Source organism: Haliotis rufescens, unplaced genomic scaffold (assembly GCF_023055435.1).
Source record: "Haliotis rufescens isolate VD_foot unplaced genomic scaffold, xgHalRufe1.0.p SCAF_5, whole genome shotgun sequence".
Taxonomy (NCBI): Eukaryota; Metazoa; Mollusca; class Gastropoda; order Lepetellida; family Haliotidae; genus Haliotis; species Haliotis rufescens.
The window spans coordinates 54,714,157-54,775,104 of record NW_025964223.1 but is presented as its reverse complement, the minus strand read 5'-3'; the positions used below and the strand labels follow the sequence as shown (position 1 = coordinate 54,775,104).

Here is a 60,948-nt window from a genome sequence, read left to right as displayed (position 1 = left end):
TCAATATGTTATGCCAGTTTCGTGAATAAAAATAAATATCAAATTCAACCAAACGTGTACAGCCTGCCACCAGATCATCAAGAGACAATAATTTTGTTTCAAAACAGAAGGTCATCATAACCAAAAGAAACACAGTTACAGATGCACATAACCAGATATTATAATATTATATGGTCTCTGACATATTGAAACGAGTTGGCTAATCTGAAAAACATGATTTCAGGCGTCCCACTTGGAGTCTTGTTGGTTTATCTCCCCTTGATTCGCCGACAGAGGGCGATGGTTTGTTGTCGTTTGAGACCGGCGGAAGTGATTTCCACGTGAGAAAAGACTTCTAGAAGTTTCACCAGGAAATCGGTGTTTATTTCTTGAACCTGGTTACTATGGCTGAAGTGCAGTGTTACAACAAAGGATGTGGTCAGAAGTTTGACCCACAAAGTAACTCCGAGGGTAAGGATCGTCCCTGGACGTGCGTAATCAGTTGGTAAACGAAGGAGTGCAACGTGTGCTTGTAAATTCGTGATTTTACACTAACACTGGCCGTTTAGGCCTTGTTCTTTGGTTTAACTGCTATCGTTGTTTCACTCGAGTTATGATTCACACAATTTTCATCTCTATGGTATCTGTTCATCCTTCCTTCAAAGAATGATAACTCGACGCTTCTACTTTCATTTATAAAGTTCTAGTTTCTGTCTTTGATCTCAGATATCTGTCGCCTGTTTCCTCCGTCTTGTATCCTTCAGATGAATCTTCTCTCTCAGAACATGCTGATATAAGCTGTTAGTTATAAACATAAGCAATTGATGGGATGAACATGTCAAAGGAAGCCCGTGAGAATCTGAATGAGTGAATGTTGTTTTACACTGGGTTATGGCGAAAACGGTACCTCAGCAAAACGTCACCGGGCGAAAACGGCACCTTTTGTTTTTTTACCTTGGTCAAATAAATGATATTAAACTTACATTGTAACTTGCAAACACCAATAATTGTGAGATGTTAAAACAAGTTTAGAAATTAGCCTCTACTCCAACTATAATCCAACTTAGCTTATACGCAACTCAACTTCTTGTGAAAACATGATAGCATGCTTTGAAGAAAAATAATTGAAATTAAACTCACATCGTCTCTAACAACCACAAAAAATCGGACTTTTTCTACTTTTATCAATTCGTGTTGATATATTTGATATCAAAAGACACTCGGGGGAGATTCTCTATATGTACTCATCTGTGGAAACAGGAAATACCATGTAAATAAACCATCTATATTACTACAAAAATCGTTCTTATCGTTATTAAAAATAGAGGTGCCGTTTTTGCCCGACACATCGTAGCCGTTTTCACCAAATGTGGTGCCGTTTTCGCCAGAGAAATCGGTGACGTTTTGCTGAGGTCCCATTTTAGCCTGCACTCTTTACACCATAGTCAACAATATTCCAGCTATGTTGTGGAGGCTGTTCATTATCAAACATAGGCCAAGAAAAGCAGAGATGTCCTTAACATACTAAAGATATTTTTCAGTTTTGCTAAGTAATGGTATAGCATGTTACAGAGAGGTTAATACGCGAGTGTGTTTGGGGATGGTAAATATCCTGCATTAGGAATAAACATTGTATTTAGCGAGCCTTGGCAAGCTAAATACATAGTGTTTATTCCTAATACAGGGTATTTACCATTCCCAAACACACAAGCATGATAACCTCTTTATCATTTAATGTCATTCTTTAATTCTGTGCTTCAAAATCGCTTTCCCTCTCTCACAAACATTACCGAAACATTGCGAGTTTTCCTGAAATGCGCGCATTAATATTTATTACGTCACAGGGTAAGTGATGTGTCAGTCGGACAGTGACAGTAGCCAATATAGTTCCAACTGAAATCTGTTTCTTATACAGTGGCGAAGCAATATATACGCAAAATAACAATTGTTTTTTTGTAATTGCCTTTCGCAGCAATCCATCGGTCTGTCCGCTAGAGTAACTGTCCTTTGTCAAAGGGAAGATACTCTAACCCTAGTCTATGAAACGGCCACGGTCAGACGTTGTTGACAGTCGGTCTGTCTTGTCATAACGTTAAGAAGTGTAGTCAGATGTACACACAGCGAGAAAACGAAACAAGGTAACAATTCAAACATATTTCGGCCAAATCCAACTATTTTAATTTGTGGAGAAGGTTTCAAGCCGCAGAGGTCTACAAGCACAGATATGGATACTGATCCCGCTTGGCTAGGCCTCGTGTCCTCGCAAAATTGTTTCGAAATTTATATCTCCAAAGTCAAAACTTATAAAATGCCTTAGCTACATCACAGTTAGACACTGATTTTCAGTATATTAGACTGTTCTTTTGATAATGACAGCAATTATCCCTGTAGTTTATCCACATTCCCGATGGTTAATTCTGACTCGATCGCGAAATGACGAGGGTGACGCCATGTTTGTTTATAAACAGTGAAAGTAGTCCCTACTTGACCTTTGATATTTGCATCTCTATCCGCATATGATCCCAACGGATATCGTTTTTATCCGTTGGCTTTATCCTGCCGAGAAACCTACCCATTATATGATAAAGTAGAATATCCTGTCATAGTAATATTACTAGTATTTCATAAAGTGAGATTGTATTTTGCCCATCACATTCTCCTTCATCTGGGACAAGCATGAGGAACTGTGAGTTGGGTTTAACAATGTCTTGAACAGTATCCCTGTGATATCACAGCCTTTCAACTTGATGTGGCCACATGTTGGAGTTGATGCATGTCTCAGATGTTTGCCACTTTGGTAAACACACAAACACGGATATGGTGCCGACAAACCTAGAACCATATCTGAACCCACGATCATAAGTTTCTGGCGTGAAACACAGAGAATTGAGATGTTTTAGACCTCTGAGAAACCCATGCCCTCTGGGGAACTGTGGGTCAATGCCTTTTAGGAATATCCATAGGGAAACAAAACCTCTTCTCCATGTTCTCCAGGGCTGGGATGAGTCCAACTTTATTACCCAGGTACCCAGCCCCCTGTTACCCTACCCTGCCTCGATACCCGCTGTAGGTCTCAATAATTGGGTACAAAATGTCTGATTAGGAATGTTTTTTTCTTGACCCCTGACTAAAAGTATTCAGAAACAAGTATAAACAGTCTGGTCATACATACACTGAAGTTGACTGAAGCTGTATCTTTACTAAAACATATAAACGTCAGAAGGAATGCGCTTACAGTCAGAAAGATATGCGAGCATCAGCAACTTGTCCGTAACCATGGAGTCATATGTTATATGAGTGAATTTTTCTCATTAAACAATATATCACTTGACCAACCATGGGTCCGGGTAGTCCTGTGTGTACCCCTGTCCTACTCAGTACCTATCTGACCCGAATACCTGAACTACCCGTCCCAGCCCTCGCTTTCCTCCCACTCAGCTTACATGCAATGATATTCAGTGAAATACTGAGTGAACCCCCAACACTCACTCATATTACAGGGCGTTGAACCCATCAGTTCACGTAGGCCTCTATCTCTTGCAGATGCATGTACATTTCACCCAGGAGAGCCGGTGTTCCACGACGCCCTGAAGGGCTGGTCCTGCTGTGACAAGAGGAGCACAGATTTCACCATGTTCCTCAACTACCCGGTGAGTAACCATAGTTACTCTTATATACAAATTCATATAGTAATAACTTCACTGACTGCCTATTTAATCATTGACGCACAAAATGTTTTAGACGACGGTGTAAAATCGGTGACATCACATTAATGCAATGTAGGCCATGCCCATTCTGTTATCATCAATCAGCTAACAGTAGTCTGTAAGCTTGGTTAGTGGGCGTGGTTGAATTTGGAGGGGGGAGGGGGTTTGAAAAATGTAATAACCCATTTAAACATGTCAAAATAGAAACTCTAGAGTAAAAATTCAATTGCTAAAAAAGTTATCTGGAGCTCTGCAACATACCTGTTAATCCAACATAATCATATGCAACCAACCTTGTCAGATTAACGGGACTTGACTGTACTGTAGTTAATAGTCTTAAGCCCTGAGTCTTGTTAATGCATCCTCTGAGCAATGGATCCCATTCCACGGTGTTGAATGCACCCTTTGCAGCTGTCTTAGCATCCTTGCTCGAACATAGACAAAGTACACATGTAATCATGATTATGGTGATAATAGCCACGAGGGGCCCTATAATTTACACACACAAAAAAGAACTAAATGGTTTGGAAAAAACATGAACAGGTGCAAAGTTAAAGTCACCTGAAGCAGCATTTTGATCTTAATTATTTTTAAAAATGTCTGCTCATTGGTGTAAAGCTACCCAGTAGACTTAACCCAGGGGTGTAAAAATGTATTGAATATCAAAGAAAACTATGAATAGCCAATGTGAGTGATAACTTGTGAACAAATAAATGCTTACTGGCTCAAACACGTATCTGGAACCCAGGGTGCCGTTGTACAAGGCGATCTTAGCGCTAAGGTGATCGTAACTCCCTTTCCTTAACATAGACTTAGGACAGTCATAGCACTAAGGTTGTTTTGTACAACGACACCCTGAACTCTACAATGTATACTAAAGTCTACTAAGACAATGAAGACCGTCAGGCAAACATCAAAGAGTTGTGAAAAATGATATGTGTCAAATGACATTGCTTATGGCATATATTTAGTCACTGATAATGCTATGTTTCTTTGTCTTTTCTTATCCATTGTCTTCAAGTTTCAATTGAATACAAAACCTGGAAACTGTCAGTTACCATGGTTACTTGTATATGTGTAAGTGTTCTCACATTAAGCTTATAATGGGTGAGTCTGTTCAGTATCTGCTGGATTTTCAAGTAAAAAAAGGAAAGCAGCCAGCAACACTGCCCCACCATGGGTAGCAGGCCTCCCATTGGCAACTAGGGCTGAAACGATATCCCGGGACACCGATGCATCGCGATTCACTCCATACGATACGGTGTGCGATTTGTGAGGTGCTGAATCTCGATTTTTCACGATACGTTTTTTCAAAGACGTATATATGTACGTCTTGTATTTTGTAATAAACTTTTATCACGGATACGTTTTAAATGTGTTTTAACTCTTTCAATGCCGTAGGCCGGTAAACCGGCCAAGCCGTAGTCACGTCAAAATAGTATATAGTTTTAAGAACCTACCTGTCATACCATTCATTTATTAAATCTATCACATCTCACAATGTCTGAAATACGTATTCTATTTCAATTTATCATTTTTTATCGATAGATTAAAAAGTTATTCACTATTTCCCGCAATGTCATTGAAAATATCATTCTCGGACTCACACTTCGACAACGGGTGCACATCGAACATGTCAAAGAGCAAAACAAAGACGTTTCAAGCAAATCTTTAAATATGTTATACAAAGTGATAAATAAAAGCAATAAAAATATATCTAAAAGTGGTCAAACTTACAGCTAAGTTATTATTTCCATCTTTTCATGCGATCGCGTGTAATGTTAGTCAAATGACATCTCGGCTTTCGTCGCCTCGATTTCTCGGCTCGGACACGATGTTCAATGCCAAAATATATGCATGAAAAATCTTTGTCACAGCTTGTAACCTAAAATGATACATCCACGAAGCTCCATATTTTTAATATAGATCGCGATTTCCTGCTTAAAACGTTCAGAATAACACGATTTAACCAAAATATTTCGTAAAAATCTGAAATTCATCGTACACGAGGATTTGTCATTCGTCACCACTCGTCCCTTTCCGTAACCTGCAAGAAATAACACGAGTTGGTCACGAATGGAGGATTTGTAATTTGATTGCCTGCCTCAAGTCACGTGCTCAATTTGACCAATCATGAACCTTGTAGCAGATTTCGACAAGAAAGCGTCGTTAGAAACAATTTGTTATCCGATGAAATCTGATGTTATAGCAACGAAAAGACTCCAGGCAATGTCACGAGCGTGTAGATGAACAAACAAGCTTTCTTCGACGAACGTGTTATTCATACGAAGCTTTCAAAAACGGAGGTATCTCTTCATGTTACTGAGTGGACAGCCGCTGTTATCCGGAAATGGGTGAAAACAGATACTATTCATAATTCTTTTAAAAATATTTTAAAATAAATAAATAAATAAATAATGAAAATAAAAAAGAAATGATAAGTAGATCTTTTGAAATCTTATATTTGCCCCAAATCGTCAAATTTTCGCTTCTTTGGTCCTTAATTTGGACGTTATGAATGTGTTAGCTTACATTTTTTATAATTTACAACGAACTTAATTAAGTTGTCAATGCATTGTTTAAATAATGTGATAAACATAACTTTCATATTTATAAACACCAGGATTAGACCTTTCAAATGTTGTATAACATGGCTGTTGCTATAATTGTTTTTAATTGTTTTTTGCCTTTATACATGAAAATGGCAAATCATTAGTTACTGGACACTGGTACATTTAGTATTTACTCCTACCATCTAGTCACAACTTCCAAATATGTAGGACTGTTACTTTTGTGTTTGCTAGCCATTACATGGAAATCACAGATGATTTATTAAGTTAAATTACTCATTACAGTATATATTTTATGACTCATGAACATTCATTCACTTTCATTTAATTTTTCATTTTAATAAACTAAGTTATATTCATTTATCTCTTGTCTTCTCTTGTCACAATATGTTTCGTAGCGTATCGAGATACGTATCGAATCGTGATGTAAGTATCGAGATACATATCGTATCGTGACTTAGGTGTATCGTTGCAGCCCTATTGGCAACCCATATCATTTAAAAATGAACTGGAAACCTGATACCATATTCGACGTGATAAGCACCCAGGACGCTCTCAAAATTAGAAATATGGGGGCTCTTATTAGAATATTATTTTGGTGGGGAAAAAACAGAGTTGAGAGATAAATTTCGTTGTTTATGCTGACAGCCTGAAATGTTTATATCATGTATATACGACAGATATATATTTCCAGAATTTAATTGCCCATAATTAAGGTGCATATAACACATGAGTACGTATTATACGCGAATAAATAAGTCTTGTGTACATTGATCAATCGGAAGGGGTTCTAATTGGGATTGTTCACTAGCCAATATGTTAGCAAATAACGTCGAATACGGTATTATTAGAAGAATAACTTAGAAATCGAAGTATGATACATTTGGTTATGATTTGTGTAAATCCTAGGAATTAATGATGTTTTAACAGTGTTATATCTATATATCACTGGCCATTATCTTGAGGTTTTCTCACTGTAAATATGTCCCTCGCTCCTTGGACTTCATATTTATTCCCTGAATAATGCTGAAAAAAGCTGTGAGGGGCAATGGCTCTTCAGAAAAACTTAAAACTTTGGTATTATTTCACATTCTCCATGAACATGATGAAATGCCTGTTTGATTTTTTATATTGGGACACGCTTGTAGAGAATGTTATAAACAGTATGTTCTGTAGTACTGTACAGTATCGATGTTCTTGGCACTGTTTGTTTCATGTTTTGTTCTATCGAACAGGGCTGCACGAAGGGTGCACACAGTAATGTTAAACCAGTGGAGCCCAAGAAACCAAAGACAGAGAATCCCGGGGATGTGGTGAGTACCGCCTAGGGGTGGCTAAAAACATCGATAATGGGAATTATCATCAACAGGAAGAAATATTAACGATTATCGATATGAAATTGTCATCGATGATAACTTACATAAACTATTGTGGTGAAATAAAGTTTAGATTTACCAAAAGAGACTTGTTATTGTCAATAATTTCAATTGTCGAAGACAGAAAGACTGTTTTTGTTATATCTCAAATGTCCACAAAGTAATCTATGCGTAAATGTGTCATTGCTCACCAGTGGCGTGAAATATGTTGGTTTCTTTCGGGACTTTCGTGGATGTTCGCTTAAACATTTGTTAAAAGTACTCCGATATTTAGGGATAATTGATCAATATTTAGTTAGCGATTATCCATCTCTATAATCTATATCTATGGATAGCCAGCCCTGGTACCGACCCTGCTGCAGCTATTTTTTTTAGCTATTGAGTATTTACTCATATGTTGGCATTCACAGTGGGTATTGATCATCTTGTTGATAGGCAAGATGATGTCTCAAAGTTGCAACTAAGTTGGTCACCATGGCGATTGAAAATTCCACGACTTCGAAAAATCAAGCCGTCGACCTGTTATTACTTACTGCATAGTATATTGTTACAATACATTAATACTTACTCAGCATTAGAAACTGGCATTAGTCCTGTAGTTTTTGCCAAACTGCCCTAGAGTTAAGGTATCCAGGACTAGTAGAAATTTGCCATTTTGAAGGATTTTGCTATATGTTATCATTATAAGGACTAGTGGACTAAAAATGTTAGTTTCTAACGTTGATACTGATCGGCTTTCATTCTAAAAATTCTACTGATCAACATGGGAATTGTAAGTTAAAAATTAATCAATAATCTTGTCAAGTATTTACACAGATTGTAAGACAAAATGTAGGAATCAGTATTGCTGCAGTTTGTCAGATTTGATATGCTTTAAACATTATTATACATTACTCACGTTGAAGTTTGGCTCCTTAATTTTTGACCTTGTTTCTTGAATTTCACATTGGCTCAATGAAAACAATTGTTAGGAGCCAATGGCTCCTTGGGGAAAAAATATAATTTGAGACCCGAAAATGTAGTGCCTTTTTTATGTGATTTTTTTGCTGTAGACTAGAACTCATATACATGTATGTGTGATGCCTGCATTCGATGAGACAGTAAGAATCTGTAAAGAAATGCAGATGCAGAAGTTAAAAAGGATACAATGGGATATTACAGTTTTTAAAATTATTTGGGTAATGTTGATTTATTGTCGATATTTTTATATTGAGCTCTGACCATTTGTATTGCCTTTTGATCACAACTGGACCCCATTCCACAAGCTATCTTTCCAGTTCATGTTAATCTAGTTATCGGGGGCACGGGTGGCCCAGTCGTCTAAGGCGCCGCGATTCGCTGTGCAGAGTTGCGTCCCTTGGGCACGCCAGAAACCTATGATTGTGGGTTTGAATCCCGGTTCGCCCCGATTATGTTTCTAGGTTTGTCAGCACCATACCCGTGCTCGTGGGTTTCACTGAAGTGGTAAACATCTGAGATCTGCATCACTTCGGGCTTTCCTCCCACATTAAGCTGACACGCCACGATATAACTGGAATACTGTTAAAAGCGGCGTTAAACCCAACTCACTCACTCACTAATCTAGTTATTACTGATGTTGCCACCTTGTAGAGAGTGTACGTACATGGCAAAAACAACATAAGAAGGAAGAGGCTTTAATGCTTAGTTTCTGATTATTGCATTGAATGCAATGCAGAGAATGCATGAGTAAAATACACCCTGATTTAAGAAAGTGAGAACTTTTGCATGTTCAGAAAATCCGAATATTGAGCACAAGGATGATTTGTTTCCCACTTTGTCGACCAAGGGCAGTTTAGTTTGGATTCCTTGATTACCTTGTTTCTGTTTTCAACACCAAGTTCCTCAACAGCGTTAGAAACTGGCACTGGTCCTGTAGTCCTTGCCAAACTGCCCAATAGTTAAGGTATCATACGGACAAGTAGAAATTTGCTATTTTTAAGATTTTTGATATATGTTGTCATTATAAGGACTAGTGGGCTAAAAATGTTAGTTTCTACCGCTGCTCGATACAACATTAAATTTAAAGTTTGTGAGCACTGTATTTTTGGTATATATGGTATACATTTTATACATATTTTTCTTCTCTATTGGTAGAAAGAAAACATAAGAGGTAACATTGTTATTGAAATGATTGTATGGTCGGTCCTACACCCACCCCACAGATAATTTGGATAATGTGTTTGTCCTTCTGTGGGTCAGATGGTGGTAGAAGCCCCCAGACAGAGAGATCCCATCAAGCCGCGTACAGCCAACAATCGACCGTCGGTTGATGAACCCATGACGAAGCTGAAGCTGACAGTGGGAGCATCCTTGAAGTCGGCCCTGGAGCGGCTCACCCTGGAGGAAGACGAGGACAAAGATGCTGCAGGAGGTATGTGGAAAATGATGGGCATGATTAACATTCATTTGTGAAATTGTAGATTTGTTATTAAAAATATTATATTGTCTATATACATTGTCTATATGTAGCCATCATATGACCCAGTGGGTGTTCCAGGGAAGAATAGGACGCCAGTAGAGAGCTGAATGTCAGTGGTTCGATCCCCGGCAGCGTCATACCAAAAGACGTTAAAAATGGCACTTGTTGTTACCCTGTCTGGCGCTCACCATAAAGGGGTTAAAACAAGGACTGGTCGGCTGGGAGTCAGTATACTGTGTCTGAGTGGGGGTGTTTTTCATGTTTATGTTAAACTACAGCATGTTATCTCAGTGAGCTAGTACTATAAATCGGCATCAGTCCGGACTAGTACAAGCAGGACTGGTCGGCTCGGAGTCAGTACACTGTGTCTGAGTGGGGTATTCATGTTAAACTGCGGCATGTTATCTCAGGGAGCTAGCACTATAAATCAGCATCAGTCCGGACTAGTACAAGCAGCCACTCACATGTACATGTACGTCGTTATATAAGTGCAACTGTCTTAAACACCCCGTTTCACCTCACCTCAGGTTCGATGACTTGGTTGCATGTGTGTGGTCATGCCCCAATGACGTGAACTGTTGCTTGTGCTGTCAATCACAATTTCCGGCTAAATATGTCTGTCAACTCCAGTAACCTCAGGTTTGGTTGATTCATGAGAGCATGTACTGAGAAAAATAATCACAAAGCAATTGAACAACTATTATTTTCCCCCACCACAAAGAGGAAGGGGGATATAGGAATGGGTGCTGTCGGTCCATCCGTCCTTCTGTCTGTCTTTCCATCACGTTTTGTTTCTGAAGTAGAACTAAAAAAACATGAGAGATATTTTAGCCAAACCAGGTACATAGATAGGTCTAAGTGTGAACTGGTGCTTTTTGATAGTTTGGGATTTGTTTAATATTTTTTTTTCGAGTTTCCATGGCAACGACTTTGACTTTGACTGCAAATAGTAGTAGTGCTCCTTTCCCAAGCAGATCTTGAAAACCGTACAATATTTATTCACCAAACTTGGTTTCCATAGCAACCAAACATGTCATTGGCGGGGGATAGTATTTCATGGTTTTTTTTTTTGGTTTTTTGTTTTTTTTTATTTATTTGGTGTTTTTTTTCAGGCTCAAAATGGTTGTTTTATTGTTATCCCTGTTCTATTGGACTAGACTGTTTACTACGTCTGTGTTGCTTGTGTGTTTCAGAGACAGCTGATGGCACAGTGAAGATCGGAACAAGCTGCACAAACAATTCCTGTAAAGGTGTAAGTTGTCTTCAGCTACAGATTACTTCTGCATGTTTTTTCTCATCACTGTAAACATTCAAGGGTGATTTTGTCTCATATACGTCTCACAATGAATGGCATATGTTGGTCCTGTATTTCAAGAAAATTGTGCTATAGTTCCTGGTTTTCAGATGCCAAAATACTTTTAACCTCACAACATTATCATGATCTATGTGGATATTTTGTTTACAACATGTACAAGTTGCAAAGAATGTGCCCAACTTCTTATGAGCTTAAGGGATTTTATAGGGTGCTTCACTGACTTCCTGGTCTGCGGCCAGTGAAAGGGATATGCTGTATTTCCCCTGTATAGTCGTGTATCATCTGTGTTCCAGACCTACGAGGGTGAGGCCAGTGACAGTGAGACCTGCACATTTCACCCCGGGGTGCCCATCTTCCATGAAGGGTGCGTCATCAAATAGGAACAAGATTGACATGTGAAAACTGTTTTGAGAAAAGGGCAAACTGGGCTTGGTGTAAACTGAGATAATGTTTTGTTTGTTTGTTTAAAGCTATTCCAGCTATATGACGGCAGTCTGTAAATAATCTTGTCTGGGCCAGACAATTCAGTGATCGACATCATGAGCATTGATCCACGCAATTGGGATACGATGACATGCATCAACCCAGTCAGCGACCCTGACCACCTGATCCCGTTGGTTGCCTCCTATGACAAGCATGGGTTGCTTCAAGGGTAGAGTGAATGGTAGCAGGAGAGAGCAGCGCCAGCCAATCCTTCACTTCTCAGTGTGTGCATGCACTGAATTAGGAAATGTTCGGAATTATTCTTAGAGTTGGTTAAACTACCATAACATTGGATTCCTTTGAGGCTGGATGTTGGAGGTTGAGATAGATCTGTGTTTAGTTTAAATGTATACTTACTTCTCCAAAATGTCCTGAAGAATTTTCAAAACTATATTTATTATGAACAGTATGTATAATCAATATGTATTAAGTTTATCATGTTTATTTGTGAGCTTAATAAGTCAAATTCCAATTAGTCAAATATTTCAGTATTTTGTTACTTTGTAATAGTTAATAGATAAATTTTGAACCTTATACCAATATACTAGATATTAATCATGGCATTGCTTGATCACAAACAGGTGATATCTTCTCTGCGGGTGAGATAATAAATGTTATAGAACAAAATATATTGCAGCCATAGCTAATGTAGCTTGTTGTTTAGCGCCACACTCAACAATATTCAAGCTATATGATGGCGGTCTATTAAACACTAGTAATTGAGTCTGGACCAGGCAATCCAATGATTGACATCATGAGCATCAATTGGGATTTGATGACATGCATGAACCAAGTCAGCAAGCCTGACCACCCGATCCTGTTCCACGCCGCTTATGACAAACATAGTCGCCTCCATGACAAGCAGAGTCACCTTTTACAACAAGCATTGTCACCTCTTACGACAAGCATAGTCGCCTATTGCGGCAAGCATGGACTGCTGAAGACCTATTCTACCCCGGATCTTCACAAGTTCATAGCTAATGTAGTGCCTCATAACAAGACGTTGTTTTCCTGTTCCTGATAGATATGATAGTTGTCCAAAGTAGTTGACTACAATGAATTTGACAACAATAGTAAATTAATCGCCTGACTTCTGTGGTTGATATCACATGTTGTTTGTCCTAGGATGAAGTACTGGTCCTGTTGTATGAGGAAGACGTCCGACTTTGACAGCTTCCTGAATCAGGTGGGATGTGAGACAGGGAAGCACCGCTGGATCAAGCCACAGGTAGGTTGGCACACCACTCTCCTAGCACCCCAGACCCCTGCAGATCCGGGGTAGAATAGGTCTTCAGCAACCCATGCTTGCCGTGAAAGGCGACTATGCTTGTCGTAATAGGCGACTAACGGGATTGGGTGGTCAGGCTTGCTGACTTGGTTGATGCATGTCATCGGTCCCAATTGCTGGGATCGATGCTCATGATGTAAATCACTGGATTGTCTGGTCCAGACTCGATTATTTATAGACCGCCGTCATATAGCTGGAATATTGCTGAGTGCGGCGTTAAACAACAAACCAACCAACCAACCTAGCACCCCAATCCAAGGGGATTTGGGGTGAGAACTGAGCTGTATGTGATATAGTCCTGGAGTTGTCATATATGTTGTATATCAGGGCTTTGCACAATACAGAAATGTGCGTCCAGTATGTACAGGTGTCTAGAATGGATGTGGAAAAAATTATCTATTGCATCCGAATTCTTGTAAAATATTAGGTCCTGTAATTAAATATTACATTACTGTTTACTACACCATTTCATTGCTTTAAGGGCTCCCTGGACCTCTAGTTTTGTAGGTCAAGGTAAAACCCTGATATATAGCAGCTATTTTTTGTTTTATAATGCTTTGAAGTTGGGGAAATCAGTATTTGGCTGTCACTTGAGAGAAAACTGTAAATACCAAGGTGTCCTCAAAAAGAAGTTATAAGAAGTGTCTACCCTTGTCAACCGGAGAGATGACTGATTAATGAGGATATCTCTGTTTGATTTATCATAGTGATTTGAATTTCTGTGAAAAACATGCATACCAAACACCAACATAAATTCCAAATTAGAATCCCCTCAATATTTTTTTCCGGTGTATGAGGTCACGTTTGTATGTCAGTGTTCACCTACTCTTGCCGGTGATGATACGTCCATGCTACAGGCACATGTGGTGCCGCCATCTGACGTCCCTGACGATGTGGTGCATGGGGCCATCTGAGGCAAACATATTGCTAAAACATCGTGTGTTTGACATTGTCAGAATGGTGTTTGACACGGTCTGATGATGTTTGACACTGTCAGAATGGTGTTTGGCACTGTCAGAATGGTGTTTGACACTGTCTGATGATGTTTGACACTGTCTGATGTTGTTTGACACTATCAGAATGGTGTTTGACACTGCTTGATGATGTTTGACACTGTCAGAATGGTGTTTGACACTGTCTGATGATGTTTGACACTGTCAGAATGGTGTTTGACACTGTCAGAATGGTGTTTGACACTGCTTGATGATGTTTGACACTGTCTGATGTTTGACACTGTCTGATGTTTGACACTGTCTGATTATGTCTGATGTTGCAGGCAGCAGGAGGGGAGTTGAAGGCGTGCAGGTTTGACTGGCATCAAACAGGGCCCAATGTGTGTCTGTCTGTGTTCGCCAAGGTGGCCAATCCTGACTTTTCTCTCATAGAAGCCAACCAAGTCTTCCTAAAAGTTCACATAGTGTTTGACAGTGGGAAGAGTATATTTGAAAAGGAATTTGTTCTCCGAGACGTAAGTAAAACGACATCTACACCCTTTATTGTAATATGAGGGGGCACAGGGGGTCCGGTTGATATAAGTCCCTTTAGCGAGCCAGGATTCTTTGATTGTTGTTACCCTGAAGACAAATTCTTGATTCATCAGTACCATAACTGTTTCCATGGGTTTCAGGAAAGCGGTAAGGATATAGGACCTGCATCTTCTGCATTAAACTGCATGCCCTGATCATGGTGTGCCTGTCCATTTCAGTCACTGTTATTCCAAAATGGATACAATGTGTGAAGCCCATTTCTGGTGTCCCCCGCCGTGATATTGCTGGAATATTGTGTATTTGTATCCTGCATGTCCTGCATGTCCTGGCTAGCTTCTGGTTATATAAATACTGCTATGTATAGGCGAATATTGACATGTTAGACATGCAACAGTCACACACTTACTCTCCCCTCCCCTGACCCTGTGGCCATTCTGGGTTAGGAAAGGTCCCTAGCAACCTGTGCTTGTCGTCAGAGATTAGATTACTTAGAGGTAGCTGTCATATAGGAATCTTGATGAGTGTGATGCGAAACAACTGTTAAACAACAAACTAACAAAGCCCTCTGTATGCCTGCAGGTGATAGACCCAGCCAGGAGCAGCGTGAAGATGTTGGGCACCAAGGTGGAGATCAACTTGAGGAAGGCGGAGAACTTCAGCTGGCCATCGCTGGAGATGCCCAAGACAGACACAGCATCTGCCAACAATGGGTCCAACTGACACACGTAGGTCGGGGGATATTTCAACAAGACAGTTTGGTTCTGGAGGACGGACCATGGACAACTTACCTCTACAATTGCAATCTCGGGAGAGTTTGAACTGACCAAGTCTGAGTTTCTGATCAGCTTGTATTGGCTGTTGCAGTGAATGTGTAACCTTCCCCAAATCTCATCTCAAAAAGATGTCTCAAAACTCTGCATTTGAAACTCAGGAACTGCCAACACATGTTCTCACACTCTGGCCTAGCAGTCCCTTAGTATTACTCCACTGTTATTATTTAATTTGCATATAACATGACAAAACATTTCTGAATTTTGTTAATGGTGTTCTTTAAATCTTGTGAATAATTTTTGAGACTATGCTCAAGATCTAGTGACGTTAAATATTAACTCACTCTCTCAATACCTATCCCAGGGGGAAGTATAATAATTAATATATCCATACAGATTGGGGGCACGGGTGGCCCAGTCATCTAAAGCGCTGTGATTCGCTATGCAGAGTTGCGTCCCTTGGGCACGCCAGAAACCTATGATTGTGGGTTCGAATCCTGGTTCACCCCGATTATGTTTCTAGGTTTGTCAGCACCATACCCGTGCTTGTGGGTTTCACCAAAATGGTAAAAGTCTTAGACCTGCATCACTTCGGGCTTTCCTCCCACATTAAGCTGACACGCCGCGATATAACTGGAATACTGTTAAAAGTGGCGTTAAACCCAACTCACTCACTCCATACAGATTAAACACAGTGTGAATTCCGGGTAAGAATAGGTCCCCTGCCACCTGTGCTGGTCAGAGGTGACAAGTCGAATATGGTGGTCGGGGTCAGTGACTTCGTTGTTTGTGTGTTATGTATGCCAACAAGAGCAGATGCTTGTGCAGATGGAAATAGTTTGTTTCTGTTGTGACATTGTCTCACGGATAGTAATCATTTCGTGACATATATTTATCATGCATATCAAATTTTCAAGAATGAAGTGAATAGATGACCGCCTCCATGGTGTGGTGGATGGCGTGACTGCTCAGAGAGTGGAAGCTTATGATTCGATCCCAAACTGCGTAATTTGAAATGATGTTAAAAGATTGTTCTTGTGACACTGCCTGGCACTCGGCATTAAGAGAGAAAACAAGGACTGGTCAGCTAGGAGTTTACTATGTCTGAGCATGCACACATGACAAGACATTCAAGATCATTACATTTGTATTAGCGATGTGTGTGTTCACCTGTTGGAACAGACAATGTAGCAGGTACTCACATCTGTCTGGGTTGAGGCAGAGGTAGAAGGTTGATTGCAAGAAACTCGTGTTAGGAGACAGTTGAGGTCTAATCAAATCATGGCTTCACTGTGTCATCTTGGTTTTTTTGACTCCGAGAACTTTGACAAAAGACTTGTGACTCATTGGACATTGGACGTATTATTGTCTCCCTCCAGTACCAAATGTATTGACTGGAGCAATATGTTGTATGAAGAAAATTATAGCATGGTGGCTCTTTTAGCTGTGTGGGTCATTGATGAGATAAGTAGTTGTAAATTGAAGATATTTTGAAGAAATAAATATCATTTTCATTCAATATCATGATTATTGATCTGTATTATTTATTCTGGAAACAGGTATCAACACATTTTCCGTCATATTTATGACATTCATGATAATGTTTGTAAGGTTTTATTCTAAAATTAACATTTTGGAGAAACTTTTAGTAAATAAAATTGGCAGATAATTAAATTCCTTAAATATTTAAGTTTTCAAAAATGGAAACTTGGCTAAGATTTGAACATGTTGAAACTGAAAAACATTGTGACAAAATATTTAGTATTTGAAGTAAAACTATTTCTTTATTGATCAGTTTGAACAAAATTTAAATATTGGTAAGTTTCACAACCATGTTTCGCCATAGAACAAATTACAGCATCTTGTTTGTGGCATCTGTACTGATACAAGTGTCTTATTTATTGATTTCATTTTCTTGACACACTCCTTACTTGTCACAAGATGAAGTGCAATTCATTTTACTACAATCTTTCAGGAATGTGTTTGTGTGTGAAGTTTACAAAGGTCCTGTTTCAATGCAGAACTATCAGTTTGCTCATAAGAATACCCTACATCCAAGATGATTTGTAACTGAAGAATACTGTCTCGTAAGCGATTATGATCTTTTTCCTTTTAACTAAATAATAACATACCACTTTGTAAATGTTTATGCCTGCCAGTTAAGGTTTAAAAAGAATGTCAAGCTGGTGTGGTAGATTAAAACCAAGTGCTAAAGTTTGAATGGTACAATGATGACTGTACATCACAGATTTGGGACTGGTCATTTAATGGGGGTGGGGTGGTCTAAGTATATGTGCTATCTTATTATGCTGATCCTCCCATTAATGTAAAAAAAATTCATGTTTTCCTCCCTCTCCCCCAATACTTTTTTATGCCACCCTCCCCCGAAATAATTGTCCAGTTTCTACTTATTGTTCAAATTAGATTTTTTTATTTGTCAAAATAGAACTTTAAGATATTTTTTTCATGTTTTCCCAATGTTAGAGTTGTGATAACTTTTGGCGACCCCTTTCGCTGTGTCATGTTTTCATGACAACCCACCTCTCCCTTACTCTCACTGACCCACCCCTATAAGTCACCAGTCCCATGATGGATAGGAAACATATATGCATGTGGACTGTTATGTTTTCCCCCAATATTTATTCCATGATTGTGTGTGGCATGAAAGTCTATGAGGAGCCTGGTAGGACAGGTACATGCACCCCTAATCACACGGTAGCAGAAGGACATGACTTCATCACAGCAGACTGCTGGAAACATTCAACCACAGTTTCCATTTAACATGTTTGTGGATCAGTTTCTGTCTTGTAACATAGTACTTATTGTGTGTGGGTGCACACTTTGTAAATAAATCAGATGCGGATGACAGTATTTTTGTTTGTTTTTGATTTTACAAATCCTCTTAAGTTGAAGTCTCGGTGAAAACAGTATTGACATGGCTTGGATGTTTATTTGTAATAAGCAATGTTTGTCTTTTCATATTTATAATAATTATGGATTAAATCCATGTCAGTCATGTGTTCATACAAAATAATCCAAAAATCCACTTGCAAAACCTTTGTTTGTCATGTCGGACATGTTAACTCCCTTGCCCCGGGAAGATGCCCATAAAAGGACATTCAATAACATTCCTCGAATTGCCCATCAAAGGACATTCCCCCGCGTGAACATGACTCCCAACTATTATTAAATATTGGCATCATTTAATTAGTATGTCATTAATATTTCTGTGCTTTTGTGTTTTACATTGTAATGATCAGTGAACTGTGTCACTTCGTGCTTTCCCCCGTCATCAAGCTCTGACGTCGATATATAACTGTAATACTGCTCCAAGTAGCATTAAACCAATCTCACTCAGGATAATCCTTACCAACGGGAAGTATGAAGTGTAGCTTGCGAGTGATATGGCACATGGACAGGTTGTAAAAACTGGCGAAGAGCTAGTAAAATCGTAGCCAAAGTACCGCGTTTGTACTCAGTTGATGGAATCGCCCGTTTCAATAGTGTCACACGATGGCGGTATTCCTGACCAGAATAGGAGCCCAGTTCCTCCTGCTGGTCGTAGAGCCGAATGACACGGGGACTAAGAGACTTAACTCTGTGACTTGTATGACCGGGTAGATCCGGGTAGAAAATAGGTCTTCAGCAACCCATTCTTGTCGTAAGAGGCGACTGACGGGATCGGGTGGTCAGGCTCGCTGACTTGGGTGATGCATGTCATCGATCCCAATTGCGTAGATCGTTGCTCATGAACTTAATCACTGGATTGTCTGGTCCAGACAGGATTATTTACAGACCGCCGTCAAATAGCTGGAAGACTGCTGAGTGCGGCGTTAAACAACAAAACAACCAAACAACCCCTTACAATCCACCGTGATATTGCTGGAACGTCCAACAACAATGTTCTTAGGTCTACAGACATGGCTTACGCACCAACCGTTTCAAAACGCATTTCTTCCTGGAGGACAGTTTATTCTTTTTTTGTGAAACATGTGGACAAACTAATTTTGTCAGTTTTGTTTTTGCTGAAACAAGTTATGTTTTTCAAAACACGTCCAGAGACTGCTCTCTACACCATTTAGCATACAATTTGCATAACATTTACTTTATACGAACAAAATTCCTCTCCAACACAGTAATGTACAATAAAAACAATATTGGTTGATTTGGCAAAATCGAATTACATTCTGGCGTAGTGTTTGAATGCTGGGTTCCAGATAATGGGGTCTTCATGGTTGATGTCAAAGGTCGTTTTTGCCCTGTCTTATAGTTCATGGATTCAGCTACATTAGTTGGAAAAAAAAGATGAATAAAATGCGTCTATAACATGTATCAATGTCACCAATCTGCGATGTATAGCACAACGTATAGACAGATATGAAATGCACTGATTCACTGATTTTATTTCTCTTCATCACAGATAGTACATAAAAATCTCATGAACACCTGGTGTTTTGATACAGTGACATGTAACCTCTTTAACTCGAAGACCTGTCTATCAAATGTATATCGAAATATCCGTAGCTCGAGTCAAACGGAAAACCGATTTGAGATCATATCCATAAGGATTCATGCGAAGTGTCATTCGTCATCGTTATAAATATTGCATCTACATCACAATGTTAAACGAATACAACGACACAAAACCAACAGATCACAGCTGAGATTATGATTCTGTTATAGCCCGTTCAATGGCGGACCCCACCTTCTTTTAGAGACACCTTGCATGTTAACTCCGCCCTCTGCCAAGTCACTGACTTGAGTATTGCATACGCCTATGTTTGATGGCGATTAAAAATGAAACAAGAAATGATTAATCTTTGATGGTGATGTTTTTGATACGGGTATCATAGTTGTGTGTTCGCGACTGTTTTCAGCCTGGTTACTTTTTGATAGCGTTTGTACTTTTTTCGTCAAGCGTACACTTTCGTTTGCACGGCAGTTTACAATACAGCTTTAACCAAGCATTAATGACATTAATGCTCCTGTTAATGTTTCCAAGATTATATACTTGACAAATTGCTACCAGATATACCAAACACGGAAGCCTTAAAATACAAAATTAACTATATACACATTCATAAGATATCACCATATATATGCTACACTGCAATAATATATACAGAATAACATTCATAGCCATAACATGCACATAGCATCAGTTCGTTTGCAGTTGATACTTGTACATGTGATGGACCATAACTGTAATACATACGACAAAACCGTTTCCATAATCATAAGAAATCTCTTCTAAAAGTAGAGTCAATTGTACGATGTACATTAATGATTGTTAACAGTACATTCAATATAGTAAACACTGCCATCGTCATGACGTATTGATTGCAGAGTGCGGCGTTAAACAACAAACAATAGTAAACACTCAATTTATAAATGTTCGCTCATTTAATGTAATCCGCCAAACTAAAAATGGTTTTAAATAATTTTATTTGTAAATAAGTGTATAAATAAACTTGAGTGATTTGCGAATTACGCTACCTTGTACATTTTGTCAGTAATATCATGGCGTGTCATCTTGATGTGGGAGGAAAGCTTGTTTGCTTGTTTGTTAGTTTATATTCCAGCTATATGACGGCGGTCTGTAAATAATCGAGTCTGGCCCCGACAATCCAGTGACTGACATCACGAGCATCGATCTACGACGGCGTGCATCAACCAAGTCAGCGAGCCTGACCACCCGATCCCGTTCATCGCCTCTCACGACAAGCATAGTCGCCTTTTACGTCACGCATGGGTTGCTGAAGGCGGATCCTCACAGGTCGGGAGGAAAGCCTGTAGGTTTGGTGCATCCAAGAGCAGGGGTATGATGCTGACAAACCTAGAGACATATCAGGGCCAACATGGGATTCGAACCCACGAGTATATGTCTCTTGCTCACCTTGGGGAAGCACCTATATACAGCGTGTAAATAATTCTATACAATTTGTTTGTTGTTTTACGCCACACTCTGGAATACTGAATTTAACGAATCAAGCATGAATACAAAGATCAACAATACAATACTATTTACAAAACTGTTTTTGTACATAAATATACATTGATGATAGAGCATTTTATCAAACTTGTTTCTGTCAATAATTTCCGTGTAGCTTTAGCTAGGAGTAGATATAGCCCGCATCAACTAGAAATTAAGGTGGTAAATTTACAAATATTCCTAGACAAAAAAGTCATTGTAATGTATGTAAGTTTGGCTATGTAGAAGATGAGTACCAGTTTCTGTTTGTTTATAAAACTTATGCTGAATTACGTGACCTCTACATCCAAAGCAACTCCTCAAAATGTTCTACTTACATACTTTTAATTTACTGATGTCCATTGATGATGTTGATGTGGTAAGAAAGCTAGCAATGTAAGTTCATGAGGCTAAGAGGGGCGGTCGGGTAGCCTAGTGGTTAAAGCGTTCGCTCGTCACGCCGAAGACCCGGGTTCGATTCCCGACATGGGTACAATGTGTGAAGCCCAATTCTGGTGTCCCCCGCCGTGATATTGCTGGAATATTGCTAAAAGCGGCGTAAAACCATATTCACTCATGAGGCTGTGCAACTTATGACAGAACACTATACATGCACGACTAATGCGACTTCTGTGAATTGTGTACCGGTGACTGCTGGCCTACATCTATCCTGAAATACACTGATATGATCCAGATATCACTGGCTGTTGCTACCCGGATGTGATACTAATTACTTAAAGGGCAAATGAGAAGTTATTAACATGTTTCTGAAATATCTTACGAAAATTCATTTATTATAAATTGCGACATAAAAAACACTGAAAGAATTAAGACATGTTACGAAAACAAAGCTTGGAAATGGCATAACAGTTACCCACTCAGTTGATCCAATTACTGCTTCAGCCTTGGTTGGCGATTAAATCTCACAGCAACCGCACAGAAGGCTTCTGATCGATCAGAGATCAATATCCCTGTTAACAGCTAAGTCGCGTTGATTCTTTAACACAGAGAAGTCCATATATTGAATTCCTGTTGTCAGTAAACAGAATTTGTTTCGGATTCTGTCGGCTTGCTTAATGTTCAAGCTCATAAATCGCGTGTTCGCATCGATATGTAATATTCATACAATTGTATCAGCAAACTACATCAATAATTGATTTCCCTAATGTCATAGAATCAGTGTTGAAATCAAAACCTATTAATTTGTCTGCTGATTTGGTGCATAATTTACAGACCAAAATATACTTTAATAATAGTTTTATCATGCTTCATTAATCACTACTGACGCTGCTTCCCTGCACAGCCTAAAGTACATGAGACATTCACGTGCTATTTTCAAGAAAGGTACACAGATTTAATTATAAATAGACACATCTTGTTAGAGAACCAACTTGCTACGACAAAACAATTTTCCTTATCCATGATACAAGTGATATCAAATATCATCAATCTGAATATTTGGTTTTAATAAAAAAAGAATCTAAAGAAGTCGACCTTATCATGTGATAAAGAAATTGGTGTGAGTCCGGATTCAAGGGGTTTATGGAATAACACATTCCAGACTAATGAGGATTCTCTACACACAATCCATCATTTTTTGTTTGTTTGTTGTTTAACGCCGCACTCCGCATACATACTGTTCAGTCGGGTTGGAACAAATCAGATGATCAGAAACAAATATACGCTATTGATGGGTATCATGTTATATACTATACTATGATAATATACTATATTTGAACACTTAAACTTTAAAAAAACTAAGAAAATTCCTTAACATTTACGATTAATTTCACTTTATCCAATCACAGTATATTGTGACTGTATTGAACTCACACTTGCCTGGAATGATGTTCAGGTTGGAAACAAGACAGGCTCCTCGTTTCCACAGGAAAATGTTCAGGTCTGTTGTCATAATTGTACGATGTTCTGTTGACCAAATATGGTCTTTCTAGTTTATATTTTCTACATTCCTATTTGTCTGGCACTGCGTTATGCAGGCTATGAGCGGCGCCTTCCGCAGGCTCAAGTATGAATGTAAAATACCCCACCTCACAAGCCTGATGTCGCCCCAGTATTCCTGTGGGTAGATGAATACACATAGTAGGCGGGCGTGACACCAAAACGACACTGACTCAAATAGAACTGTGATGGCGTGAATCTGAGATCTGTATACCACCTGTCGATACGAACATTCCTTTCAATATAATTCCTTGCTTCTTCCGTTGGAAAAGAATGCTGAAGAAATATTATTGTAAAATAATTGCGCACTGATGTCACACGATATTTCACACAGTAGCGTCTTCAGAGCATATGTCACATTGAGAGTCTTTCATCAGATCAGTAGGCATGCTCTGCTCCATGGGAAGTATACAACACAAAACTAAGGAACATAATGATACATAATATTGTAGGTGTTCACATGGCAACCCTCGTGTGACTTGATCAGTCATCATCTGAGTCCTCCTCACTCTCGTCCTCAGATTCTTCCTCTTCTTCTTCCTCCGAATCACTTTCTTCACTCGACTCATCATCATCGTCATTACTCACTGATTTTTTGTCATCTTCAGATGCAAAACCTTTGTCTTGAGCCTTTAAGTCATCTTCTGAATCACTGCCTACAGTTTCTTGTCTTGAATCTTCCTGTTCGGATTGATATTTCGATGAACTCTTGTCATCTTCTGAATGACTACCAACTTCCTCAGCATTAGAACTCCCTCCTTCTTCATTTGAACTTTCATCTTCTGAATCCTCATCATTTTCACTGTTTTCATCTTCTGTTGCCCCATTATCCGTATCACTATCTGGATCTATCTTAACGTTTGTCTTTTTCTTTTTCTTAACCGTTTGCTTTGATTTGTTTTTTTGTTTCGATTTCTTCTCAACACCGTTGTTACATTTGGCCTGTTTGTTGATAAGCCGGTTGTTCTGTTCGTCCTCACTGATGATGGATTTCTCTTCCTCCTCAATATTGTCTTCTTTATTTGGTGCTTTTGTTTCATCTTTGCCATTATGTGTTAGATTTGGCTTTGACCCTACCTTTAACCTGCTCCCAACTTTGTCCATTTTCTTAATTTTAGAAATTCTCTGTTCATTCTCTTTATTTTGATGAGACTTCTTCAGCTTGGTACCTTTCTTTTTCTTTAAACCTGCACCCATTTTGTCTCTTCTTAATTTCGTTCTGACGTTTGTGCTTTTGTTATATTTAATTTCGTCATCTTCCTCATCATCTTCCTCATCCTCATCGCTTTCGTCGTTGTCATCATCGTCGTCATCATCGTCGTCGTCGTCGTCGTCGTCGTCGTCGTCGTCGTCGTCATCGTCATCGTCATCCTCGTCATGTTCTTCATCGTTTTCCTCTTTGTCATCACCCTCTTCATCTTCTGTGGTGGTTGTTGTATCACTGTTTTCACCCTCAGGGTGTGGTGTCTCATCAGCTTTCTTATTCTTCTGTTTATTTCCGCGTGTGTAATGCTTTGAGTTTGTGTCTTCTGTTTCTTTTGATCCACTACCACCATCTTCTTCTTCACCATCGTCATCACTGTTTGGTTTCCTTGAATGATTTCTTACTTTCTGTGTGTGGACTCGTTTTCTTTGTCTTATCGTATCCTTTTTTTCACACATCTTTCCTTCCTCGCTTTTTTCTTCTTCATCGTCGTCGTTATCGTCATCTTCCTTATCATCTTCAGCACACACACTTTTACGTTGTTTCACTTTCGTTCTATCGCGTTTAATTTTCCTACGTTGGCTGCTAGTGGTATTTCCTGATTCATCACTATCCCCATCAGCACTGTCCTCTTCTTCTGATTCTTCATCACCTTCTCCCTCATCATCTTTAATAACGTCAGCACTTTTCCTTTCACATGCACCCTTTTTCGTTTGGTGGGGCTTAATTCTGTTATGTTGGCTTGTCATAGTCTCCGAAGATTCATCACTGTTTTCCTCATCACTCTCCTCCTCCTTCTCCTCCTCCCCTGAGCCATCTTCATCACTGCTGCTGCTACTGCTGCTCTTATCAAACACATCACTATTATTTGTGTCAAACTGAAGCTCGCTCTCAGTTTCGGAATGCACCCTGCTATGTACAGCACCACTTTCACTGGTCTTCATTGAATCGCTCTTTGAAAGACATCTGGATACGATGCCTTCATTGGAATCACTATTCAGATACGTGTTCTGCACATCACTTTCACTGTCTTGTGCATGTGAAACCTTTGACATTTCAGATCTCTTTTTAACACGTCGAAGACTCTTTTGTTTAGATTTTGTCTTATTTACAGTTAAATCATTTTTACACAAATCTTTTACACTGTTTGTTCTGGTGTCATCTGACTCGTTACCTGACTTCTCATTGTCACTGACTGTCACGGTGTCACTGCTTGTTCCATCTGATGATAGAGATGATCCTGTCTCCCTGTTCTCGCATTCGTTGTCGCTGGTTCCATTCAGATCACTGCCACCAGACTCAGCATCATCAGATGCAGTGCTTTCGTTCTTCCCATTGTCATACTCGGTGTCAGATGTAGTCATCTTTCGTGTTTGTTTTGATACCTTTGATTGTGTCCGTTTACCAGTAATTGTCACGTCACTGTCTCCACCATCATCACTCACAGAAACAGAAGAATCCGAGGGGTTGCTATTGTCGATACTTGAACGCCTTCCCAAAGTACTGCATTTATCATCAGAACATTGTTCAGTTGCTGTACTAGACTCCCCATCAGGCTTCCAGTCACCATCATCAGAATAATCAACTTCTTTGTCCTTCTGTTCCATTGGCGATGGACTTTGAGCCCCCACAGCACCCCCCCTCCTCAGCGCCCACTTTACTGAGGATGACGCAGAATCTCCTTGGACACTATGGTCCTCTGTATCGTCTGTGTTGTGTATATGAGGCAATCCCTTACCTACGTCACGACAATGTGATAATAGTGTATTAATGCTATTTCTTTCCAAAGAATTAATATTGATTCCAGAACAGCTCGTTGGCCTTGCCTGTAGCTTCACTTTGCTGGGACGTTGGAGTTCAGCTGACTTCACCCTCTTTTTCGAATATAGAGTATTCACAGTTGGAGGCTTAGCCTTTTCCAAGAAGGAGGAGATTGTCGACAATGGCTGTGATGGATGTGATGCATCCACCTCTGTGGCATCGTCCATGGGCTTTGGTTGAACGTTGTTTACTCCGTTTGAATATTCCGAGTTGAATTCTTGATGTGTGCCATCTGCATTATCCACTCCCACGAGGCTGATTTGATCTTTATCTCTGACAGTACCTCCATCATGCCAGGCCTCCCTGACTGCCTGTACATCACAATAACCATGAACCAGCTTGTATATAGGCTGATTCCTAGCCAAGGCCTGATGAAGAATATATCTTGGATCTTTCTTCATCATGGACCTATTCCTGACATGACTCTCTTTCCTTGCCCTCACCGGCAAATGTCCTTTCCGAGACTTCTCCATGTAATCCTTAGATACAAGACAAGCCTTGAAGCACCCTTTACATTGATAAGGACAACCGGCACTGTGATGAAGGTCACTCGTGGCACTGTACAGCAAAGGACGAAGCATGGAGCCTCTCAGAATCTGGCTACTTTCACCTGGGTCCAATTCAGGTTCTGGGTTTGGTGTCATCAGTTTCCTATGATAGGCTGACTTTGCCCTCCAGTATAGAGGAGGTGGTTTGTTATCTCCCGAGACTCTCGCACCAGGGGGAGCTGACTTGGCCCTTCTCACACAGGACTTACTCAGGTCTGTATAAGCGTTAACGTTCAGTAGCTGGTTTTGCATCTTTGTTCCAGATTCTTCTGTTGACTCTTGTCTGTCACCTCCTCTCGTACTTGTTTTGTCTTTACCCATTTCTAATGACTTTACATTAAGTTCCAGACTGATTTGGTCTTCTCTACAGTTTGGTTTTGTTTGTCGTTTGTTGATACAGTATCTGTGTCTTTTAATAGAGCCATCACAAAACCCGCCTCCCTTGTACCCCCTTCCGGTGAATCTTTGGTTGGAGATGCTTGAACCATTGTTATAGTAATCTACTTCAAAGGGAACTGGACGTTTGAATAGTTGACCTTTCGCACGTTGCTCATTTACTTCTGCGTCGTCTTCGTCATGTTTCACAGAAAGACTTTGACCTGTAATGATCTCATTCCTCTGCAAACCTGGTGGTTTGGGGTGATGCCTCACGATGGCTATGCTACCTGTACTAAACGGTCGCTGTGGTATATGACGTTGATCCTTGTCGTCATCCTTCCGACTACTGATTCCTATTGGACTTAGCCAGGAGTTTGCATTGATGCCATTGAAGACTATACTGACCGGCTGACCTGTCCTGGAGGACAAGGGTGTGGCCACACGTAGCTTTTGATACACGTCAGCAGTTTGTGACGTCATTTTCGTAGACATCCAGACTGTTCATCTGTGAGACTCCTTGCTTTCAACGAATATTTGAATTGACTTCCACCCACCAACAGAGAGTCACATTTTAAATTTTCAACATGAACACGCCATTTCACCTTATGGTATATTGTCCAATAATCGAACCTACTCGGAAACACATTTTAACATCAGCTTTGTCACACTTCAGCGGAAAAATAACACAGTCTGAGTTATGTTTGTTGAAACGAATACAATCAATCATTACGTTGTACACCAACCACTCCAATGGGTTGTTGTTTAAGTCACTGTGCGTTTGTGTGGGAATACCAGTAGCTCTTTGGGCTACAGTATGTGGTCGACGCCACAGAAATGTACCTGTTTGACCATGTGATCACGTGCCAATTACCGCTGCTGACCACCAATGTCCACTTGAACTGCGTAACTGATGATTGGTGTCCGTTTGGTCAACGTCTTCGAACAAATAAGAAATTGGAATCCCACGAGATGGCCTGCGTGGGTAATTTCAGCAACTCTTGTTAGACATGGAGAACGGTTGCCACACACGTATAAATAAAGGCAATTATTAGCCGCTGGTGTTGTGTTTCGGCCACTGATTTTATTCAATAACCAATATGGGTCATGGATCTAACGTGGAACCGATCAACGAGTTTCTAATGACTGTTTGGGTTGCGTTCTGGAACAATGCTCAACTGCTGGACATGTTTTGTGTACCATCACAATACCCAAATACACGTTACCAATCCTCGTCTTTAACGTTTAATTCTAATAAACATGTTTAAGAGTCTAAATATTTTCAGCAAATCATAGACTGAATTGGTGCAGTACTGACACAAGGATTGAAAACAGTACCGATCTATAACCAAATGTTCCTCGTCGCTGAAACGCAGCCCCTATACCCACGCTCATAAGTCAGTCCCTGGCTACCGGTCTTTTCACGTGTCTAATGTGAGCTTGGTTTAATTATTCTCCGTTGTAAGGAACGGCTACAGCAGCGGGTTCTGTACTATCGATACCGATCAATCTGATTGATAAATACCCATACTGATTTCAGGATAATGACGGCAATGGAGCTGCAGCCGGTCGGCTGGAAATATGCATGTATTGATTGGTGATGTTAAGTGACGTCATATGAATAAATACAATCACTGCTTGTATCATCATCATCATCATCATCAAATTGGTGTGAATAATCAAAAATTTGTAACACAAACATTTTCATCCAACTCCACTGAACTGAACTTTATTTACACTCTAGATACTACTAGAGGTACAATTTATAGCACTGACAGTACAAAAATGTATGAACCTAAACTAATATTATCATGTGGAAATTTGTACAAACATTTATGAAACATTCTTTCCAGGATTAAACTTATTCTTGAAGATTTTACAAAACCTAGATGCTTTTCTCAATGTTCCTACTCTGGGGCTATTAAAAAGCAAATTCATTTCAAACATGTTAGATTTAATATAATATTATTTATGAAACATTTGTTTCCTCTCGGACAAACTTATTTAATTACTTTGAACAACATATTGCGAGAACATGACAAATGGCTGGCTCTGTTTCACGTTCAAGAAATATTTTTAAAAAACCTGAAACTTTGAAATCTTCAATTTATGTCACCCTATGGAAACGCCGAAGACCCGGGTTCGATTCCCGACATGGGTACAATGTGTGAAGCCCCTTTCTGGTATCCCCCGCCGTGATATTGCTGGAATATTGCTAAAAGCGGCGTAAAATCATACTCACTCACTCACTCACTCACTCACCCTATGGAAAATCGATCTTAGGTTTGAAACTTTGGTCACCGTCTTGACCTGTCAGCAGCTTACTAGTACTCGTAATGTCACCCCTGTGTTGGTGTGTTCCTCCGACATCAATCTGACACGTCGTGATCACCATAGTTACGACACAGAGCGGCGTTAAACCCCCAACACAATCTCAGTGTCCAAATGATCCGAAATAACGCATATGTATTAACATAGTGCTGGGGGAATACCACGGTTTATCCAGGGAATGTAGAAGTTGTCCGTCAGTGTTTACGTCATTTCAAGAAAACAGTTTCGTTAAAACGTATGAACCTCAAAATATGTCGTTCGTACGCTTATGAACGTCAGGTTCGCGAACATGTGACCAACGGAAAAGCAGACAATATTTTTCTCGTGAAAACTTCACAGTAAAACCATATGTGAAGGCGAGTGGAAATAGAGGGTTACTGCAGAAGGTGGAGACTTTCAACATGGTCGAGAAACATAATTCTTGAATGGACACTCCCCCACTCCTATCGCCCCCAATTTCGTGTCTTGTTCCCGACTTTGAATTACCTTTCATGGTTGAAAGGAGTAATTGTACCTGTGTTAATTGGGGTAACCATTAACTTAAAGAGTGATATACTAGTACTTCATACAGCTTATGTTAGCCGACGCACAACGTATTGTTTTAACGACTTGAATCAACTCGGTCTGCCAATTTACCCGGTCGGAGTCCACCTTTAATGTTTTGAACCCAATAAATGTAGTAAGCGCATACTTCAGTGTTCAACACTGGGTCTTGTCACTATCAACTATTTCAAATGCAATATATGAAAAGTATGCAGCACGTATTTACGACAAACATCAACACGTTATATTTTTCAGTGTTTATTTTTCGAAACATCGCAATATGCTGACATGACGTCACATGAATATGCGTAGCTGCAATGCACGGGCATTAATATAAAATCGATAAAAGAATGAAGCCGTGAATGATGTGAAGATGAAGGAGCGATTGTGGAACCGGGCTGATTAATGTTGATATCGATCACAGATTAGCATAATCTATAACTCATCGAAGAAACGGTAAGTTGGCAATTTTATGAATAATTATCGATAATCCCAATAGTTACTTCACGAGCTTAATACATAGCTGACATTTGGAGTTTAGTTTTGGAATTATAACGTATCCATGGATACCTGTTGAATGTTGAAATAATAGACTCATAATATTACATTTTGTTTAAAAATTACAATTATCGCATATGTCCGCTTGTATGTTGACGGTGAAATTAACTCAAATTGATGACGATGACTAAGAATCCAAGGTCGGGTGTATACTAAACAATACAATGAAGTGGACGCCTCGATGGCTGAGTGGGTTAGATCGCTGACTTTGTGTGCTGGCGAATAGGTGCCAGGGGGATTAACCAAAAACAGTACGTGAATTGGTACTTTACTAAGAAAGTGTTATCCCAAAAATAACATGTGTTACATTTGACCACCTTCTAAAAGGCACTGTGAATCATTAATACAATTACGAACTGAAATAAGTCGAGTGGTGATTCCAAAGCTAACTCTACTACAAACCACGTCCAGCGTGCAGGTGTATCCTACTCGCGGCTAAGGTAAGCTACATAGCCAGACTGACTAAGAGTAAAGATGTGAACATGATATTAAGTATGGTGATGGACAAACACAGACAGACACAGAGACAATGGCGGTGTAACCTGGATACGGGACTTGTGGATGTGATCACCGTCACGGTATCCAGGGGGTAACTGATGAACGATACACAACCCATAATGCCACGTAATGATTTTCCGTGCTGGACAATGGCACAACTGATCGATGTTTCTCGTATACACCACAGGATGTGATGTACTAGTGTAGATTCCCTTTACGATTTGTAACTCAACATGGTTGATCATCCAGAAGTTATGATATAGAAATTCTAATTTATTATACAGACGTTCTAATTCATAATCATGTATATATATATATATATATATATATATATATATATATATATATATATATATATATATGTGTGTGTGTGTGTGTGTGTGTGTGTGTGTGTGTGTGTGTGTGTGTGTGTGTGTGTGTGTGTGTGTGTGTGTGTGTGTATATATCCTTAGACCCGTTTTCTGAGTAGAGGACAGAAACCACACAAGTATTACGTATACCTTAAAGGGGTTACTGCATGAAGAGTTCCTGACACTCTGTTATGTTGTGTGTACGGCAGGAGTACTGTTGTGCGGCGGTAGGCTACAAACAAAAACCTGGGGGGGGGGGGGGCAAATTGTGTGAATGGAGGGTACTACCGACAGGGCAGTACATGTTTACCCCTTTCCCGAACACCTGGTGTCATCACTGATTTTCAGTGATCCATTCCTATCATTTCCACTACTAGTTTGCCGTACGCCCACTGGAGTCTGTTTTGGTATATTATGCTCTGGCGTAGACGTTGTGTATGATTCCAAGTTGCAAAACAACAGTTGGTTATTTTCTAACATTGTTCCCCTCATCGCATACTTATTCTTAGAATATCAAATGGAATGAAGAATGCTTCGTACAAATGTCTTAAAATAAGTGAATTCCATTTTTATTCTACTTTGAAATATTACAATTGGGATTAGCAAAGTAATGGTTTGACATCTTGGAGTTACCATTCATCAATAATGTTTACCGTGGTATAGCTTTCCAGAACATTCTTCGAAAATGGTGGTAGAGCGTCCGCCCGGAGAGAGGAAGGTCCGGGGTTCCCGGCCGCGTCATACCCATAGACGTTTAGAGATGGGTTTTTTTACCCTGTTTGGCGCTCTGCATTAACGGGATAAAACAAGGACTGGTCAGCTCGGAGTCAGTATACTGTGTCTGAGCGGGGTATTCATGTTAAACTGCGGCATTGTATCTTAGAAGGCTAGCACTATAAATCTGCATCTGTCCGGACTAGTAAAAGCACACACACACACACACGCACGCACGCACGCACGCACGCACACACACACATACACACACACACACGTCGCTATATAAGCCCAGTAATCTTGGACGCGACGTTAAACCCAATTTCACCTCACCTCTTTCCAAAATGGAATGTCAGCTTAAATGAATGGTATATCAACATATAGGTTTTCATATCACAACCTAGTTTAAATAATGACGTAAAACGCAAACCACAAAACAATTGTCAACAAAACGTTGATATGTTAATCGAATCTATATGATTTGATACAATTCATTCTTAGCCCACATCCTCAGAAGTACGCTCTTCAAAAAAGAAACGCAACGGCTGTATGTAGTTCATTGAATCTGACTACACAAAAAATCCGGTATATAAATTGGATATATGTTATTGGAAAATGTTGGTGGCCTGATATACGACAAACGGTGCGTCAAAAAGCAGCCATTGTTGATTTGCGATGTCTTAAACGGCCTTTTTTCACACGTGTTAAAAAATATCATGGAGGAAAACAGTAAAGCAAAATGCACGTGCAAGTTATGGCATTCGTAACTCGTGATAGTGGCTATAAAAAGGCAAGCATAAGCCAATAATTTGTCATTCAATTGTCAACATTTTCAAGTTCGAAAGTACCGAGACTCAGCGCTGCCGATCGGAACATCGCCATAGGACGTTTCCAAAGAGTACCCAAAGAGGGTAATCGCAGTTGTCTGTTGCACGTCACTTCAACGTCCAACACAGCACCATTTGCCGCCTTTGTGACCGATACACACAGTTCAATTCTACTGCAGACCGTCCGACCAAGAGTAACCACCTGTGCACAGGATCGCTACATTCGACTGTTCCACCTACATCACCGCAATGCCACAGCTACGGAGACAGCAGGACGCATCCCTGGATTGAGGAGGATATCGGACCAGACTGTCAGGAACCATCTTCGCGAGGCTGGAATCCGACCCAGAAGACCAGTTATCGTCCCTGTTTTGCAACAGATCCATCGACAGCGACGCTTCCGTTGGTGCCATACCTTACAGCCTTGGCATTTGAGAAACTGGAGACGAGTGGTTTAGCGACGAATCACGATTTCGTCTTCAGTCTGGAAGACAACGTGTTTATCGTCGTCGAAATGAGCGTTTTGCCCCACACTGTGTACGTGAATTCGACAAATTCGGTAGTGTCATGGTGTGGGGGGCCATATCGTACACCACGAAATCTGACAGCAAATCGCTACATGAATCAAATTCTTCAACTTCACCTTCTTCCAATCATTGACCGCCAGAGGGAGTTGTTTCAACAGGACAACGCTCCACCGTACACAGCTCGTGTCACGGTAGACTACCTTCATAATGCCATCATCAACCGCTTGCCCTGGCCGTTGAGATCTCCAGATCTCCAGATCTCAACCCGATCGGATACCTCTGGGATGAACTCGACTGAGTGTACGTCAACGTCAGAACACGCCGCAGACACTCCCAAAACTGGCCAACATGCGTTACAAGTAGAATGGCGCAAAAGTCCGCAGGACAGAATTCGTACACTTATCCAGTCAGTGCCGAGGAGATGCAGAGCCGTGATTGCTGCCCGGGGCGGTCAGCGCAACCTTGTGGCCTCATGTGACATGACAATGAACCGTTTTCAATGCCTTTGTACAACGACAACATGTGACTATCGAGATTTGTATCTATGATATTAAATTAAATAGATCGACTTCATTAGGTACAATGAATTTACTAAAAATCTACCTGTGCGCTTCTGTTTTGGAAGAGAGTATTCATTAAGGTAGACTAACATCTAACGAACTAAAATATTTTACAGGAAAACAATTGCTAAATTATAATTATAAAATGTAATAAAAAGGAGCCAGGAGACTTCATTTTTAGATAGACTTGCCAAATATTCTAGACTTGCAAGGGCCGTATCAGAAATATTTGTTTCATGTACTGTATGACATATTATCATTGAAGTTACACTCTTAAGTTTGTCTGGTTTATCATTCTAAATATATCTAAAGACGATCTTGTTCAGGTCTTTAATAAAATTACTTGAAGGTTTTGGTGAAGAGGAAAAGACATGAGGGTTTGATAACTGTAATGTTTCCAGTGATGCTTAACGATCTCCTTTTCCACTTTCCTAATGTTCTGTTAATATGTTCTAATCTTTTTCAAGTATTTATTAACCAAAGATCCCTTGACTGTTAAATGTAATTCTAAAAATATCAAATCGTGTTAAAAGAAATGCACGTCATGGATCCAGTCCAGATATCCCTTGTCTTATAAAATAATGTTAAAGTTTCAAAAGAAAAGTTTAACCTTTTTCCAACGTCATCGACATCCTGATTTGAATCCTCAGCATATTGGCCTCATTTATTATCAATAACAGTAAGCTTAACTATTTCAATATTTGTAACTATGCGTTTTATTTCCCCAAAGTTCAACTACAAGGAAACTACATATTGTGGTTTAGGGTGAGTGCGGATTGTTTGTATTTGTTTGTTTTATCTCCGCACCATGCTTTCTGACGGCGGCCTGTTACAATTAGAGTCGGGACAACACACACCAGTGATTGCTATAGAGAACAACGTCCCACGACGTCGCGGGACGACGACATGTAATCAATCAAGTCACCGATCCGACCCGACCTATGTGGTGGACTCGCACGACAAATATTTTTGCGACGTATTCTGACACGGAATAATCTCGAGAGGTGCGCCAGAAATCTAATGCAGTGCAATTCGTAACTCACAGTTGCGTCCCTTAGCCGCAACAGGATCCTCTGGTTGTTTCGAATATCGAGATTCATCCCGAATGTAACCCATAGTTTTTTTAACATAGACCTCAGACCTTTCTTTTCACATCACGTTGAAACAGTTCAAAGCCGCGTTATGCCCAACTCACTCATTCGATACGCTTTTAATCAAGGGGGCACGGGTGGCCCAGTCGTCTAAGGCGCCGCGATTCATTATGCAAGAGTTGCGTCCCTTGGGCACGCCAGAAACCTATGATTGTGGGTTCGAATTCCGGTTCGCCCCGATTATGTTTCTAGGTTTGTCAGCACCATATCCGTGCTCGTGGGTTTCACGTCTGTAAACGTCTGAGACCTGCATCACTTCGGGCTTTCCTCCCACATTAAGCTGACACGCCGTGATATAACTGGAATACTGTTAAAAGCGGCGTTAAACCCAACACACTCACTCGCTCACTTTAAAACAATGTCATCGGTGTTGAAACTTTGAGAATTTAATAATTTCACGCTGACGTTTTATTCGAAACAATATGGTTTCTTAATCTTCGAAAGTTAATTAACAGGCTCTTGTGTCATACGTTTCGCAACCTAGAATCTGTTTGTTGGAGGGCAAAACATTTCAACGCGTTTAGCTACGGTCGAGAGGATTTCTTTCTAGATTTTTTTTCTTTTCAGAAGTAAATGGGGTTCTTTCGCAAATGTGTGAAATAAGTCCCTTTTCTCGCGTTTGTCAATGAGGGCAGCGCGAAACTGCGCGCGCACTCTGGCAGACACTCAAGTTTAAGCCATCTTTAATTAAGGGCGTCCTTGATGGTGACCGTTTCGTATAATCAACACATGGGTTTGATTTTGTAACGAGAACACTTTTAGATAATATCGCTCTAATTATCTGTCATTTCCTTTGATTTTACTCTCTGGAACCTCAGTGAAATTTGTTCAAAACAAAACTTGTTTAATGTCGGGGAGCGCATTGCCCACTTAACCAAAGAACCATATATTTAAAGATTATTTGGGCCCGTTCTAACAATCCAGCTATTAAAGAATGTATTAGGTTCTAGTGATGTATTGGTTTGAAGCAGATATTGGCTTAGAAGTTGATCTACTCCTCACATTAAACTTATGGACATGTTTACGACGTTAAGGAGACGTACTGATATATTCAAGGATAGATTTTCCTTAAGACAAACAGTGCATGTTATGTTTTCTGGGTTTTTTTGTGAAAGGGAGATATTGGGGGTGGGGGTGGGGGGTTGGGGGGTGTCACTGTAGGCGTGAACAATGTGGAAAGTTGAAGAGAGGAGCGAGAATAGAGGGGCAGGTTAGTGGGAGAGATAGAGATAGCGTGAGTGAGTTTTTAACGATAATTTGAAAGGTATTTCGATTATATCGCGGTATTTATTCTGTTTTAAAAGAGCTGAGAACAATCTAAACCGTTGGATCTTAAGGCAGCGAAATTATTCAAAACAAATTAATTGTACTTGCGCTTTGCCAGCACTCAAAGAATATTTTTACTCGGATTTATTCTTTTCAGTATTATTTGATTTAAAACTTTTAAAAGTTAAAAACAAAATCACATAACACACAACTGCAAATAAATGGGTATTCTAGATATCATATCTTTGACAATCAATCCATTTTATTCAGCACAAGTTTACATTTCAAACATGTTAGGGGTCTTGTGGCTGCAAATTCAGTTCTTACCCAAGTCTTTCATTGAATCAATGGTTTTTTTTACAGAATTACCCAGTTACATATTGCCTATTTTTCAAACTGTTGAAGGAATGAGTGATAATGAGTGAAATTGGCATAATAAAATACTTCTACTACTACTACTACTACTACTACTTCTACTACTACTACTACTACTACTAAACGCGAGAAACACGAAAATCCTAATTTTTTCATACCAACGGTACATTTCGGCATCCTTAGCCAATTAAGACGACTGGCCAATATGTCAGTCTTTCCTTTCAAATAATATATGTCAATAAATGTTAGTATCTTGGATGCGGTTTGGACAGCTAGACTTATTTAGTAGACAGACTAGACAGGACTTAATGCGCCTCGTCCGTCTATTGTTGAGATACACTGTATGTGGTTCGTCACGTCAACAGGCTGTAGTCAGCGATAATACGGCAATAGCACAGCAACCTGTAGAAGGGGTTCTTGACCAAGAACACTAGTGGCTTCTTGAGCAAGGATCAATACTGATGGGGCACAATGATCGGGTTCACCACGCGATGAGGTGGACATCCCACTGATTCGTCAAGGTTTTAATAGCGTTCAAAATATGTCTTATGTTTTTGTGTGTGTTTTTGAACAAGTTTATTAAATATACAACACAGGGTTGGCTTATTGATGTCAACTTCTTTTTTATTATTTCAATGCTACGTCTCGGTACACGTGAAACAAGTGACATGGTCAATATGTATCTGTATATATGAATAGCATGCACCATCCAGTTGAAATATCCGTATTGAAATATCATAGCATCTGTACTTCTCTTCCTTCTTCTAACTGGTTACTGATGTTGCATGTTTTTATCTAGTCCTGCACCATGACCGTGGAATATATTTATTTTATGAAAAAATAATAATCTAGAAATGCATACAAAAGCAAGTCTAGCCAGCTCAAGCTAGCTCTATTCCACACACAGCATAGGGAATTTATTTTTATTTTTAGAGTCAAGAAGGATATTGTGTAATATAAGATTTCAGAGACTAAATGTTAGTCTAGTTTTTATCTTGCCTCTGATCTTGCACCGAAATTCTTGTCATAGTTTATCACATTTTCCTAATCATTCAACATAAACTGCCAAGCAAACGAAATTATACACTTGAACAATTAAAACAATTACAAAACAATTAAAACCGTTGAGGTTCCAAACACAATTATGATACCCTATCAAATGCATGATCATCGAAAACACATTTCTTGTTTGTTTCATTCTTAGCCACCATCAAACATGAGTGTATATTTTTATTTGCCCGGCAGTTTATTTTTACATTATGCAAAGTTTGCAAATTTCTGTTGTGGTGAAAAGTCATATATACTAGTATGTTAATGCCAGACATAACGACATAACGTTATGAAAAGTAAAATGAAACTAAATCTCCAAACTGACCCATCAAAGATACCATCAAGCCTCAAACCTCGTATTTTCAGAGCTGAAGAGGGGATGAGTGGCATTACAGACCCTGAAACAAATATCTCCAATACAGCCCATGCAAGTCGATAGTATTTGGCAAGTCTAGATGACTGAAGTATTAGGAATATCTGAAAAGGAAGAAAGTCTCAAGGCTCCTCTTTATTATATTTTATAACTATAATTTAAGAACTGTTTTTTAAAACATAATTCATTTTAGAGACTAGATGTTAATCTAGGAGTGGGGGTGAATATTTATCAAGCATGTACTCTGAGGCGTGTAAAGCAGACTAATGTGGCTGCGTTCACAACAGGAAATGAATATGCAGTGGTATAGCGAAGTTATTACCGGGTTCGCTCGTAACGACGGAGACCAATGTAAAACTCCAATATTTGGTATAGAATGTGAGACCTATCTTTGGACTCCTGTCCGCATTATTGATGAACATACAAGCCAAAAGCGGCTTAAAACCATCCTCACTCGTGGCAAAAAACTTTTAGCCATACATAAAAGCTTTGCATAAAAGCCACAGATAAACTCATACCGTCACTTTTGAACAAGATTGAACACTACATAAATCCTTTGCATAAAGACAACACGTTTAAGCATATCCGTCACTGTTTATCAGGTTTGAGCCACACATAAAAGTTTTCCTTTTTTATAAATACCGAAACGAATCACAAAACACTCCGGGTACCTAAATACCTTTAAGAGATTTATATACGAGAAGAGGGGCGGTTTATTTACGATCTTAGTTACGTAAAGATTGCTGTGAGCAAGACGGGGCAAGGGCGTTCATACCATAGATCGTATATCATAAGTACGAAGAGTTCACACGAAAACTGCAAATAAACTCCAAATTAACACTAATAGGAAGATTCATCCGTCTTGTTGACCGCTGTGCTATGTTATGTCACAGTGTTGAACACCATGGAGATGAATGTCGAAAGCGCCGCACGCATTAATCACTCTGCTCGGTTTATTTTCTTTAAATTTTAAAGTCAGACTATTTCAGGCCAAAACATTGACTTAAATACCATGCCCTCAACGGCGACGGCAAATATCCATCCATTCAGAACATCAGCCGAAAACCGGAGGCGCCCAATGTCTGGCGAAACCAAGAGGAATGCTGGGAATTCACCGGCAATTTGTTCTGATGGCTAAAGGAGCGGATTCGGTTACATGACATCGCGCCTTTTAATAGGCATGTTGAAAGCAGAATTAAAGAGGGATGTCACTCAGACGGAACTGCCACTTAGTCTACTCGCTGGCGGCTTCTGTCCACTTCCGGTCAGGTGAAATATGGTTTTTAGTTGACATGATGGTCGTAAACTTCAGCATTGTCCAAATTGTATGGTTTGGCAGTGGTCAGTAATGAGTTCAAGATTTTAAAAGAATTTTAACTTTGTGTCAAAGTGTTCCCGAACTCATTAATTTGTGTCATTGTTTATGCTTGACACTACCCGATTTACGTTTCAATGTCACTCTTAAATTATTTTGAGATTTGATGATTAGCAATATGTTAAATACGGGTGATATTTGTTTCAGTTAAAACAAGAAGGTGTGAGAGATTTGTACACCACAAGAATTATATGCCCCCTATATCCTTGATGAAATAGACACCTGTTCATAGATGACAGCTGTCTTATCCTACGAAGCAAAAGTACTTATAACGTATCTCACGCGTGTGTAAAATTTGAAAAACAGAAAATCGCCGTTTGAAGTAGTTATGATATTTATCACATTTACGTTACAAATAGATAAACAGACAACTGGCTTTTGAAGTAATTATGATATTTATCAGACTTGCATTACTTTCCTTATAGTATCAAAAATTTAATATTAGCTTTGAGGGATATATTTTCATGAGACCACAATATTTTTCAGGTAGAGCTGCAAAAACAGATATGTTTGTAATTAAAACAATGAGCGAAAATATTACTTCTCTTAAAATACACATTGCAACAATGTAATTTTTGTGACAGTTAGAAGCATATTTTTTTCATGAATTTTGGGGGACAATTTACTTTGATCGCATTAAGTCCCATCCCCCCAAATATCAAATGTTTGGTCTATTATGTAGCAAATAGCTGAATATCTATGCTGTTGTGGCTGTCGTTGTTGACATGTTGAACTGATGATATATCAAGTGAACTATAGAGCCGTTACGTATGTATCGACTTTTTGTAAACCAGAATATATATTTACTGGATTTTTATCTTTTTCATAACATGTGTACGTTATGGATAAACTTGTATAGTTTTATGAATTATGTTTCTTGCTGATGTCACGGCAACGAAATGAGAAATAATTGTGGCATGACTATCAAGGCCAACACAGATATATGGTATGATGTGTGAGTGAGTTGGATTTAACGCCGCTTTGAGCAGTATTCCAGTTATATCGCGGCGTTCTTACGTTATCGATTCACGCGATCCCGCATATATTGTGTCAGTAGGATTTCATTTCACGCCCTTGTATATTATATTTGTTTTGTTAATTAACACCGCAGTAAGCAATATGACGGCGGTCTGAAAGTAATGAACGCTGGACCAGACAATCCAGTGATCGTCCCACGCCGTCAAGAAACAATGTCACACCAAGTTACCTAACATGGCCTCTGAGTCCACTTATGTGTGCACGTGTGTGTGTGTGTGTGTGTGTGTGTGTGTGTGTGTGTGTTTGTGCATGTGTGAGTGTGTGTGCGTGTGTGTGCGTTCGTGCGTGCGTGCGCGTGTGTGTGCGTGTGTGTGCGTGTGCGTGTGCGTGTTTGTGTGTGTTCCAGACTGATGCCGATTTTATAGTTCTAGCCCACTGAGGTACCATGCCGCAGTTTAACGTCGTTTCGGTATGACGCGTCCGTGGATCGAACCCCCGACCTTCCGCTCTCCGGGCGGACGCTCTACCGCTAGAACACGGATGTATTTCATATGAGTGAGTGAGTATGGTTTTACGCCGCTTTTAGCAATATTCCAGCAATATCACGGCGGGGGACACCAGAAATGGGCTTCACACATTGTACCCATGTCGGGAATCGAACCCGGGTCTTCGGCGTGACGAACGAACGCTTTAACCACTAGGCTACCCGACCGCCCCTATTCCATACGATCATGATTTAAGTGCAAATTTTCATCAAGGCGTATTAAATGGCTTATACTCCGGAAACGAACCATACACTCATACACTCATAAGTCCAACTTGTTGCCTTGGAATTTTTTGAGAGGTAAAGGTACCAGTTCAGCACTTAACTCAGATGTGTAAAAGGTTTTATGTGGAAATATTGACATTATGGTTTATGGTTTATGAGTTATGCTCGGGAACGAACTCTTCTATCATTTGAACTTTCGTTCAATTTGTTTCAACTGAAACGAAAAAATATATAATGTTAAAAAACACATCGCAATATGGACGAGTCCAGCACATGCCTCATTTGTTCATGAAGAAATATTGAAAGGTTTATGAGAAACGTCTTTTTAGCATAATCAATAAGTCATATAGTCCAATATAACATCATAATTGTATCGTGGAACGAACTGTCAGAAACAGGTTTAGCTTCAAACACAGTTCATATTCATTATATATATTTTTATGTACATAATGTCAGCCTTAGTAGCATGGATCCACTGATCTCGAGATTCTATTATCCATGATTTACCTGAATATAAACATTGGTTTGTCAGCACTATACCTGAGATCAAGTGTTAACGGATGTTCTTCAGGGTTGAGAACGAAATTATCGTTATGACGGAATTTCAGATATTATTGACAAAGTTTATTGTCAAAAGTAATATAATACCGATAATAAAACACAGGACCTACAGAGTGGCGCTCTCAAACCGTGATCAACAATCACAGCACCAGGGGGTATTCTCATCACCTGGGTGAGATGCAACAATATTACCCCTTCTGTAGCCTGTCATCGAATGACATAACGCGTAATTGAATGAGTAATGTTTTACGCCTCTTTGAGCGATATTCCTGAGATATGACATGGTGACATCAGAATTATACTTCACACATTGTACCCATGTGGGGAATCGAACCAATGTCTTAAGTGTGACGAGCCAACGCTTTAACCACTGAGCTACCTCACCGGTCCTCATTCATTATAAGCGAGGGTATATGTACAATAGGCCCAATGTATATATGAACAGACATACCTACTCGCTATACGTACTAATATCCGACTTTGAAAAATATGACTGAACTTATCTATAATTGTTAATCGCAAATAAATATGCAAAAATGTTTTTTAACATTTTTGACGCCCACAAGCGATTGAGGTGAAAATATACGAGCGCTGGTGTTGTTTCCCGTCACAGAACAAGGCAAGACTCTGGCAGAGGATACACAGTGACGACATACCAACATCTACTTCGTTAGAATATATGGTACAAATCAGCATTTTAACATGACAAGGAGATATTAATGAGCCCAGGAGCTTGTTTACGTCCAATGGGTGTTCCTTCAGCACCAGAAGCTACAGGTACACGTATGAACGATTGAACGTAATTATCATAGTTCTTATTCGTCATATCTCGTTAGTCGTATCGAATTACTTTCTACACCTCCATAGTGATTTCGGTTTTCGTACAAGCGAGTACACGTGCTTACGGTGGTCCAAGCTCACTCGTTTCGTTTAATTTTCAATGTTTCATAACTGAAGATTTTGTACTTGGTCTTTGTGCAGTGGGTTGCAAATGAAACGAATTAAACATTGACATCTGTTCAACTATTATATGTATGTATTAATACAATTGGCTAAATCCACCTTCTGTGTCCTGAACCACAATATTTGAATGTGTGTGTGTGTGTGTGTGTGTGTGTGTGTGTGTGTGTGTGTGTGTGTGTGTGTGTGTGTGTGTGTGTGTGTGTGTGTGTGTGTGTGTGTGTGAGGTAGAAGAAGAATTGTACACCATAAAAATGGCTACGTATGTAGTTGGGGTAGATATGGTGAATGCCCGGCCAGTATGACCTTTGAGTCACTACAGTTTCAGCCATTAAAATGCGTAAAACAGAATTTGAGTGAAAGAAAACACTATAAGTGAGTGAAACAAAAGAGCTCAGGACAGGCACACCCAGTCCCCCAACCCCAAGTCTGCATGTATCAATATTCATACCTGCCACATCCTCAACCACTTAACTTACTCACACAATCATCTGACAACATGTTCGCCAACCCTCGTATCACAACGCATGCACGCACGCACACACACACACACACACACACACACACACACACACACACACACACACACACACACACACACACACACACACACACACACACACACACATACACACACACACACACACACACACACATACATCATATTCTTCTTGATATCCACTCTGATTTTTATCTTTTAAGACAGAAATATAATTTTCGGAATCAAAACCTTCAGCCTTAATAGGACCCAGTACTGTTTCGGACTTCGTGACAAAGCAGTAAAATATTAGCATTAATTATGATATCTCCGCTCTGTCTATATTTTAGTGTTCGGAAACAATACAATACCTTCATCAGCGTTACTGAGCCCACCCATTGGCATTTCGTAAGTTCAAACATGTTAAAAATGTTTATTCGCCAAGACAGATGTATGAACCACGGCGATACTCTATCTCGCATATCAGCTCAGCAGTTTAATTACATGTTTGTATACGTAAAAGCAATGCAACATGTCTCAGATGTATAGGAATAAACCATATCCCACCCCCCATCCTCCCGTCTACATCCTCCCCCATCCCGCGTGCACCTGCCATCTTATCACACCAGAGCCATCTTGTAATACAGCCGTGCCTGTTTAGTGTTGAATGGCTTCCAGCGTTTGTTCTCTCTTCTAAACGTTTGTGTCTTAATTAATATACATGCTCATCTTAGAGAGCCTTTTATGTCGCCGACAGTAAGCGTAGATTTGGCACAGAATGATAGAAACAACGCAAATGAAATATGGCGGCGATGTGTTTCAGTGCGTTGTCATAAATATTCTTTCTTTCTTCTCATTACAAGAATTTGCATTCTCTTGTGTTAGATTAACGAACTGACCTGAAAGATGAACTTTGAAAGACCCGTTACTTTAAACTGAACTGACACATATTAAAATGAAAAGTATTTTCATTTAGCTTTAGATTTTTAAGTGCAGAATATACAAATAGTTTCGCCAGTTTATTTTCAGTGGGTGAATTTCGTACAATATCTAGCTATCGAGCTTGGTGTAAAGTGTATGAGAATTTCTCGGAAGGAAACGCTCACTTTGTACTCTGTAAGTAGATGATGATGCACGTTTGTCTAAAGTTTCCGAAACAACGGCCCTAAATGGAGATATTTTATCGGTTTTTAAATAATGTTTCAAATAACCTGTGATAAACTCTTGAAAACTGGTTTATATTCTTAATTAGCTTGATTTGTCGTCCCAAGTGTATGTATATTCCACGTTCACAATACTATAATGTCCGTTCAACAAATTCAACCCCCATAAATAGACATTTGTATGTTTGTGATTTATTATAATGGTAAAAGTAACCGTGATCATTAATCAACTTCTAATTGTGTAGTTATCTGTCAATACAGATCAAGGGAGCTGTATCCTACCATTGCTTGAGTTACAACACAAACTGCTTGGCTAAATTTGAATTTTCAAAATTTTAGTTTAATTTTGTTAATCCTTAATATGCACGTGGGTCCAGCTTTAGTCCAAATACACACCAGTTCACCTTTAACGAAAATTATAAGAGTTTTGAATTCGCAATATCACGAATACGGTATATCGGAGCACGAGGCCAATTATATTTTTCTACGTGTGTATTGTGATAATTAGCTATTGCCGTTACTAAAATATTTCAATGAGAAAATAAAATCCTTGTCGTTTAGGAATTGTCTATTCTAAAAACGTAAACGATCTAAAATGTTCCATCAATGGTTAATAAAAGTCATGGTATTATAAAAGAAGAAATATTTCCGTTCCTTCGTTGGAAGTTTAAATGACATCAGAACTTTTGTATCAATATTCATTGCGTTCAGGCCGACTGTAAGAAACAGGAAATAGCCAAAAAATCTTAAAACAGTCGTCAATTATTCCTTTTCATTGTACTCTTTGAAATAGGTAGTTTCAATGCGATTTCCCTCCCAGTTATACAGATACAAGTTTCAGAAGAAACTGATATTTTCGTTTGACAAAAGAAAATCAATTTATTCGTATATTCTTTATGTACTACTATTTGCGTGCTGGAAATCGCATTGTCACACTTGTCTGTAAAATTGATTTCATATGACTGTAAACTGCTACTTGGTGTCATTGCAGTCGATCAATTGTAAAATATATTCAATGACATATCATACATCCTAATTATATATATATGTACTCAAAAGAAAATATATTGTGATCATATACATATTGATAACTGAAAATAAATAATAAAAATAAAAATAAGGTGATATAGGCCATGGACTTTACAGATAGATACATTGTACACAACTAAACACTGTTTATATGTACAAAACAAACGTTTTAAGGATATCTGTTGTTATTATTTTGTAATCGATGCGCAATCGTCCAGCCGGTTATGGAGTATTTGTCAACATAATGTAAGTCAGTCCGGCGCAGATATGAAGCGAAAATGCGCGAATCTATGACAAAAAGTCAAATCGTCAAGAAAAGGCGTCACATATCGAACCAAAATAGAATTACTAGTTTCCATTACGACACACATTCATAACATGCTGCAAGGTTGAAAATAGTCGCCGTAACACTGAAAATATAGTATTCTATCATCAAATAAAAGGCACAGCCATTGGGACAAAGATGGTTCCAACATGCGCCATCCCCGTTATGGGTTACCTGGAAGAAACAATGTGTTCTAGACCGCAACATACCTTTGACAATTCATTTGACATATGGTCGAGATAAGATGCTGCCTTGATGAGAGTCCTGCACCATGTAATATATGTATGTTATGAAAACAATACTAATCTAGATTATTAAAAAGCAAGTCTAGCCAGCTCTATTCAGAAAAAAATAATATTAAGAGAGAAATGTGTTGTGTAATAAAATATTTTCATAGACTATAGTCTATCGTTATGACTGTTTTATCATTTGGCTTTCTAGTTTCAAAAAGATAAGGAGTTCAAAGAAATTCTAAATTTACTACACCCTGCAATACATTACACCATGGACACGGACAAGTAGGAAACTGTATTTTGTGATGTGAGTGTTATCAAAGTTGGTTCTAAATTAAGATGGCTATGTTTTACAAGTCTTCAGATAGGCATCAGTATCTACAGTTTCAATCTTGTCATCCTCGCCACACAAAGATGACCACGCTCCATTGTTTCAGAGACTGAAACAGGTGATTCACGTCTGGCGGAAGTAACTTCTTACCTCAAAATACCTGCTACCCGTAGAGAACTAGTACTACATGACATTAAATAACCTGATACCCGTAAGAACTAATACTACATGACATTAAATAACCTGATACCCGTAAGAACTAATACTACATGACATTAAATAACCTGATACCCGTCAGAACTAATACTACATGACATTAAATAACCTGATACCCGTAAGAACTAATACTACATGACATTAAATAACCTGATACCCGTCAGAACTAATACTACATGACATTAAATAACCTGATACCCGTCAGAACTAATACTACATGACATTAAATAACCTGATACCCGTCAGAACTAGTACTACATGACATTAAATAACCTGATACCCGTCAGAACTAGTACTACATGACATTAAATAACCTGATACCCGTCAGAACTAATACTACATGACATTAAATAACCTGATACCCGTCAGAACTAATACTACATGACATTAAATGTCAAAGGGAAGACCAAGACATTGATGAAAATGAAAACACAGACCCGGAACTACAGGACCTTTCCGTTTGTGACAACCTATATACTGCATTCTAATATATTTTGTGCGCTCTAATATTCCAGCACAAGCGCAAAGGGAAAAGATGAAAGGATGTTTAAATACAATGTAGATGCACATTTTTCGCATCACAGGCAGCCTGAGAATCTATAACTATTGCTGTATCCACCAAGTTATTATTCTGTTCATTTAGAAAAGACTGTCAGCATGTGTGGTATACCGCGATTGTGGCACATTTACGATTTTTCCATTTTCCAACAATTTCCAGAAGGAAAATAAATTCGCCAAGAGAAAGAGACACTTTTCATAGTTCAATACTAAAATCTGGTAATCAATAAATGACATGATATTGTATCTATTTTGTAATTTGCCGACCTTGCTGGTCATAACGACACAGTGCAATTACTATGACGTCATAATAAGATGACAGTTATGCGCTGATAAACTCTCTCTCTCTCTCTCTCTCTCTCTCTCTCTCTCTCTCTCTCTCTCTGCATATTTATATAGTGCTGGATCTTGACATACAATCTGCATTCCGTGCTTCAAGCCCTGTTGGAAACAAGACGGGTGTATCAGATCGCCCCCAACGCATTAAGGACAGTGTGGGGATACTGGGTGCAGTCTACTAGACCTGAAATGGCCCTTTGGTGCGCAACTGTTTTGTTACGGAACAGAGCAATCGTTGCATATTAGTAACTGGTGAAAAAATTATACGTTATCCTTTTTGTTGTTTATTGTAAATTATTTTATGTGACAGGCTATTGTTTTTGGATGTACAAGACATTCTAGATAAATCAATGGCAATTGTTTTTGGTTCTTTTACGTATGCGAGATTGTGACACGTATGATGATTATAAGCAATAAATGCTTGAAAAACATCATTGTGTTTGAGGAAAACAAATCAACAAGTATATATAGTGTACATTGTCGTGTCGGCAAGAAGAATATCGTCCATAAAAAATGGAATTAGCATTATGTGGTTATGGTTTACATTGTAATTTTATGTTTTGTATTTTTTAACACCAGCTACAATAAACACAATTTTTATAGAAATAACTTTAACTATTAGAAGAAACTTCAAAGATGCATTTTACATATGCTGTGTCGGATAACAGCATCGACAAACTTTTCTAACATTGTGGATGTCCTGATAATATCATTGTGACATCAATACAAAAATAAGTAGAGAACGTATATGATTCCAAATACAATGTAATAAGAGAAAATGTCTATCTGTGAGGCTGCCATATTTGTGTGAATTTTTTGGTCCCAGATCCATATGATGTGTGAGATGGCTTAATCGTTAAGGATAGGATAGCCTAGTGGGTTAAGTGTTTGCTCGTCACGCCGGCAACAAGGGTTCGATTCCCCGCATGGGTAATATGTGTGACGCCCTTTCGTGATGTAGTGATAAAGCTAGAAAATTGCTAAAAGCGGCGTAAATCCAAATCCTCTCACTCATATGTCCTCGACCTACTTGTTAACAAGAAAGGTATTGACATGCATGTATTTACTTCGTGTCTATATTAATAATTCAACATTCTTGTCGCCCCAGAAGACCTGCAGGTAACTGCTTGAACGTACTAGTTCACATTCATTTTGTTAAACGATTATTTGTCTTTGACTGTAAGTGCAGATGTAAATCGCATAATTGACAATACAGACGTAACCTTTTGTAAAACTGTAAATACTGGTATTACAGTCGTTGCTTCACGATAACGGACCCACCTAAGCTGGTGATATAGGAGACGCAGAGTCCCTGTACGATTCCCTCTATATCACAAACACGTGTCTCAAAAAGCTTTTTTTCTTCCGAAATATGGAAATATAGTATATGGGAAATAGCAGGCCCAACGATGTGATCTTTGCCTTTGTTAAAAAAAACATTGGAACTGACAGCAGGAGAATATTTTATATCCAGCCCACTTCAAGAAAAAATAGGTACTGATGGAAACGAATAAGGGAACAATGAAACATGTATGGATGTAAAGTTTACTGTCAGTACATTGCAAATAGCGCGCATATAGATTCAACACGTCAGAATCAAATGTTGGGATGTGTTTGTGTGCAATGTTTCCAATGCGTATGTGGTAGACAAGGCTGGGAACGCATGATCGCATATCATTTTTCTGAGTCTAAAACTAAGTGTTCAATTATTTTCCAGCATCATATTTAGATCCATACATTAAGGTTGAGAGTGACAAGAAAACTATCCACACAAGTGTATGACAAGTGGGATGACTTTTCAAAAGTCAGCGTTCCTTTTATGTCGAGCAATATTCCGGAAGCTCCAGCCTTTGGTGTCTACGTTTCACAATGTTTGAAGCACAATCGAGCATGCTCTTTCTACGAAGATTTCAAAGAACGTCATGCCACTCCTGCTCAAACTTCGTTTGATTAAGGTTACATAAGCCAATGCCTTCATACAAGCTTCCAAACAGTATTATAGTTGACATGTTGAGTGCATTTCCTAATTTGTCGCATCCTAAACAAAATAATGTGCTATGCAATTATCGTTTTTGACCATGTATTTCCCTACGTTATCAAGTAGACAATTGACTTGTCTTTGCATGTGTTCGTGACGGGTGCCACCAGTGGGCCAGCTACGTTCGGATTTCGTGCTCATCTGGTGTCGTCACTATTTGATAGTGATTCATAAATACATGTTCTTCAATCGTACAATCGGACTTTTTTTTGCAAAAGTTCTGATTATTATGAAAGTTTTTTTATGGCTAATATATATTGATAAGAGCATCCTGAAAATATTAGTCAAATTTTCAATTTTAACATGACTCTCGGAAAACATTGGTTGCGACGCCTTTAATACGACATAAACTGTTGCTTTGTCTTGTTTACGAAAGTAAACATACGAAAAAGAAATTACAAAAAAGGCTAAATAAGATCAATGATAACATTTTCAGCAAATGCTTGATTGACTGGTCTTTTTATTTTATTATCACTCCGAAAACAACATGAAATAAGTTGAAGCTTCATTTTAGCAGATAATTTCAACTTAACGTGATCGTGTATCGTCAAGAGAGTCGCAAGGGAATTAAAAAAAACATTCGTGTGCTGCCAAATAGTTCTTCATGTAGAACGCGACTACAGGTAAAAACTAGACATGTAATAAAGTACAGATGTTATCCCGAACATGGAGTGTCGTAAATATGCCGATGATAACGCATACGTCATGTGTCGTAAAACCTGAAAAACGTGTAAATAGTATCGGTACGCCAAATCTAAACGTGTCTTCCTGATGAAAGGCGCGGCCGCATTTGCATGATGAATTTATACACTCTGCTTCATAGGAACCCAGTCAGCGGTACACTATTGTCGTGGGGACTTTTTTCAGGCGGAATAACACAAATGTACAGCATGGCATCACAAAACGGAAATTGTGTGATTAATGTGCACACGTTGTCCCGCGCGGGCAGAGCCAATGCGTGCACTTGTTCCTCCCGTGTCACATGTTGGCGTTACTGGCACGTCCGAGTCGATGCATTAATTCCTATCTTCTGATAGCCGTGTTTAAGAGTACATTTTTTATTCTCCGCGCATATAAACCATACTTATGACAGATATTGGGAGAAAAATAGTCCATCATTCTCCTATCTAAGACCATCTCCGATATCATAATTGTATTTACTAAAGAAATATGTGGAATAAAATCATAATCGACACGTTTAAGTTTTTTCTTTGGCACAAGCAATCACTCACATCTATTAGATAATAATGTCTTTCAACGAAGGTGTTTAGTTTGTCCATTTGTGTCTGTAGTGATATTGCTTTGTGTTATTTAACTCGGTCTTTTTGGGGAGAAAACATGTTTTTTTTAAATAAAGGCATTTCATAAAAGAAATATTTCCACCACACGTGAGATGAAACCCTTTTACAAACATATAAAAAATTACAACGATAGGAATATGTTTTAAACTACAATATAATATGATTTTCTAGCCTGTCTTATATTTACGTTACAAAAGTAACATGCTTTTTTTAAACTGCAGTATAACCCCTAAGTGAACCTTCACCCTTAACGTTAAATGTTTTTAAATATTTATTCTCGAAAAAGACTACATCACGCAAAAACACTTACCCATTTAAACTATTGAAACATGTTTATTGTGCGTTTGAAAAGAGTTGGTAAATACATAAAATCCAATGTGGGTTTTTTACACGTATTTCACAGTCTGTTGTTCTTATTGTCGAATTCATAAAATGTTTTAATTCATATATCATAAGTTTGGTAGCTACTATTGTTCCAGTTCAAATCCATCCTTTTCGTAAAAAAATAATTCAGAAAAATACTACTTTTAAAAAAGGAAGGAAATTTGAGTAGCACTAAGTTATAATTTTCTTCACGCGCGTGTCATAATCCCTTGAAACGTTTTTCATAGTTCGGTCATGTTCACTGGGGTATAATTCATCTCCCAGCCAGGAGTCCCATCACCTGCATAAAGAAGTATCACTTCCTGTATTCCCGGTTAGCTGTCTGTAAGTAAGAAAATATCTTTTTGATCTTTATTCGTTTATTTGAGTATAATGCATAACACAGCGCGCAATAATCACACCATAAAGAACGTAAACACGTCACAATATTTAAGAAGTTTAGCGCCTAAAGGTTTTTGATGATAATGATGTTTAAGTGTAAACGAGACATCTCATTGTAGTTTTCGGCTTCCATGTCCGTCATCATGTTTGGAAGGAAAGCCGACCAGAAGTAGGGGAATGTGATTTAATGAGACCCAAGGCCTGTCCTCTTTCTACAAGTAGTTAACATATTTCAACGCTCTCGTTTAAATAAGTAGCAGAAGCGTTACCCGTTCCACATGTACTCTGTTTGAGCGTGTTGTTTCAACACGAGCTTAAAGGAACGCTTTTTGTTTGTGTCATTTGAGCATTTTACTGACAAACATCTCACGCAAGTGGTGGAAGGGGACGAAACTTCACAAATATCCTCATCCTCATCCTCATCCCTCTCGAAGGATGCCCGCTCGCGGAGGTCCAAAGCATCAGGCATGATGACATTAATCATAAAGAAACGTCACTCTGGGTTCATTGCTATTCTGCTTTAAATTGTTGATGAGCTAGAAAAAGAAAAGCACAAATACTTCGGGTTAGTTCGCACGCGAGGTTTTGTGCCAATGAGGTCTATTAGTTTAGAATATGGCAAGGTAAATATTGTGATAGTCGCGCTCTATGTGTGGTAATTGTGAGCTCCAGTTTCTACAGCCATTCCGGTATCTCACCCACAAACCACTTTCTCCAACCATCACTCATGCTCCACCTCAACCGTACAACCAGGAGCGCCAATGCTGGCACCAATTACGTGTATTTGGTGTCATATAAAGTGGCTTTTTGGGGTTTTATTTGTAGGTATTGGACACGCCGTTTATGAACCGACCATTTGATAATCCTGGGGTGCTTTTTTTTATTAAAGGGGAACTCTTTGATTATTTGAATAAAATAAGAAATAATTCATATTAACCTGGAAAACTATGTGATTTCAGGTTTTACCTATGTTATTGATAATTGATAAGAAATAATTAAATTGCTCGGATCATCATTTTACAAAATGTGTGTGTTTTCAAGCAGTGGCAGAAAAAATATCCTGTTTCCATAAAAAATCCCAGCACCAGCACCATCACCTCCACGCACAAACACACACACATACACACACACACGCACTAACACACGCACACACTAACACACACAAGTACACTCACACACACGCACGAGCGCGTGCACACACATACATACACACACAAACACACACATGCACACACATACACACATGCACGGGGTAGATGCTCATGATGTCAATCACTGGATTGTCTGGTCAAGTCGCGCTAATTTGCAGACTGCCGTCACATAGCTGTAGTATTGCTGAGTGCGGCGTTAAACAACAAACAAACACCATACATACACACACAATACACACAAAAAACGCGCGCACACGCCCATATACACACACACGCACATACACATACACGCGCACACACATACACACGCGCGCACACGCACATATTCACACATACACATACATACACACACACACACGCATACACATACACGCGCGCGCACGCATACATACATACACACACACGCGCACATATACACACATACACATACATACACACACACTCACACACACGGGCGCACATACAAATACAGGCGCGCACACACATAAACACACATGTAAGGTGTTGTACATGTATTTAACTTGCTCTCAGAGGTCAACTATACAGTGCCAGTGTGTACAATACCAGTATGTGAATCATCTGCATCTATGTACATTATATAGAAGACCTCATATGCAAACTCTCACGCAATATTAATATCAGCAGTTTCTTAAAAATATCAAGTGCAACACCTTTTCATATATTGTAAATAATAGTGTTCCAATAAATCGTATCGGAATATATATAACAAAACTGATGTATGGACATGTTTTTACCTATGTCTCAAAAGGAATTGAATATATTGTAACCTACCACTCAAACCTATAATTGATGTCACATTCATGTCCCAACATTATAGTTTTAACTACAAGGGAAGATCCTGGTTAGAATTGGTCTTCAGCAACCCATGCTTGTCGTACAGTGCGACTTTAAGGATCGGTTGGTCAGGCTCACAGTCCTGGTTGATGCATGCCACTGCTTCATATCATCGTAGATCGATACTCATGATATCAGTCATTGGATTGTCTGGTCGAGACCCGATTATTTACAGACCGTGTGAGTGTGGCGTTAAACACCAAACAAACAAACAACCTGTTCATGTATAATCATTCAGTGAAATAATGACACAAAGACCACGACACGAATTGACTATTCCATCTGATTCTAAATTTTTCAATCCGAAAAGAATGGTTTCATTACAAAACGTTAAAACGATTGACCTAAAATAACACAAAAGCAATTTAACGTAACTTGAAAAACACACGCCGACGTGTGACAAATTACCGAATTTCAAATTACCATATATCAAGATAAAAACGTTTTCAAATACCTCTTTTGGGAAGACGGGAACCTAACCATGCAATCCAAAAATGCCTTAGTTGAAATGAAAGATTAGATTATTCATATTTGTTCACATGACTGAAACTGTATCATCCATAACAGTGTAAATCAAAATGACATATGTCTACGAGTGCTCTCCCCTACGCTAGTGCCCAATGGGCCATGTAGCAATATGAATCTTCAACACGCCAACATGATCATATCAAGAAATATTTTCAGCTCGTTAAAACATTACGTCTATGTTTGACGGCAACTAATCTAGCCAACACGAAGGTGTAAATACTCCCCATGAACCACAATGTCCCCATATATATTTGTCGGGTGTAAAAAGCGTCGTTTCTCACTTAAACAAAGATTTTGCCATTTTTGGAACTCCATAATTCCTCGTTTGGACCTCCAGGTATGTGAAAAGAACGCCTCTTCGTCCCATTCCCTAATCTCGCGTTCACGAGATATCACGTGACTAACATTTAACGCCGAAACAACCCAGAAACACTCACTCCCCTGACCCGAACAATTAGAGAAATCGGCAACCAGATTCCTCAAGGAAAGCTTGGAGTTCCTCAATACCATTTATTATCCCTTTCTTCTCCCTTCAATCTTAAGCGGCGCCATCACGCGCTCCAACGTCTGTTCTCAACGTGATTTATGACGCTCCCCTCTCCGCTATTGTTTCCTCCCAGAGGTAAAGGAACAAACACAACCGTTAGCAATACAATATTTGCCCAATGTGGATCTTTATTGTGCAAAAAACTCCTTCAACTTAATCTCCAGGATGAAAAAGCTGGCGATGTTTAGGTACAACTCCTTGACGCGTGACGCCGTGCGACTAAGCGTTGTGTATAATGCATACTGATTACCCGATTAGACTTGAGACTGGTTGCAGAGGCAGATATCTCTATTGTGTATGGGATGGCGAGGGCATATTTATTCGGTTTCGAGGCATTTGAGGAAATATAGACCATTCCACTTCGGTGGCTTTGTAAATATATATGTTTTGGAATGAATGAAGGGTGTTTTTTTTATCCATTAGACACACGCTAATGTCGGAAATAAGAACGTTAGATAAGAAATATCTTGACATTCGGTGCGCGGGGCTTTGTGGCTAGGACCACAGTAAGTGTGAAATATATATTTCCATAATATTTTATTCCAGGAGATACGAATGCGGGTCACAGTCAGCTTATACACAATGTATAAGACAAAAAATAAGGTGCACATAATTAGTGTAGTAGTGTACTCTATTGCTGAAGAACGTTACCGAAAGACAAAAGTATGCATTACAATTCTGCAGAATCACTGCATATTTGCCAATGTGTGAAGTCTCACTATGACCATTATTTACTGGTGTCGATATTTTGTATTTTCCAACGATATTTTCCTGCGTTACATGGCCTTAATAAGAAAAGTAAAGGTGTTTCAGTCATGTGGAGTGGTCAAGCATGTCGTTAAACATAAGACCATCATAAGACCATGTTGTGTTGCATCGCGCGGATGTTGTTTAAATAACTTGTTAAAAAAGCATCTTGTTGGCATCAGTTCAGATGTTGATGCTTCTCTCAAAAGAACGTTTGCAGTCGGGCATATTTGTACTGGAGGTCTAAACCTACGGACATTATATTTTGCGGACAAAAGAAAGTACACTTGAAAATTGGATTTGACCAAAAAATACAAACGTTTCAAAACGTTACTAGACTGAAAACAGTCGCCAACACTGAAAACCTAAGGTCGAAAACACAACTGTGATGCCAGTATCAAATACATTACCATCGAAGAACCATTGCCTGTTTGTTTCATTTTAGCCACCACCAAACACCAATAAAACAAAAAGAATAATTATAAAAAAAACAAATGGAATTTAGTATACTGGAATGCAGCATTGCATGCTAAATACCGACGGTAAGGGGATTTAATGCATGCTTATGAAATTGTCGGAAAAGTGCAATCGACCGTGTTCAACAGAGATGTCTGTTGATAATGGAACGTTTTTGTCGCTGTTAAAAACGACCAAACACTTTGAATATTCGTTAGTACATCTGTAGAATGCCCTTATCCATGATGGTAGAATCAATTATGTATACATGTAAGTACGTTTTTTTACTAAACAGTCCAATTTAAGTTTTTAATATATATCCAGCCTTTTACTGTTACTTTTCATGTTCCACCTCTATGAACTCTGTGAAAGTGTTGATGTTATTAACATTATCAAAACACTCCTTCGAGTGGTTAATTTAAAAAAAACTATCCTAAGTGTTAATTCAAATTTCAGCAGTGAACTTGAGTTCAGAGGAATCTTGGATATAAATTAACATACCAGTTATATTTTTTTGACAAATTATAATCATATGTACGTTATTATAAGTGATATTTCTGTTCAATCAATTGTCACTTCAACTGGAGTAATGGCGGCGAGATTTGTATTTTATGACTTATATCTTTCTAAATCTCGCCGTGTTCTCGCGAGAGTGGGGACACGCAGTGCACGAGATAATACTCTCCGACAACTGCTTGGTACATATAGAACCTGAGACGGTCGCGCAATGGGCTCCTAACGATCAGAAAATTAAACACAATCTTATCATTGTAAGGAAAACATAAAGACCGTTTTAATTCAGATTTGGGATAGCCATCAACAACTGCTTAATTAGATTTTAATATTTCTTAATCATCTTTATGATATTATGTCCATTATCACATAACGCGTGTTAGGGTTTTCATCATATCATGTTGTGTTTTTACGACCTTCTTTGATTTTCAGTCACGGACGAATAAAACACTTATTCAAGTTGAGCCGATAACCGACATTTGTCTCGAAAAATGCAATTTAACAGGTTATTTTATGAAATATTCATATCTTTGTGAGTGAAATATTCAATATTAGCAAGCCATTATATTTTATATTGTAATCAAGAACCGGAGCAGTAGCACCTGGGACTTGAGCCAAGGTGTCCGTGGGAAAATATGTTTCAATTTTTTTCAACTATAATGTTGATGATGAAAAAATTATATATGGTAATCATTTTTTTAATTGTCTTCTTTTGTACACCAGTAATTAATTTTATTTATGATGTTTGAATTTATAATTCTCAACTTTTCTCAGTATTTGTTATTAGTATCTTGAATCTGTTATTAAAAGTAAATGAAGTAGTAACAATTACTCGTATGGCAGTCATTACAAGGGGATGTCAGCTGGGTATCTGACTATTGGATGTGGGTCGCTAGGTTACTGAAATAATCCCGATGCAGTGTTTGATATCAACTATATGTCAGTACCTAGCTGCGTATATTGCTTTATAGAGTAGCTGTAATTTAAGTTTCCACTGGTAGGGTTTACGAAGCTAGGTATAATACTAGTCCACGTTGCTGTAGTAATTGCTAGTAGAAGCTACATAGTTGTGTATGTTGGTTGAAGGTAGCCTAGTCGTTTAATGTAGACATATCATAGATTAGGGAGTATATACACAGCCGTTTAAAAAAAGTATGCAAAAAATGATTTGACCAAAACATTACAAACGTTTTGAAAACGTCCCCAGGCTGAAATACAGTCCCCGAAACAACACCACTATGATACCCGTATCAAATACATTGCCACAGGATAACCATTTCTTGCTTGTTTCATCTTTGGCCAGCATCAAACATGGGTGTATATTTTCTTCTGCCTGGCAGTTTATATGAGGGAGTGGGCACTCCGCTAGTTTTCGCAAAACTTGAAAAATCGATCAAGATGATCTTATCACCCGTTGTGAGTTTCAACAAAGCGATAAACGTCAAAGACCTGCATCATTTTAATAATAAATAATAATAATAAGTGCAATTATAATGCGCCAGATTCCATTCACCAAGTGGATGCTCATAGCGCTACACTATTATTACCCCGGTCAATGGATCAGTGAGCACTCGATTTTCATTTTCATCTCCCTGGGGAGTATACAACCAAATCTGCTTGTAAGGCGCTAGAAGGTTAACAGCCACATTACCATCTCATCCTACCGGGTACCCACTCACTGCTGGGTGAACAGAGGCACATTTCGAACAAAGTCACTTGCCTAAGGAGACACCACATTTGGTACATGTGCCTCAGTGTGGGGGCAGGACCGAAGCCCTAGAAACTCTCAGGGGTCAAGCTGCTTAACGTGGTCACCCATCAAACTACTCTCCGAGACCGACGTTGCTCAACTTCATCATTTGGGAATTTCTACCACACCAAGTTGACATGCCGTGATATAACCAAAATCACTCACTCACCCTTAATAGAACACCCGATATAGGCACCATGAGTGGGTTTCTCACACTGCTGTCATGTGGGGATTCGAACCCGAACCTGGGACCTCATGAACAATTTAAACACACTGTCCAGTGTCAAATGTCATAGAAGGTATAACGTACTTAAAGACAGAGTCGATTGTACGATTCCGACGATATCATGAGCATATATATTCACGTGCAGATTAAACCTCACCATAGATCAGGACATGAGTAGCTATCAAGACATTTATTTAGTTTAAAATAGAGCACTTTCTGACGGAAATATGACATTAACTGAAAATATAAAAATTTTATAAGAGATTCGGAGCAGCATGCTGCAATGACCATACAAATCATGCTAGTTCTGAAAGTAGGTTAATCATACGATACGGTATTCACAGTCAATTTTAAACCCGTGAAGATTCCGGGGTAGAATAGGTCTTCATCAACCCATGCTTGCCGTAAAAGGCGACTATGCTTGTCGTAAAAGGCGACTAACGGGATCGGGTGATCAGGCTCGCTGACTTGGTTGATGCAAGGTCATCGATCCCGATTGCGTGGATCGATGCTCATGATATCAATCACTGGATTGTCTGGTCCAGACTCGATTATTTACAGACCGCCGTCACATAGCTGGAATATTGCTAAGTGCGGCGTTAAACAACAACAAACCAACCAACCAACAGTCAATTTTAAGCCCGCTCTACATTTCTTATCTTGCTGTCTGAAGAGATATTGATAACTGATATCCACAGAGATTGGTAGGGATCAAAGTGGCAGCTTTATGGGTACTTGCAGTCCTCAAGAACTTAGGTCCCGCGGTAATAACTAAATGTTTTAACATAAAATTAACTCTTAACGATCATTGGGAAATTTACGAGCAGTGAAAAAATGGTTATATTGCAAAATGTTTCTTTCTAAAAACATAATATTGCCTGCTGAGAGGCCATCATACACGCAAACCAACGATAAAGGTGAAAGGGTAGCGCTGCGAGTGTAGAGTCACGAGACCCAGGTGCAATAAACACGACCTTCTCCCCATAACTTAGTGATTTCTCATCGTCATCTGTCGTAACTCCATCATCTGTTCAACACGATATACACTTCCGGTCTCAGGGCCGTGAAACCGGAAGAAGCCATAGCGGGAATTTGAACATAGTTATCAGTAAGTAGTGAAAACTACTTTTGGTTTTAACTGAATTTGAATTAAAAATGTCAAATGTTAAAAAAATGTTACATTTAGGCAATTTTCTTGCAAAGAATCGAAATATTCAAAAATATACCCTGAGAAGTGGATACATTGGTTTTAAATGCTTGTGAATCAGTACAAATCGAATACCATGAATTTGTTTGTTTCATGTACATGCAGGTACAGTAACTAAAAGATCGTAAATTGGTTATTGGTGAGGTGGACGTTGTGATTGGTTACCAAAGTAAGACCGTATATAAACAACAACAGAGTTGTTATATAGACTCAGGCCTTAGACGTGTCAGGAAGCTGTGAACGTGGGTTCGAATCCCAGATTCCTCCTAAATATTTTTAGTGCATTGTTAGAACCATAACCGTGGTCGTGGTTGCACCAAAGTTATAAATGTCTTTGAACTGTATCACTATGGGTTTTCCTCCCAAATAAATTTGACACGCCGCGATATGACTTACGACAAAAGGGAATGAGCGATATGACGTCATAATAGTGACTTTCGGTGTAGAACGAAACCCTTTCCTTAGTTTTCTTTAAGGGTTATTGCCACCCTCATGTTAGCTTACGAAATTGGCAAATAGAGCGCCGTGTGGCTTTTAAGGCTGTTGTGAGTCATTCCGTAAATTCTGTCTGTTTGTTGTTTAACGCCGCACCCAGCAATATTCATGCTATATGACGGCGGTCTTGTAAAACAAATCGAGTCTGGACCAGACAATCCAGTGATTGACATCATGAGCATCGAATCACGCAAATGGGATCGATGACATGTTTCAACCAAGTCAGCGAGTCCGACCACCCGACCCTTCGCCTTTCACGTCAAGCATAGTCGCCATTTACGGCAAGTATGGGTTGTTGAAGACCTATTCTAACCCGTATCTTCACGGGTCCCGTAAATACTGATCGACAGCCCACTCAAAGCAATAGACTCTACCAATGCCGCCTCACTCAATATATAAACATATTGTGTTTTAAATGTAGAGCTATGTTACAGATTTGACAGCTCTAAATGTAACATTTGAAACCTCACGCTGCGCGTTAGGTTCCACATTCAATTTAGCGAGGTTAAATCGACAGGTTACCAAGCTCTACATTGAAAACACAGTATGTTTATCACCTAAACAACCTTTTCAGCCTCCCAAAGATGCACACAAAGTTTAGCTGTGGTTAAATGTTTCCGTTCGAAAATAGCCTACTC

General features: G+C 39.1%; 2 protein-coding genes across 2 annotated transcripts; one reads left to right on the top strand and one right to left on the bottom strand.

Annotated features, from left to right (window-relative positions):
- The first annotated feature begins 280 nt into the window (after positions 1–280).
- LOC124125912 (cysteine and histidine-rich domain-containing protein 1-like) lies at positions 281–18,283 on the top strand. The gene is made up of 9 exons (XM_046489308.2): positions 281–450; positions 3,523–3,629; positions 7,492–7,569; positions 9,853–10,024; positions 11,266–11,324; positions 11,681–11,751; positions 12,996–13,098; positions 14,435–14,626; positions 15,225–18,283. The coding sequence occupies exons 1-9, from the start codon at positions 384–386 to the stop codon at positions 15,363–15,365; spliced, it is 990 nt and encodes a 329-aa protein (XP_046345264.2). The 5' UTR covers positions 281–383; the 3' UTR covers positions 15,366–18,283.
- Positions 18,284–22,018: 3,735 nt separating this feature from the next.
- Positions 22,019–27,795, bottom strand: LOC124127287 (protein PFC0760c-like). The gene has a single exon (XM_046490720.2). The coding sequence runs from the start codon at positions 27,786–27,788 to the stop codon at positions 23,829–23,831; it is 3,960 nt and encodes a 1,319-aa protein (XP_046346676.2). The 5' UTR covers positions 27,789–27,795; the 3' UTR covers positions 22,019–23,828.
- Between the last annotated feature and the right edge of the window lie 33,153 nt (positions 27,796–60,948).

Coding starts and splice junctions, on each gene's coding strand:
- LOC124127287 (XM_046490720.2), bottom strand. CDS start 27,788: ATGTCTACGAAAATGACGTCACAAACTGCTGACGTGTATCAAAAGCTA.
- LOC124125912 (XM_046489308.2), top strand. CDS start 384: ATGGCTGAAGTGCAGTGTTACAACAAAGGATGTGGTCAGAAGTTTGAC. Junction 7,570..9,852: donor CAGAGAATCCCGGGGATGTG/GTGAGTACCGCC, acceptor TCTGTGGGTCAG/ATGGTGGTAGAAGCCCCCAG. Junction 14,627..15,224: donor AGGAATTTGTTCTCCGAGAC/GTAAGTAAAACG, acceptor GTATGCCTGCAG/GTGATAGACCCAGCCAGGAG.